This window comes from Brachypodium distachyon, chromosome 3 (genome assembly GCF_000005505.3).
Source record: "Brachypodium distachyon strain Bd21 chromosome 3, Brachypodium_distachyon_v3.0, whole genome shotgun sequence".
NCBI lineage: Eukaryota > Viridiplantae > Streptophyta > Magnoliopsida > Poales > Poaceae > Brachypodium > Brachypodium distachyon.
Window position 1 is genome coordinate 24,173,916 of NC_016133.3, and position 71,665 is coordinate 24,245,580.

The 71,665-nt window shown below is 52.9% G+C and overlaps 1 protein-coding gene across 2 annotated transcripts; it reads right to left on the reverse strand.

Annotated features, from left to right (window-relative positions):
* Positions 1 to 17,997: 17,997 nt before the first annotated feature.
* Positions 17,998 to 22,054, reverse strand: LOC100836468 (pentatricopeptide repeat-containing protein At5g64320, mitochondrial). Of its 2 annotated transcripts, XR_002964344.1 has the most exons (3): positions 19,958 to 22,054; positions 19,807 to 19,870; positions 17,998 to 19,474 (listed from the first exon to the last, which is right to left on the reverse strand). XR_002964344.1 is itself a non-coding variant. In XM_010238259.3 (2 exons), the coding sequence occupies exon 1, from the start codon at positions 21,993 to 21,995 to the stop codon at positions 19,974 to 19,976; it is 2,022 nt and encodes a 673-aa protein (XP_010236561.1). In that variant the 5' UTR covers positions 21,996 to 22,054; the 3' UTR covers positions 19,604 to 19,870; positions 19,958 to 19,973. The 2 variants fall into 2 exon arrangements, 1 of the variants encoding a protein (XP_010236561.1); XM_010238259.3 differs by lacking the exon at positions 17,998 to 19,474 and having other exon boundaries at positions 19,604 to 19,870.
* Between the last annotated feature and the right edge of the window lie 49,611 nt (positions 22,055 to 71,665).

A 71,665-nucleotide genomic window follows, 5' to 3' on the forward strand; every position in this document is an offset into this window, starting at 1 on the left:
GGCCAACCTTCGGCGGCCTCCCCTGCTTCCTGGGAGCAGTAGCATGTGCATCCTCTTCAGAGCCCTCCGATGCAATCAGCTTCTCCCCTGATGCATCCTCCAGCTTGATCTGTTTATACGATGAGCACATATCAAAAATATAAACCACATGCATGGCGGGTAAAAATCGAATCACCAATGCAATTTTAAACACATCGTATTACCTACATCTACATCTACCAAGACACCTTACACAGAAGCATAAATCAGATCGAGCAAGTAAGATTCTTCTTTAGGTGGCCTCAGCTCTAACATCGTCGACCGGACGACCATTAAAATCTCCTCCCAAATCGAACAAATTAATTAAGCTACCGCACAAAATAATCCAAAACAGTGCATCGTAACCGGCCCCAGGGTTTCCGAGTACTTACAGACATTGTTATCGCCGCCGCCGTAGAGGAAGTAGTCGATCTTGAATCCGCCGCGCGCCGCCGAGGCAGTAGAGAAAGCAGACGCCGCAAAGCTGTGGTGTTTGTCGCTGAGTAGGGGCGGTGAGAGAGGAGAGCGAGGAGAGAGGGGTGATAACGGATAGTAGGCAACGTTTACTTATCATGGCGACGTCTCGCGGCCTTGACCCGGCAGGTCGATGACAGATGAGCCACGGGAAAAGTCACATGGGTTCGTATGTCGGGGTGCTAGCGCCTGGCCTACATGTCACTGAGACACGTGGTAATGGGATTCGTTTTATCCTTTGTGTGCTGGAGCCAGGAGTTTCTCCCAACTTCTGCCTTCTCCTGATGCATATACCTTCTCTATTCGTGCCACATTTTATTTTCAGATTCTCTATATATAGACTTTTCAGATCATCCCTCATGTCCATGCCAATGTAAACCAGGCTGCTGCAGCTAAGTTTGGGCAAACTCGTGAAGACTCGGTACAAAGCCGAAGCCCCAAAACCAAAAACTGAACTCGTGAAGACTGAGTTGTCGAATAATTCGGTTACCGATAGCGTATCGGATCTTACTCGATTATTATGGGTTCGGGATCCAGCTTCGAATACCTAATGAATAGACCATATAGACCGACGGCCCAGGCATAGCTAACGCCAGTCGTTGGTCGAGATTTCTGCACATATATAGCCAACCGAAAAGAGGGGTATGTGTGTAGGTGACCAAGGGGTGACTTCGACAATGCATGTCCATATTGGAGGACTTGTATCTAGAAAAGCTAAGCGTGTGTGTGTTAGAGAACCCGTCGGCTGACAAACAAGAAGAGGCAAGGATTTATACCCACATTCGGGACCCTCGATGAGGTAATACCCCTACGTACGTCCTGCTCGTGAGAGATTGTATTGATGGAATTACAGAGGTTGCCGTCGAGACTAGAGTGCTTAGATTGGATCTGGCGAGTGCGTCTAGGGTGGCTTGTACTCCTTGGTTTCTCCTCCTATAGTCCTTTATATACGCAGGTGGCTAGATCTCGGATAAAATCCAAGTCGGTTACGTACAACATAGAGATTATTCCTAATTTAACTTTTTTATCTTGAGTCGCAAGATTAGTCATCTAAACTGCTGTATTGCCTTAGGCTTCTACCTAGGGCCCCAGCTAGGCCGGGCAAGTCATAACCACGCGTCAGTAGGGCAACTCATCGACGATAGTTGGAGCAGCGAAGCAAAACGAGGCCAAGACGGAGGTGTGCAGCAGGTGATGACGGGTGCGAGTGTGTGATGACAGGAGCTAGTCATCGGGTGTGTTTTGTGGCTGCGACCGGCTACACGCCTCGAGTTGGAGCGGTGAATTGAAGAAGAGGGGTCGGACCGCGCGTGGAGTTGAGAACAGGGTTGGCCGATCGACGAGTGTGTGATCAGAGTCATATCCGGTGGCCGCACGAATAGCTCCAAGTGAAAAGGAGCGTGTGTGTGCGTGTGGGGGGGACTCTTCGAGTTGGAGCGACGAAGGCTGGGCATGTTCCATTTGTTATATTGCATCATTTAATATGTCATACATAGATTTACACAAACGTCATTGGTGGATGGCGTAGATTACCAACAATTGTCCGTCGCCGTGAAGCGCGCTAATCCATCTAGTATTATAAGATGCCTATTAAGCCTACAAGGAAGACCGGATTAGTTTATGGGATTAAGCTACTAATGTGTATATGTAGGCAAAGAACATGGAACAAAACAAATAGGGTGTATAGTGTATCCCTAGAAGCTGTGTACGGTGGATTGGTTAGATTCTGCTGGACATACTCCCTCCACTTACAAATAAATAAGTGTACTTATAGGTTTTGTCATAAATAAAAAATATTAAAATTTGATTGAATTTATTGAAAATGTAGCAACATTTACTCTCTCCGTCCAAGTGTACTTCTAGATTTTATCCTTAGTCAAACATTTAGCAACACATATGACATAAAACCAATACATTATGAAACTACATTTCAAAACAGATTTAATGATATTGATTTAATTAATGTTATAAATATTGCTACAATTTTTCAATAAAATCTGATATGGAGGGCATACTACTCCAATGGTAATCTTCCTTACAAGCTTACTGGATCCTTCTGGCGGAAAGACTGTTTAAGAATATCTTCAAGGATCTTACCCATTGAATGATCTCCAATGGTAAATCAACTTTACTCTTGCATGATAACTGGCACGATGGTGCACTACAAGATACCTCGTCACAACTATATTCTTTTGCGAAGGAACAATCAATTTCTGTTTTCCGAACTAGACAATCTGTTGATGAGCTTCATAATCAGTTCAATCTTCCATTATCTATGATTGCTGCCGAATAACTCCAAGAACTTATTACTTGGCTGCATGATATGACTGGTAATGAAAATGATCAGTGAACCTTCCCCTGGGGATGCAAATATTCATCTGCAAAATTATATCAATCTCTGATTTACCAGTATCCAGCACCAGCTCCCTTTCAATGGACTTTGAAATCTGCATGTCTGTCTAAGCAAAAATTCTTCTTCTCGCTTCTTATACAAGATATTTTGAATGCAAGCGATCTTATGACCAGGAAAAATTTCTTTGTTGAAAGGAACTCATGTGTTCTCTGCGACGACAACACGAATAAAACCATGGAAGATCTTGTTTTTTGCTTGCTCTTTTAGTCAGCACTTCTAGTGGCGTCTTGGATTAGAATGGGACACCAATCAAGACATTCTCAACATGCTCATTTAGGCTGGACAGCTATATCACGACATATCATGCTATAAGGAAGTTCTAATACGATGCTGGAGCTTATGGAATCATAGGAATAAGATTATCTTTGGAGGCGTAATTCGATACGACCCCCTCGGCGTACCTCATGGGGTTTCCATGGCCCCGCGACTTAAGTCAGGCCCCCGTAGGTATAGCCCGCCGTAAGCCCATATCCCAGCCCTGTATAACCCCGTAGTCGCGAACGTATTCGTCTACGGCGTCAAGGTAACCCGCCCGCGAATGTAAATAGAAAAAAAGAAAAGAAAAGGAAATGAAAACAAAAACAGAAATGGCAGGATCAACGCCACGAATCGCGCACGCAATACATTCTCGGCTGGCGGTTTCCAAAAAAAATCATGCGGCGGCCGCCATCTGCGATTTTGTCCGGCGGAAGTGATCCGACACCACCTCGCCATCCTTTTACACAGATCTCCGTGAAAACTCCGGCGGCCGGACACATATCTCGACGGAGTGGTCTCGTTCGACCAACCCTGCCGTGGTTCCTGCCTCCTCCGTTCGTCCGAAGGTAATGCCGTGCTTTCATGCTATTGGCGTCCACGCCAACCTCATGTAGGTTAGCCTAGCTAGCGCTATAGTTTAGCTCCGCCACCCCGGTAGCCACCTATACATTCTGGCTTTTTCATTATCAATAACATCGCAAGTTCATGTGGTTGTGCAGTGATGAGGTATGGAGGACGACAACGGATACGCGGGCGGGGATTCTAGTTCGGATAATGAATCTATGTCGTCTAGTCCTAGGAACGGGCCCTTTGGTGGCGAAGGAACCGATGACGGAAACGTGAGGCTTGAGCATGAATTAGGTGTTGATCATGAGCAGGTCGATCCTGCTGATTCGGACTACATGAGCGATGTAAGTTGTATACCTCGTTTCCTATTCATACCTGAAGCGATGAAAATACAAGGAACGTGACGCCAAGTTATGACGCGTATGGTTTCATTTCTTTTTACAGTCCATGATGGGCTCCGGCGATGAATAGGAATACATTGGGGATTTGGACATTGACATGGGGCTTGAAGAAGACCCTGAAGAATCGGAGGTTATTACAGGGTCCTACTTAGGAAGCACGAGTGAGGTACGTTGATCAGCTGTTACATGATGAAATGATATCGAGACTTATATATGTGTTTCACATTGTGTAGTTGCAAGACCATCTTCACGACGAAGAAGCGGGAGACTGCAATTTTAACATGAACATTGAACTTGACGAAGATCGGCATGTAGATACCGTTAGATAATGGAGATGTTTTTTTTATTCGGAAGATGCTGCTTACAGTTTCTACACCAACTATGCTAAAGAAAATGGATTCAGCATAAGAAGAGACAAGGTGAAACGAACCAAGAATGCTTCCGGACAAGTACGCTTAAGGCGTTTTGTCTGTTCGAGGGAAGGCAAACGTCATAAGATGTACTTTGCCAACCTGGGAGGCCGCTCGCAAAGGCTAAGGGCTGAATCTCGATGCAACTGCAAAGGGCATCTCGTTGTGAAGCTCGACCGTCAGCGTGGGGTTTGGGTTGTTGCATGGTTCGACGAGCTCAACAATCATATATTGGCCAAAGCGGATGAAGTCCCATTTCTTCGGTCGCATAGGAAAATCAAAGATTTTCAGAAAACAGAATTTTTAGCATTGGGAGCTGCTGGGGTTAGAAAGCACATGATCATGAGTAGCTTCATAAGCAAATACGGGAGATACAGCGAAGTGGGATTCGTGAGACGGGACATGTATAACATGTGTGCCAGAGAGAAGAGAAAGATGATTGAGAAGGGTGACGCGTCCACCTCACTCGGCATTATGCTCAGCAGGACGGACGATGATCCTGATTTTTTTCCGACTACCAGGCAGATGAGATGGGACGCCTGCGAAGCATGTTCTGGTGTGATTCGCAGTATGTCAGGACTATTAGGATTTCGGCGACGTCGTCGTGTTTGACAGTACCTACAAGATGAACCGGTATGGCATGCCATTCATTCCCTTTGTTGGTCTGAACAATCACCGTAAGACCACAGTTTTTGGGAGTGCCATCGTTTCAGACGAGACTGAAGAAACGTACGTATGGCTACTCCAAACATTCTTGAGAGCCATGTGTCAGAAGAAACCGAAGGCTGTGATCACTGATGGTGACACTTCTATGATCAGGGCTATTGGGGCCGTCCTCACAGGCGTATGGCACCGTCTATGTTCTTGGTACATAGAGAAAAACATGAAGAAGCGCGTTAGTTTCAAATCAACAAAAGAGTTCCGGTCTCTCTTATACAACACCACTTCAGAAGACACATTCGAAGACAGGTCGAACGCGTTTGTTCCGAAATTGCGGACAGAAAGAACAGAACCATGGCTGAGGAGGATCTACAGAAAGAAAAGACCGTGGGCCACCTCCTATCTCTCGGGAGGATTTTTTCTAGGTATGAAAAGCAATCAGAGAAGTGAAAGTCTGAACTCATGCCTCCACCTTCACCTTGACTTCGGAATGACTCTCGTCGATTTGATAGTGCACTATGAGAACGCAACTGTTCGTATCCGCGAGACAGAGGCAAGTGATGACTGCAGCTGTTCTCAGACACTAGCTGTGGCAGTTACAAACTATAAGGCGATCGAGGTGGCCGCTTCACGTGTGTTCACTCCGGCAAACTTTTATATGGTGCAGAAAGATCTCAAGAATATTGGTGGCCTACAAGTGTTGGATGTACACGACGGAGATCCTCGCCGTTTCATCATAGGATGGAAAAACAACAACAGGTACAGGTTCGCCGTGGACTACACACTTGGAAGTTCTGAAGAAATTATCAAGTGCAGCTGTCGTAGGATGGCTCGTAAGGGTCTCCCTTGCAAGCATATCCTCTACATACTAAAGGTATTGAAATTGGAATAAATTCCTCAGTGTTGTGTTCTTCCATGCTTTTCGAAAAGGGCCAGGCATGGAGTGCCCGCGAGGCGAAACAGCGATCTATTTGCATGGGAATGGTCCGGAGCAAGGGAGCGGAAACGATACAGCGAGCTTAGCATATTAGGCTCGGAGGCTTTCCACGTCGCGTGCAATGATCGGGTCATGTTCAGTGAGATGAAAGGATTCTTGAAGAACATGATATCGAAGAAACAAGCTGGGGGCAAGAGATTCTTCGACGAAGAAGATGGTAAGAAACAGAAATCACACACCCATTGATTGGCGATCCCGTCAAAGTTTGTACCAAAGGAACGCCCAAGCAGAAGACAAAATTTCGGCCCGGTCAGAACTCGCCCGTAACGAAAAATGCCCGGCCACTTGCATACGACGAGCGAACCAAACCGCAGGTGTGCAGCGCCTGCAAGCTTCCAAGCCATAACATACGCAACAAAGTATGCAAACTACATCCGTCGTAAGGGCCTTCAGACATCACTAATCATCAATACATTTTGTACTGAATTACTTTGTTGCTGAATTTTTGCCGTATCTTTTTGTGTAGCAAGGCGGATGGGAACTAAAAGGGCAGGGCCGGCGTGCATCTTTTTTTTAAAATTTCAATGATGTATATTTTATGAACTTTATTGTACTCTTATATTTCGAGTGGTCATGTAGCCTGTCATGAGCGGATAAGAATGTAGCATAATGTAGCGTACTTAGTTAATTGGGGTGTCATTTTATGCCGGTCAGGCCGCCCCTAAACTGGCGAGGTGCGACTAAACGACACCATCTCCCTCATCACGGCCCAAACACGCGCGGCCCACAGGCGCGCGTGCAGTGCTTGCGGCCTTTCCCTCGTCGTGGCCCAACACGCGCGGCCCACAAGCACGCATGCAGTGATATGCCTTTGTTTAGTCCCACCTCGCCAGTTTCGGGGCGGCATGACCGGCATAAAAGGGTCCGTCGTCACCAACGGGTTAGGATCAGTGCCGTCGATTGCAGTTTAAATCGGCTATGCAGATTACATAAACAAAAATAAATTAAAGAGAAATTAAACTATTTATTCGCCAACACAGCCATTTTTTTGAGGATTCATATATGTTTAAATCTCGGATGCGACATTTAAGCGGCAATGGAAATAGGAATTTAAACGACAATAGAAATACGAATTTCACTCAAACATTTCGGTTTATTACATGTTCGAACAAAATTACTAAATTAAACCTAATCTAATAAACTCCAACTAAAATCGTTGTCGCCGCTGCCGTCAGAGACCGGCTCGTCCTCCACCTGGACGAACCCGGCACAGTTACTGGTGGCGCCGCCGCCGCCGCCGCGTCCCGCCGCTTGCATCTCCTCCCAGTCGCACGACGTCCAGGCGAGCGCCTCTTCCTCAGTCATCCAAGGCGGCTCCACCGCGGAGAGTGCCATGGCGGCCTGGTAGCCCGGGAACTCCTCGGGAACCCCGGGAGCCACGAGCAACATCTCCACGCCACGCTCCTGCGCCCACCACGGCGCCGGCTCCTCCAGGGCGGGCGTGCCAGGCGACAGCGGCGGCGGCGGCCCGTCGCAGATGACGATGCCGTGTGCCGGGCGCGCCGCAGGCCGCTTCTTCACGGCCATCTTCTTGCGTCGCGGGGACAGCCCGTCGGACCGGCAGGCGGCACCGGCGGGATCCCCACCCCGCCGACGCTGAGGTGCCACCCCAAAGGGAGGCGCATGTCTGGCGGTGTCGGGTAGCCGGCCTGGTACAGCACGACGGCCTGCTCGGACAGCAGCGTGTGCGGGAAGAACCCGTTCACCGTTGCCTCGTCCGTCCGGCGGCTGCTGCCGCTGCGTCCCCACCCGTTGCCGTTGCCGCTGCCAAACTTGGTCGCGAGGGAGAGAGAGGTGAGATGTAGAGAGAGGCGCAGGGGGGAGAGAGAGGCGAGATGGCGGTGTGAGGATCGGCGAGGGAGGCGACGGGCCGGGGAGGCGAGAGGGCGGGTGGGCGCTATAACGCCGGCGTGGGAAACACGCGACGGGACGGCTCGCGGGGCATCTGGGAACCCGCGTGGCGACTGGTAGGGCGGATGCGTGGGAAACCGGCACAGACCACGACCGCTTTAACTCGCCCACCGATCGCGCGGCTATAGGGTACGTGATTGCATGCATGCAAAATCCTACGTACCCATTTGTCTTCCTTTTGTCTTTTCATTTGCAAATTTTTATAATTTGGTCAGAATTCGGCGTTGTTTTTGCCTGATTTCATATCCGAATTTTTCCGAAAACACGAAACCAAGTGGCCGGTCGTTGTTTATAGGGATACGCTAGCATGGAAAACAAATTTGGTCCAATTCCGAGGATGTCGAAAAATCGGACCCCCTTCTGAAATGACGTTTGATGTAACCCAAACGCTCTCTCCGAAGCAACTCCGTTTTTTCGACCGTCTCCGAATGTCCTCGTTTTTTTACACGGAATCTAGGACACCGAAGATGACACTTGAACACGGTTTCCGGATTTTTCCAATTTTTTTGAATTTTCTACGGTTTTTACGAGTTTGGTCATAATTCGGCGGTTTTTGCCTGATTTCATATCCGAATTTTTTTCGAAAATACGAAACCAAGTGGCCGGTCGTTGTTCATAGGGATACACTAGTATAGAAAACAAATTTGGTCCCATTCCGAGGATGTCAAAAAATCCGATCCCCTTCCGAAATGACGTTTGATGTTAACCCAAACGCCCTCTCCCAAGCAACTCCGTTTTTTCGACCGTCTCCGAATGTCCTCATTTTTTTACACGGAATCTAGGACACCAAAGATGACACTTGAACACGGTTTTTAGATTTTTCCAACTTGTTTGAATTTTCTAAGGTTTTACGAGTTTGGTCATAATTCGGCAAGCAAGCAGATCCTTTCTGGCTGTGAGAGTTGATGGGCGCCAAAGTATGTAGATCTCAAAGGTGGCCGGTGAAACGGGTAAGAAGCGGATCGTCATGCCTACGGATTTCCCGAGCTGATAATAAGCACTCCATGATTTACGTCCTGGTAGTTACCTTAATGCTCGCACGTACGGCGTGATGATGGATACCGGTTTGGACCAAAGTAGCCGGCCCGTACTGGATGGACCGGCCCAGCTACGATAATAAAAAAAAAGAGCCCATTGCGTGTCAGATACTGGGCGAACCGGCCCATCTATGATAACCATCCAATTTAAATGAATTTGAAATTGTGCATTAAGAAATTTAAATATGTGATTAATAAATCACTATATATTGACACTCTGGCAAAGAATTTACAATTTTGTAACATTATTTTTTGAATTTGAAATTCAAAAAATATGAAAACATCTTCAAATTGAAAAAGCTTTTGCATTCACGCAATACACACCGAATATGGTAAGTGCACCAAATTTCGCAAGATTTCAGTAAAGTTAAGAAGTCAAAATCTGAAAATGCCTTAATATCTCAAACATCTCCAAGAGGTGTTTCAGAAACAACTCAGAGTCTTGTTGTGTTTTCTACATGAAGTGCATTGTCAAATTGTGCATTGAGAAATTTAAATATGTGATAAATAAATCACTATATATTGACAATCTGGCAAACAATTCACAATTTTGTAACATTATTTTAATTTGACACATCAAATTTAAATGAATTTGAAATTCAAAAAATATGAAAACATCTTCAAATTGAAAATGATTTTGCATTCACGCAATACACACCGAATATGGTAAGTGCACCAAATTTCACAACATTTGGATAAAGTCATGAAGTCAAAATCTCAAAATGTCTTCATATCTCCAACATCTCTAAGAGGTGTTTCAGAAACGCCTCGGAGGCTTTTTGGGTTTTCAACATGAAGTGCATTGTCACATATTTATAATGTTTTTTTTTATGTGAGTAATGTGTCACTAAATATTGATAATTGAAATACTTCACAATTTTCTTACAAGTATTTCACATTATTAAGATTATTTTAATTTCTGACAAGAATTTCAATTTACCACCCGAAATTGAAATAATTCAAATGTTGTACGAAATAAAGCAAATTGGGTTATATAAAGTATTCATAAGACCGTAAAAAAAACTTAGCTATAGAATATGAGGAAATTTGGTTCAAATTGACCATATCAATTTACAGCCTAATTTACAAAACATATATTACTCATTTTTTTGTCCTTATTTATTAAATGAGCCTATCACGTATGCTAACAGCCGAGTCGCGCGGTCTTCCCGGCGGTTTCTAATGCCAGCAGAATCACGCGTCTTGACGGGCCGCAGTTTCCGCGCCGTCTGCAGTCGCGTCTCCCGGCGCTTTGTTGTTACCCGTGCATTAAGGCCCCAACCAACCTCGGAACGCATCCCTCCCCGTTAAAAGCCGCCCGCAGGCATAAATCAACGCCTCCACCGGAAACAAACCGCCTCGCATCCCCTCTTCCTCTCCCTCCTTCCTTCCCCGGCGAGAACCCATGGATACCAAGCCGCCGCCTTCTCCGCCGGCATCGCCTCAGCCACCGCCGCCGGCGCTGCCGAATTCACCCGCGGTACCCGTGCGCCGTTGGTCCAGACGAAGAATGCTGGAAGAAATGAATCTCCGGCTGGATCCTCTCCCCCACGGGGGACGCCAAACTCATCCAATTCCGAGGCGTGGAGTCTTCCCGCCCGAGCGTAACCAAGGCAGCCGCGGATTTCAGGAGCGTGTGGAGAGCGTCGGAGAATGCTCCGCGGGAAGCGACGGCGAGACCGACGCGGAGAGTACGCCGGCGCGGGAAGCGGCAGTGAGTGCACACTCGACGCAGCGACGGGCCTCCCGCCCGGAAGACGGAGCCGCTGTGGACAGTGAGGCGCCGACGCGTCCAACTAGTTTAGTATTATTATTTTATAAAGTTTAAAATAATTCATGTGTAATCTGCTCTCCGCACCTTATGTGGCCGTAACTGCCAGTATATTATTCCCGCTTTTAAATAATTGCAAGTGTTTGTGTATTAGTTATAGTTACTTCAATTTAAATAATTGCAATTGTTTGTGTATTAGTTCTACGTTACGTCGATTTAAATACTTGCAAGTGTTTATTTGAATATACGCGCGTTAAACTGCACCCCATGTGGCCGTAACTGTGCCGGGATATTATTTCCGCTTTTAATCTTACCCTGTCGGGGTTACGTCGTATTTCCTTAACCATGATTCACGCAATCAGACGAGGCGCTGCTATTGATTTTTATGCCGTTGACGGCGCCTAAACGGGCGAGGTGGGACTAAAACACCCCTTCCCCTGGCATAAGTGATAGTGCGCGGATGCTTTTGGGCCGCGACGCTCACATTTTACCTCGTCTCGGCTCAGAAGCGCGCGCGCATTGCTTGCGCCAGGGGAGGGGGTGTTTTAGTCCCACCTGGCCTGTTTAGAGGCGCCGTCACTGGCATAAAAGGGTTCGGCCACCCTCACAAATCAATAGTATCGGCTCTTCCTCTGTTGCATCTCCTTCAGCTCGTACCTTCTGAGACCTTCAGCGCTGATGCTTGAGCACCTCAGTGGGTACTAGGTGAGGGTGGTCCGCCCATGGGGGAGGCCAATCTTCTTTTTTTGGTTAGCAGTAGGCTCCACGCATGACAGGGTACAACGGTAGTTTTACGCATTCAACTGCATTTATTTCGGCAACGGGGTTTCCAATAACATAGCAATACACAACAAATAGAACAACACTTATGATATGATTCAGATAACGTCGGCTCAATGAACACCACATTAATAGAAACGTGTACATCATAAATAGTTCATGCAACCAACTTAACGATACTTATGTTCTTCAATCAAACTACTAAACTGTTTCAAACAACCACAATTCAGTAATAGCAAATAAAATACGACGAAAACTTTATGGTTCGATTCTCACTTCCTCCCCTTCTTCCTCCCCCTCCTCGCCTTCTTCTTGGAAGGCTCGGCGTGTGCATCCACCTCCTGGGCTTCAAGCTTCCTTAACAACACGCCGAACGCCTTGTGTTTTGCCACAATGTGAGGCGCCTTCTTAGACACACGCCCAGTGTCTTCGGCATGCTGCACCATGCTTTTGAAGTCGTTTGCGAGGCTCCTCTTGTAACGGTATTCGTACGCGCCATACTCCAGTGCATCGAGGACGTGACGGATTTTCGCATGAATCGATTTCTCCTCACTGCCGACATCCGAATCCTTTTCCTGCATAACATCAACAAGCATATGTTACTACCGAAGATCGGCGTTACACAAAAATTAACTCACGACGGATACTTGAAAATAATTGCAAAACAAAAAAGTTCAGCCTCCCCATAGGCGCACCACTCTCACCTAGTACCCACTGAGGTGCTCAAGCATCGACGCTGAAGGTCTCGGAAGGTACCAGCTGAAGGTGATGCAACAGAGGAAGAGCCGCTGCTATTGATTTGTGAGGGTGGACGAACCCTTTTATGCCGGTGACGGCGCCTCTAAACGGGCGAGGTGGGACTAAGCCACCCCCTCCCCTAATTTGTACCTAAGATTTGTGCGCGGACGCTTTTGGTCGCGCGGAGATTCGTGCGCTTGTTTTTTTTCCCTCTGGCCAGGCTAGTATGCGGCCTGTGTTCTGTTTGGGCTTCGGAGCCACGTTTGTTCTGGGCTTTTCGTGGGGCCTCAGGGGAGGGCGGGCGGGCGGGGGGTGGGGTTGATTGACGGGGAGGACGTGTTGTTTCCTTCTTCATCTCGCTTTCGAGTTTGGGGACGGGGTGCGGGAAGAGGGAGAACCGTCGGCAGAGTTCCTGTGTGTTGCGCCTATCTTGGCAGATTGCTCCGCCAGCTCCCGAATCGTGGTAAAGTCTCTTCCGCCCCAGCACCGCTCTGTCTGTGTAGGGATGTGTGTCTAGGGTTTGGTCGTTTTTTTTGTTTGCATATGTGATTCGATAGAGGGGTTGTTAGATCGCAGGTTGCTTTGTTTGATTACTGTTTACGTGTTGCAGATACCACCCTAGATAAGATATACACACCGTTTTAGATTGCCGGATCACGGGTTGCTTTGTGTTTTTCCAGAAAGTATCATTGATGTATACGCGCCGTTTTTATTGTTTTTTTTCCTGTGAGTGTTCTGCTCTTAACCTACGTGTTTTCCTTGTGGAGTTCATGGCGCGCCCTCTCAATGAGTGCAACAAGTTCAATGTACTGTGCAAACGCCCTGAGGCTTGCCATTTAGCCTTCACAATCACCATGGTTCAGTGTGAAAAATGTGAAAATTCACTCAAACACTCATTAGTGGCGGTTCTTTCATCCAGGCCCGCCACTGATAACTATCTCCTTAATTGGGCCGGCCCAACATTTTCTAGGGTTTGTGTGGGCGGTATAAATACCTACTCTCTTCCTCCCTCTCCCTATCTCAGTGTCGCCTCCAACTCCCCCACTATCTCTCCTCGAGCCCCCTCTTCTCCCTCAATCTCTCCTAGCTCGCGCACGCCACCAGCTCTCGATCTCCCTCTCCCTGTAGCCCGCTGGTCTCCCTCTCCCTCTTCCTCGTGCCGGCCAGCCCCGCACGCTGCCAACGGCCGCCGTCCTCGAGCCCTTCCGCTATCGTCGCCCTCTGCGCGAGCTCGCCGAGGCTCCTCCTCCCCGCCGCCATCTACAGTGGCGCCATCGGATCCCCCGAGCCGCCTCCGTTGGAGCCGAGGAGGGCGTCGCCGAGCCGTCGGTAAGTTCCCTCTCTCCCTCTTCGTTCTCTCTCAGGCTCTCTTTTCTCTCTCTCATGCTCTCTCTCTGCAGCCGGAGGGAGGCGCCGTCGCCACCGACGAAGAACTGCACGCGAGGAGGAAGTTTCGGCTCCGGCCCGCCTCGACCGCACGGATCCGGCGTTCACGGCCACGACCAAGGACCGCCGCTGCCATGGAGGGCGATGCGGCTGAATCCGGCGAGGGAGAGCTTCGGATTTTTTTTTGTTATTTCTTTGCGTTTTTTACTGCTGTAATCCATGATTTGGGGTGCTTAATATGTGATTTGGGATTTTTCATTCGGCCACAATCAAAATATTCCGTCTTGTGGCCGGCTTTTTTTTTAAATCGCGAAATATGTATTAGTGTCGGTCGTTGGTGTCAACCGCTACTGATGATGACATCATTAGTAACAGGTAGAACGACCGTTACTGATGATGCATCATCAGTAACAGGAAGTTAGTGACGGGCGGGACGCCCATTAGTGATGCACTTTTTTGACCGTTACTGATGACCTTTTCTGTACTAGTGTGCCATTTCCGTGGGCCAAGCTGCCATGCTGTCGGCCTCCTAAGGCCATGTGTAGCGTAGTGAAAAACCGGGTGCTAGGTGCTAAGAAAAAAAGGTTGGGTTCCATCTTCATTAAAAAACATTTGTGCTACAGCCGATGGGTTTCAGTTTGGCCGTACGAGAGTAGCAGGTGGGGAAGTAGATGGATCGGAGAATAAAATAAGTCTGACTGTTGGGTCCAAGAACGAGGTGCTAAGGGCATATAACACTAGAGCTTTTTATGCTCCGTTGGTACCTGTGTACGTGGCAGTGTTAAGAAATTGGCACACTGCTCAGTGCGCTGAGAGCACAGACTCCTCCACTCCATGTAAGACCTCGGGACCAGAATTATGCAATTTAGCCCCAAATTGCTAATCTTTGCATAATTCAAGCATCAGGTTCTTAACCTACAATGAACACTTCAACCCAGAACATAAGAGAGTAATAACAAAGCTCATACAAGGAGCAGAATAACAATTTTTACAGAGAGAGGACACATGTCCCAACATTACATCATTACATCATTACATCAGCGGAAGTCGAACATATGGCCGAGTACGGACAAGAATACAACATGGCCTGAAGAGGACGCAAGCTGGAAGGAAACCCGCCACGAGTCTCAGAATCCTGATCTGGATCTCCTGGCTGAACATCGAATCCAACATCGTGCTCCACGAAGCGACGGCTCACCTGCTCTGCTGGAACCTCTGAAAAAAACAACGTTGCAAAGCAACTGAGTACAAAGTACCCGCAAGACTTACGGAGAGAGCTAATCTAATTGTGTAACATGTCTCAAAGGAAGGATATTGTGGGGTTATGCAGCAACAAAAATATCTTAAGAGACAAACTAATAACAACGTCTAATGAGAGGATGAGAAGCGTCTAACAGGTGCAAGTGATTAACCTATTTACTAAACACCAAACAACACAATCCTTTTATCACCCCCTCGACACCCTGTGAGGAAACAATCCAAAGGAAACTCACACTTAAGCAGTTTTAGCATGTCCATGAAATCACTAATTACTAGTCAAGTTGATGAGATTAAGTTGGCGAAAGTTCTCTATGATCAAGTAATGAGCTCCAAGTCGTCCATAACGGCAGACACGACTTTCAGAAAGATTTATTCCTGCAGGGTGCACCAATTTACCTGTACACGTTCGTCCAACCCTTGATGCCACTAAATGGAACACACGGAAAAGCATGTGCCGGCAGAATTGAGCGACACGACGTTTCCCAACTCCACAACTAATGCAGGGGACCACTCAACCGAGTCTAACCCGAAACGAGAGCCCGGCCGAAGCGTCGCACGAACTCAGGAGTTGCGTGGACAACTGGTAGTGGTTCAGGGCCGCGCAGGATGACCAACCCAACTATGCCGCAATCCTATATGAATGCAAAAGTCACCAACAAGTCTCCAACACACTCTGCGTGTATGCAAATGCCAAATGGAAAGCCCGAACTCTGTGGCCCCTGGAAGAGCGATGAATCAGGTACTAAGTTTAGGGGGACCCATATATTCTTCCACGAGCGATTAGGGCGATGTTTCTTGGATCAACGAAAACGAGAACTCAGTCTTTAGGTCAGCCCAAAGGGAACAAATCACCAATGCCAAATGGCACGGCCTCCCATCGTTGCCTTGATACAGTTTTATATCATATCACAGTTTTAATATTGTAATTAAAACATAAAGTAGCATGTGGATGTAGCAATTGTGGAACCCAAGTAAGGGCACTAGACTCGCAACCTACGCAGGACACCTAATGACCAAGTAGTGCAACCAACAAGCATGTGACATGGTATTAGGACAAGTAACAAGACAAATATGGCAATAAGTAGAGCTCACTAATAAGCTACGCAATCCTAAAGGCATCGTGACAAAACTGAGATCGTAACTTAATGCAAGATTAAGGGGGAGGTAATAGGTATAATCAACATGGTCAAGAAATGGCTGCTTGCCTGGAGTACTCAATTGCCCGGAACTGAGTAAAAATCCTGGAAGAAAAACACAAAGTAGTAGTCGTCGTCGTAGGAACCGGACTAACGCGGAAGAACCAAATACACAACATAGAAGGAAAGTATAAGCATACAAGATACACATGGTAATTTAATATGTGCAACCAAAGAATAATGATGCATGGCATTTTAACAGCAAGTGAGTTGATACTCTAGTCATATTAAATGGATTGGAATTCCTAAAGCAATGGAATTCCAACTCCATATGCATTAATTAGATGTTTCACATTAAACAGCAGGTTCATGTTGTTCAAACATGAATGAGAATGCAATGAACAAATTCATTAGATCTTGCTGATCAAAATGCATATAAGGTTTGCCAATTTTGGAGTTAGGAAACAACTTGTATGAATTAAACAAGTTTCAAATGAATTTAAACTACTATTTAAACATATTTGAATTTATCATGTTCAAATTGGAAAACTGATGACATGAACAGATTCCTCCTATTTTACTGATCAATTTACATAGAGTTTGCATGAATTGGACAAGATATGAATTAAACAAGAACAAGCAATAATCTGGAATTTTAAACCAGGGAAAAGAAAACACATAACGCAGCAGCTACTCAGGTGCAGCTAGCTCGTGCGGTTGACAGCAGGCCCGGGAGATGATGCTGCGCTAACTGGGCGAGGCTAGCCCCAAGCTGGCTGCCCGCGGTCACTGACCAGCGGGTCCCACCTGTCAGTGCCAGTCAAAGAAAGAAAAAAGTTGGGCTTTTTAAGCCTGAGATGGGAATTGAACTCAGGTGGCTCAGATCTGAACAGAGCTAACGGAAGAGGGAGCTAGCCAATCGGGACAGCCACCAGATCTTTGTATGTCAGGGGCGCACAGCTAGTTAATGTAACAGAAAGACAGGACCTTCGGCTGCACGCAGCCGCCACGGGAATTGCAGCGGCGCCGGCGACCAAAGGAGCGGCGGTGAGGGCTAAGCATCGGCGGGAAAGCACGAGCGTGCGGGGCAGTTCTATATGGCACGAAGGCCATCACAGGTTCGTTAGAGAATCGACGGCGCGAGCAGCAGCTCGCCGGAGCACACGAGCGTGACCAGAGCAGCACAGGGCTCCAAAACGTGAACGGGAAGAAGCAGTAGAGAGAGGAGCTCACCACGAATCCATAGGAGGAAGATGATGAGGTTTAGGTGGACGACTCGCCGGAATTTTGCCAGGGAAGCGGCGGCGGCTCGGGAGAGGGAGATTGGCCAAGGTTGGCTGGGGTTTGGTTGGGCCGGCCGAGGTAAGGAGGTAGGCTTTTTCCTTTTTCTTTATCCTTTTCTATTTCAAATCAAGTTTGGAAATTAAAGAAATAGAAAAAAATAAAGAAAGGTCCTTTATGCAAATTCAAATCTGTCCTTTATGGAAATTAGAGAAACACAAAAATAAAAGAAAGGTTAGAGAAGTTTTAGAAAAGGTTTGAAAAGCTGTTGTTTGAAAAGTGGATTACAAAAATAGAGGGAGAAAGGGTTGGGTTTGATTAATCCCAAGAATAATTTGTAAAGACAAAGTTGGCTTCATAAATAATTTAAGGTTGCACTTTGCCACCTTTGAAAAATAAGCAAAACTATTTTAGGTTTTGTAAAGCACATGAAAAGACAAAGCAAAAGAAGCAACAAGTTTTATGCAAGTGATTAACATTTCATGTGACATGATGCTAATGACATGGCAAAATGTTGATGATGATATGAGCGTGACATGATGATGACAAAATTAAATTACAAAACAGTCCAAAAGGGCTTAAAATGAAAAGTGTTGCTCTTGGGCTGTTACACTCCACCTACGACTACAAGAGAGTGGCGGCACTTAGGTCTTGAGCCAAGCTCTAATAGTTTGCTGAACCCGAGATTTTTTGACAGGGGTAACGTTTAGCTCTAGAGCCGAGCTCGCGCCGAACTTATAACGAATCGACGTCAAGAGCCCAAGCAGTTGCCTTATCAGCATGGTTTCTCTTCATATTGTATTTTGTTCAACTATCAAGGTATTAATCCAGTATGAATCAGGTTCCTTGACCAATTCATGCAGTAACTAGAATATTGGTAAGTTGAGAAGACAAAAAAAATTGCATAGATGAGACATACTATTTGCTGTATTACATAACACTGCACGTTGAAGTATAAATACTGGCCGAACGGAAAGCATCACATGTTTCAGGTACTATGTTTAGTGAGTAAAATGCATCGGAGGTTCTAAAACTATGCAAGTTAGGCTCGCTTGGTTGTTGGGTTAGTGGATGTGCAAGCTCACCCCGTAGGTTTAAGTCCTCAAGGATGGAAATTTAGGTTCGTATTTATACTGTAGGGACTTCCAAAGTTCCCTTTCAGAAAAACAGAAATGCAAGCTGTTTCAACTGGGTTCCGTAAGTATGAAAATGCATAACTAGGTCGTATTTGTGCATTAAGTGGTTCATCACATGTTGTCTAACCTGCCTGTGTGGCGCGTTAACTGATGCCACGTATGCTAATAATGGCACGCTAGCTAATCAGCTCATGTGAGAAATTTGCAGAAAGGACACTGAAAGTTATTTTACGCATTCCCCAGTCCCTCTCTCACTTTCCCCAATCAGAGCTCACAAACAATATAATTTACAGGGCCCTTTTTGCTAATCACAGCAACCGATTAGCTAGAGTGGAACTCTTAGGATCTTAGCCTAAATGGCATCAATCAACACCACACGGGGCAGGTCAGACCCAGGTAGGACCTGTGATGAACCACTCAATGCACAATTAGGACCTACATGTGCATTTCCATATTTATGAGACTTAGTTGACACGTCTTGCATAGTTTTACGACCTTCGATGCATTTTACTCTTGTTTTAACCAGAAAGTTTCCGCTTATGATTGACAAGCTTTCAGTCTGCAGTGTAGATCAAAATAATCCAATACCAGAGGCAAGGACTGCAGTTATTTAGCAGAGCTCCACCAGGGCATGAACATGGATCAGTTGTGCTACAGAGGTAGTTAGCACAAGAAAATTATCTTAACTCCGAATATGTATTTAAATATACCCTTGTTGATTAATAACATAACAGACTGATTCAAAAACAATTATAACAGATATAGACATCTATGGTTTCAACTTTCAACTGAGCAAGTGCTCCTGTTCTAGCGTCATGGCGATAGATACTCCGAAAGAACCTAAAGAAAATACAGGTGCAAATTTGAAAATAAGAATCAAGATTTTATAGAGTCCCCAAGAAAAACAACAGCATCCTCAATTTTATGTAACAGTTTTCGGAAAGAAACTTTCCAGAAATTTGCTACCTATTAGACAAAGAAAAAAATATACAGTCTAGACACAATGATATTTAGAAAAATCTGTGAACATGAATATGCTTGGTATCATAAGAGCCAACACCTTTTGTAATTTCCATGTAAGTAAACCCAGACTATGTCAACACGGATTTGCAAAACTGTATCGATCATCCACTAAACATACATACAGACTAACAGGAGGAGAAAATACATACCAGGTCAAGCACGGTGAAGACTATGATGGACGCCCATGATCTGCCATCTTGATGTTTACAACATCTGAAGTTGTGGAAATTCCGAAAGTCATGATAATGTCGGCTGTAATATACAATACAGAGGAGCAAAAACTTTTTAGTGTCCTTCAACCTCATGAGCTAAAATGCTAAGTGGATTTCCGAACAAAATTTTGCACCATAATTCCCCAAGTGCGCTCATTGGGTGTTATCCCACTAGTCACTGCTCTATTTAGTAGCATACTAGCATCATGAAGCAATCTTGCTTTACAGTGCCAACTAATGAGGATATTGTATGTAATAATATCAGCATGCACATCTTCATTGTGTAGCTTCTCTAGGAGATTCAAAGCAGCATGCATCCATCCCATTTTGCACAATCCGTTTATGAGTGTATTGTATGTGACAATATCAGGAGTAAGCTCTTGGTTTAACATCTCCTTCGAGAGCTCTAGTGCATCACGCACCCTTCTTGTCTTGCAGAGCTCACTAATCAAGAGGTTGTATGAAACATTATTTGGCTTAATGCCCTTCTCTGCCATTTCTGAAAGCAACATAATGCTCCGATCAACATTCCCATCCCTGCACAGCGCTTTTATCAGACCATTGTAGCTAACAATATCAAGTGAGCAACCATGAAGTACCATATCATTTGCAAGGCTTATGGCATCCTGCCAGCTTCCATTGCGCAACAGTGCATGAATGAGTGTATTATATGTTATTGCATTGGCGACAACACCCTCATGAAGCAAATTTTCAAATAGATACTCAGCCTCCTCCATCTGATTATTGTTGCACAGATGATAAATTATTGTATTATATGTGCAGATATCAGGCTTGTAACCTTGACTCTTCATCTCTTGCATGAATCTCATTGCATCATCCATCCGGCGATCCTTACATACTGCACATATCATTCCATTGTATCCTTCCAAATTCATACTCAGGCCTTTATCTGACATCACCTCCAGCATGGCTCTAATGTTATCCCACATGCCATTCCTGCAAAAAGAATGCAGCAAGATTGTGTATGTCACTATGCTTGGAGCAAAACCTTTATCCTCCATCTCTCTAAGCAACTTCATGGCCGAACCGAGCCTCCCAAGCTTGCAAAGCCCATGTATCAATATACTATAAGTGTGTGCATCTGGTGGGCAGCCTTTTGATCCCATTGTCTCATAGAGCTCTGCCGCCTCTTTTAGCTTCCCGTCCAAAAGACACCTGCCAATCACCGTGTTAAATAGCACGACATTCAACTCCGGCACCCGCCCAAGCATCGTTCGGGCCTCTTCCACCTGGCTTGCTAGGCACAGGCCCTTGAGAAGGAATCCGTATGTTATAGCGTTTGGTACGCATCCTCTTATCATCATCCTGTCCACGAGCCTAGCAGCCTCGCGCAGACGCCCGAGCGTGCATAGCCCATGGACAATGTCATTGAACGTGTTGACATCAGCAGAGCACCCCATGAGGAACATCTCGTCGAGGAGCGTGGCAGCCTCGTTAACCCCGCCCTGGGCACATAACGCATGTATGACTGTCTGATAGAGCACAGTGTCAGGCACACACCCATGCCGAGCCATACTGCGGAGCATCGTGAGCGCCTCATCGGCACGCCCAAGGCGGCAGAGCGCACGTGCAGCGATGCTGAAGGTGAAGGTGGTGGGTGGGACACGGTCCCTGTGGACCATCCGGCGGTAGAGGGAGAGCACATCGGTGTGGCAATCGGCCCTGGCAAATGCGGCGAGAACTGTGTTGTAGGAACGGAAGGAGGGAGAGACGGCAAAGCGGTGGGGCAATTGGTCAAGCAGGTGGAGCGCGCGGCCAGGGGCCAAGGACCGAAAGAGCGGAATGAGGAGGGACTCGCGGAGAGGAGGGACGCGGGAGGGAGGAAGGGATTCGAGGAGGAAGAGCGCGCGCTCGGGGTCTGCATTGGCGGCGGCGAGGAGGGGACGGAGCGGGAGAGATGAGAGGTCGGGGTGGGAGGCGGCATACCACTGGAGAAGGAGGAGGGAAGTTGCTGGGGACAGCGGGAGCGCAAGGAGGCGGGCGAGGCGGCGCGGAGTGAGCGGGCTGGAGGAGAGTGTGGAGCGAAGTCGGGAGAGGTCGAACGGGGCGAGCAGCTCCGGCCACGACGTCAAGGCGGCCGGGGAGTGTGGCGGGGACTCGCCCATGCTGACGCGTGGCAACCTCCGCAGTCTGGACTGGGATCACTTTTAGGAACCCAGCGGACCGGCGATTCGACCGGAAAAAATCGGAACCGACCCTCAATTTTTAGGAAACGGCGAATAAGATCATTCGCTCTTACCCGATAAAGAAAGCACCAGCCTCCTCTTTTTCTTCTTGTTCCCAATTCACTACTAAACAAGTTCTAACAAATTGACTAATTTCGATGAAATTTCTAAACAGTCGATGCTCTAATGCTCTGACGCCATGGCGCCGCTCCTCTGAGCCTGACGCCTTCCTATCGCCGCCGGCCATGTGGCCGGCGTCGATCACAGCCCCCGTGGGTCACCGGTGGTGACCTGTGCCACCAAAACTCACTTCGGTTCCCACACTATGATGGCGGCCATGGATCTCTCCACTACGGAGAAGCGACCTACACCACGCTCCGACTCTGTACTCTCTGCTCCGGATAGGAGGACTCTGCTGGATCTATCCATCTGAGAGCAAGCCCTGCGGAAAAGGATCACTGTTCCATTGGCGGCGGCACCCCTTGAGCCCCAGGCGAGGATTTCTCTGCATCATGGATTGGATCATCCAAAGGACACGGGTCTCGTCGTTGATCGCAGACCTGGGGAGGCACTAAAACAGGAGCTTCGGAGTCGTTGGCGCCTTCCTATCATGGTCCCGGCATCCGATCGACCAGACTTCTTCATGGTGGCATCATTTGGGCGCAGCAAGTTCCGCCTCACAGAAACCTCGGTGAGCAATCTCCTCAATGTCCGTCCTCGCGGGGGGGGGGGGGGGATCCAGTGGAATTTCGGGTCAAACTGTTACGAGACAGGACCTTCAGATTCTCGGTGACCAACAAGAATATTGGATTTCATATTGCTAAATTGTGTTCATTCTCTTGTTCGAATTTCGTGGTTTATTTCCACCTTTGGAGGGCCTGATTACGTCAGAGAATTGGATGCATGGAGGAAAGAGGAATCACGGCAATGGGAGACCCCTAAGATTCTATCTCCGGTGAAAGCTAATAGAACTTATGCTCAAGCGGTTGCCAACGGTTCGGGTTTGCTCACAGGTCCCAACTCCATCCCTATTACTTGGCAATCTGCATTTTTGAGACTCGAGCCCATGAACAAGGAAGCTCGTGCTAGCTCTCCTTGGAATTATGAATTTGACGGAGATCTTGCTGCTGCGGGTTACTCTGAAGAGGAGATTCTGCTCTGCCGACAGCAGCATGAGGAAAGATCAAATTGCACCCATAAGGATCCTATTCCTGTTGGCACCGTTTTTGAGAGGCTCAAATTTCCGGCTACCTCGTCGGCGCCGGTGGCGGAGAAGACACAATTTGAATCTGACAACGGTCAACCATTCAATGTGGGCTCAATTCCCTCGGGCTTCAATGCGGGGGTTATTACACAGTTTAAAGCGGCCCAGACTGTCCCGATGCGGGCTGCTGATTTGCCGGCAGGTGATAAAGATAATTATGGTTGGCCCAAGCCCACTTGCAATCGGTGCCTGAAATTGGGCCATTCTGAAGACAGTTTTCGGAACGCCATTCATTGCCGCTACTGTTCCAAACTGGGACACATTTTTAGATTTTGCAAAATCAAGCAAGCGGACGTGGATGCAGGCATCTATTCCAAGACTATGTGCAACTCCATTAAATCCGGGGGATTTACCGGAATTTTTTTCGCCCCTAATTTTCGGACTGTGTCCAAATTTTCGTGGCCACAGGGGATGGTGGACACATGGTTCAGATCTACGGTGCAGCAGAGAACCACCCCATTGCAGTTTGCCAGCTTCGCTGAGTACAACAAACAATTGAATAATCGGCCTGCAGACCCTTCGTCTTCCTTGGCTACTCATCCACCGAAAACCCTAGTCACCGGTGACCTCCCGGCTGAGCGGCGAGCTCCCCCTTCGCCGATGGCGAACTTCCAAGTCGACCCTGCGCCATTTGTGCCGGGGCTCTTCGACATTGTTGAGGTGGCAGGGCGACCACATCAGGGGAGATACCACATCCAAGGCAACTTCGAGAAGGCCAATGAAGACGTCGCCATCATCACCATCGACCCACCGCCGAACCCTGATGCTCCCTTTGCTAACACCCGAGGTATTATCAACCATTTCATCAGCGAGCATCTCAAGCTTAGGGTTGAGGCGATTTAGCGCTGCCCCTTGGGTCATGCTTACATTAGGTTGCAATCCGCCGCCGATAGAGACTGGTTGGTTCAGCACAGCCCACTGCAGCACAATGGAGCTACATTCTCATTCTCTAAGCATAATAAGGGTAGAAACTGGCGTGGGTTTTACATACAACCAGGAAGTTTGGTTGATGCTTCTTGGTTTCCACCTGGATCTTTGGTCAGCGGAGCACCTGGCTAATGCTATTTCTGATTGGGGCAAGATGGTGGTTTGGGATAGAGCGCAAAGCAACATGTCAAGAATCATTGTTAAAGTTAAAGTTCCTGACCTGATCATGATCCCATATAGCCTCCTGCTCTCTCAGAGTGCTGATTTCGAAGGTGACACCTGGGTTGTCCCAATTTATATCCTAAGCAGCACTTTGCTTGGAGTTATCCCACCTGATGAAGATGACCCACCGGAAGATGGGGCTACACCTCACACGCTGCCAGGACTCCCATTCCACCAGGATCATGGATATAACATTCATCAGGCTCCTCTGATTCCAGACCTGAACATGGATGTGGAAAACTGGGGACCATGGGATCATCATGTGGCTGCTGCAAATGCTCAAAATGCTCACAATGCCATCTGACCAAGTGTCGTCGCACACGGCTCCGACACCGGGGGTGCGCGGGGTGCCCTTTTAGGTTCGGCACTAGACTACGGGGATCGCCCCGACGATCGCCGGCGGGACCGATGCGAGGCGTAGGAATGCCCCATGAACGCTACCAAGAGCACATGCACAAGGTTTTTACCCAGGTTCGGGCCACCTTGCGGTGTAAAACCCTACGTCTTGCTTGTCTGAGCTTATATTACCGAGCAATCAGCTGTTTACAGGGTTGCCGAGGAAAGCCCCGGTTGATCTCTTTTTGGCTAAATGCTTTTTTCTTCTTTGGACTACCACTGAAATCAACTCTAGACTGAACTGGAACCGGAACTGAGCTTGCTGAACCCTTTGACCGTTCGCGGGGGTTCTCCTTTTATAGCCAAGGGGATACCATAGGTGCCACGGTGCATGGTTTACAAGTGGCGAGCAAGGAGCTAGGGCAACTCCTCCTCGGTGCGCTGGCACGCATGCATGAGTGTCAACCCCGCTGCTAGGGGTATAGGGCCTAAGAAATAGGACTGGACAGCCACTGTTCGCCCGACAATACGGATAACGCCCCTCCTGTCGGCTTATTAAATGCGCCGTGCGGCTCACTCCTTGTTCTGGCGAGACTGCACGCTGGGCGCCCAGCGCGCGCCCACGTGGCGTCGCTGCCCTACTCGCTCGGCCCAGCCCTTACGGTGGGAACTGGCGCCCAGAAACCCCTCCTCCTGGCAAGTGAACTTCCCGTGAGGTGCCCAGGCGGGAATATTCCCCGAAGCCCCACTAGCCCTTCCGGGCTGGTGGCTTGTCGGGCAGCCTGCAGTTGCTATCCGGGGCGAGATCCTTCCAGGAACTCGGCGATGCGACCCACGCGTCACGCAACGGTGGTACCCCAGGTGCCACTGGTGCGACAGTAGCCCCCGGGCGTGGGCCGGCAACACCGGTTCCCGGGCGAGCTTTTCTCGGGTCGGTTGCCGGGCTACGCCCCAACCGACGCGTGGGTCCCGACTCGCCTCGGGCCCGCGTCTCTTCGCTGCCCCACGTACCCTGCCGTTATGGATGGAGTAGTGGGTGCGTGATTTCCGCCATAACCTCCCCCTTAAACAGGGAAGTTAAGGCCACTCTCCGCATTACTCCTTTGATTAGGAATTATCCCAACGCATCCGTAGGATGCGGAACCGACCGTTACCAAACGGCCGGGTGCTATAAAGTTTTTACTACTGCAAGGGGAAAACACTTTGCTGTCACAGCCTTCGTCTTCCAACCTCTTTGCATCTTGCGCCCAAGAACCCCCGCTAGCTCCTGCCCCCGTTCCCCATGGTGCTTCCCACCACCAGGAAGGGAAAAGAGGGGAAGGCCCCCAGGAAAGCGGCGGCCAGCCGAAGCGAAGCGGCCGCCAAGGCCGCCGCCGACAAAGACCGGAAGAAGCGGGAGATGAGGGCCTCGCTGGCCTTCTACCGGCCCGGCTACAACGGCGAGGCGCTGGCCAAGATCCAGCACGCCGTTGCCTCCCGATTCAACGAGCACGGGGAGACCCAGATCCTCCCCGCGGGCGCCGACCACCAGGAAAATGACTTCCGGGTGTTCAAACGCTTCCTCCTCACCAGGCTCGTGCCGCCATTCTCGCTGTTCCTCCACGCGCTGATGGAGTCATACCAGCTACGGGTGGCGCAGCTCCACCCAACGTCGCTCTACCTCGTCGCCATCTTCCAATTCCTCTACGAAGCGTTCGTAGGGGTGATGCCATCGGTGGCGCTCTTCCGCCATTACTTCTACCCCCGGATTGACAACGCGAACGCGATGTCGTCGGGGGTGGTGTTCCGCGCCCGCGACCAGATGAAACCTGAGTTCATCGTCCGGTCGGAGAAGAAGATCGAGAAGGAGTGGCGCGGGGACTGGTGCTGGGTCCGCGTAGAAGACCCCGAGGAGTTCATCCTCCTGCCCACCGAGTTGCCGCAACCCCACACCGGCTGGCGGGACCGGTACCACCGTGACGCCGATCTCCTCCCCATCGTGGAGAAGATCAAGGCTCTGCGGCTGGCGGGGCTTACCGACATTGACGTGGCGCGTACCTTCATCACCCGGCGCGTCGCTCCGCTCCAACTGCGCTTCCGGCTCGCGTGGATGTACACGGGTTCCGGGGACAGGACATGCCTCCACCGCGAAGGTGTGGATTCGGAATCCCTCCAGGTGTGGGTGAGGGGGGATCTCGGGTGAGGACCTCCCCGCAACGGGGTTCCCGCCAGGAGTCATTTCCCTTCATGTCGGTGTTGCGGGGCTCAACGACAACGTCGCCGCCTTCCTGCCCTGCAACGAGTGGGGATTGATGGACGATACCCCCACTCGGACCCCGCGCGCTCCCCCACCGGCACCTCGGGGGAAGAAGGTGCTTGAGGAGAGCGGGGGCGAGTCGGAGATCAGCTGGCCCTCCCTCCAGTCTCTGGATGATGAGGCGGGCCAGCCTGCGGCGCCCCAGGCAGTCGTCCCTGTGGACGACGATGACGAGGACAGTGATGACGCGCCCCTGATCGTACGGAGATCAAGGGCGTACGCAGCGGCCACGGCTACCTCCACGGCGGCATCCGCCCCCGCGGCAGCTACAAGCTCGGCGGTGGCAACCGCCTTAGGGGTGTCCGCCGGTACCTCGGCGGTGACCACACCCGTGGGGGTCGCCGAAGCCATGGCAGCAACCACCCCGGCGGCGACCGCCAGCGACCCGGCGGCGGCTCCCTCAACAGCAGCTGCCGAGGCCGCGGCGGCCTCTACACTGGGGGCAGCCCCCGACACCGCGGCAGCCTCGTCGTCGGTTCCCACGGCGCCGCCCGCTCGGGGGGTCTTCCGGGGCTTCGCGCTCCGGCGCAACCCCCCGAGGACCGATTCACCGGCGAGCGCCAGCAAGAGGGGGAGGGGTGACTCTCCACCCGCCACGCCGAGCAAGAGGGCACGCGCGGACGCTGGCGGAGCCGCCGACCTGACCGGCACAGGGGCTAGCGGCGCCGTCATCGCACCTACCGACGACCCAGCCTCAACGGAGGCGGCGCCAGCGAAAGGTACGGCTCTTTCCTTCCTCCCTCGCTGTATTTTCAATTTTCAGTTAATCACACAACCATACCTTTCTTTTCCGTAGTTGGCACCTCGCCCGCGGCAAGCCTCTTGGAGCCCCCTGCCGGGGCGGAGGAGGAGGGGGAGGCTCCCCCCGCAAGTCCGACGGCCTTGCAAGGTAACCGCCCTGAGCCCCTTGTCCGCCTCTAGGCTACTTTTTCACTTGCCGCTTCTCACGCTTCTTGCCGCTGCAGGCCCAAGCGCACCCGCACTGGGAGCGGGCGCTACCGTGGGTCATCTCGACTCCGACGTAGAGATCACGGGGGCAGCGTAGGAACCGGCAGTGGCTCCTGCACCAAGCCCTGCCGCGCAGGCCACGGCGGCAGCGGTGACCACCGCCGCCGACGGGACGGCACCTGGCGACACGCCAGCAGCCGCGGACTCGTGTGCTGCCCAGCAGGGGACGGCCCCTGCCGAGGGCGCGGCAGCCTCACCAGCCCCGCAGTCCCCGGGCGCGGGTGAAGGGGAGGTTGTCGGGGAAGGGCGACAGGATGCCCCGGCACATGCAGACGACCCCTCGTTCAGCTCTACAGTGGTGGCGGGGGCTTCGTCGTCATCGGCCGCCTCCCTCGACACCGACCTCAGCACCCTTGCCGGGGTGGCTTGAAATCCCATCACCTGGGATCCGAGCGTCTTCGAGCGAGGGCACCGGTTCCTGGACGCCGTCAAGGACCAGCAACTAGCCTTCGTCACCTCTTTCAACGAGGTGAGGGAGCACCATGCAATCGCCAAGAGCCAGCTTGGTGAGGTACGGGAAGCCGTGGAGAAGGAACGGCAAGAGCTCTCCCGGCTACGCGAGGAGACGCGCCTCGCCAAAGAGGAGGCGCGCCTTGCCCGGGAAGCCCTGGAGGACGCCGATGAACCGGTCGTCCCGGAAGCGGAGCTCTACCGGCGGCTGGAGGCCCAGCGCGCCGAACTCTAGGGGGCGCTAGACTCGCTGGCGGCGACCCTCGAGGAAACCAAGAAGGAGCACGCCGGGGTGCTCGCGGCAGCCCAGGCCCGGCTTGACGAGAAGAGCGATCTGATCGCCAACTACCGCGGTGAGATCCAGAGCCTGCGCGTCAAGCTGGAGGTGTAGGTCAAGGCCACCGAGAGCGCGGTGAAAGCGGCTGCCCGGCATGAGATCCAGCTCGGCTTTGCCAAGGACAGAGCGGCCAAGCTTGAGACCAAGCTGGCCACCGTCCGGGAGAAGCTCGCCAAGGCTGGCAACGACAACGCGGTGAAGACCGCAGAGCTTGCAGCGCTTGAGAACAACCTCCGTAAGGCCAAGAAGGCTGTGCATGATGCCCGGCTCCACCATGGCACGCTGATCGGGCAGTGGCAAATTGAGACCGAGAAGCTGCTCAAGATCGCCCAGGCGTTGCACGACTTGCTGCCCCGATTCGAGCTGCAGGCCGCGGCGGTGGACGGTACAGACGTCTCGACGTTGATCCCCTTCTTCTTCGACCTGGTGGGAAAGCTTGGGGCGCTCGACGTCTGGATCGCTCAATACGGCGCCAACGAGGTTGCCAACTGCGCCCGGGAGGTTGCCGGGACGATCCTTCACCTCTTGGACCCGGCGTTCCCCTTCGAGCCGCTGCTGGACACCTGGTCGGACAGCGAGGACGAGCCCACGCACACTCAAGCGGTGTGTGGGTTCGTGAACGAGGTGGTCGAGCGGATGCAGCAGAAGCCGGACCCCGAGCCGTCCCCGGAGCCCCTGGCGGAAGACTCCGGCCACTAGCTGCCGCGGCCTCCTGCCGGTCCCTGCTGTTTTCCTGTTTATCTTCTTTTGTTCTTGTCCTGCAAGTGTAGCGCTTTGCGTTGTTTGAACAATTACATTTTGATTAGTCTATGTAATCATTTGCTGCTTAGTTAATCAAGCTCTTTAGTTCTGCTTAATGCTTGCTCCTTGTTCCTGGAGCTGCCTCGCAGTGTGGATCCCTTAGCCTTTGTGTGCTATGCTTTGTGTTGCCGGGGACTCGCGCGCCTCACTCTTGACCAAACCAGGGACCCGGGACGGACCCGCAGTGCCGACCTGGGGTCAAGCAGCAGCGGCGAGCCACTCCACTTGCGGGGTAACTACTCCAAGCCATGCCCTCCCGGGACGGACCCGGAAGCTGCACGGGGAGCGCACTCCCCTCCCAAGCGTCCTTGTAACACCTTGGCCACACGCACCGGCGCCATCACAGCGTCCTCACTACGACCCTCGCCTCTGGAGGCACCCTCTGGAGGGGCGTGGCAGGGACACCACGGCAGTGCACCCGTCAGCGCCGAGCGCCGATGGCATGCACTACCATAGTGTCTCCGCGTCACCCCTCGCTCCTTGCGGAGATAACCTCTGGAGGGATGCGGTAGGAGCACTGCGGCGGTGCACCCGTCAGCACTGAGCACTGATGGAATGCACCACCACAGTGCTTCCGCGGCAGCCCTCGCCCCAGAGCCGCTCGCTAGAGGAGACGTGGCAAGGACACGGCGACAGTGCATCCGCCGGTGGCGAGCGCCGGTGGGATGCACCACCACCGTGTCTCTGCGACGCCCCTCGGAGTGGGCTCGGTGGTGTAACGCGGCAAGGGCGCGACGACAGTGCACCCGTCGGCGCTGGGCGCGGATGGCATGCACTACCATTGCCCCTCTGTGGCACCACCCGCCTTTGCAGCCTCTTGGCTGTGCTCTGAGCCGTTCCATGGCCAGGACGCTCCTTTCATAGGCGCGGAGGGGGGGCTCACCACCACACACGCCGGGTCAACACAGCATACGTGGCACTCTGCCCCTTGAAGTGCGGTACAGTCTTCACCACTCCACACGCCAAGTTGCTGTGGCACACGTGGTGGCTCCCTCCTGAATCAGGGGCCTCGAAGTGCGGCGAGTCCCTCGTGGTGCGCTCGCTCCGTACCACAAGGCGCTGCTACAAGCCGCGACCCGTTGGCGGTCCACGGGCATTACAGTGCGCAAGATTCCACTTTTACCCTACAAGTTAGATTCTTACCAAGCCCGAGATGCTGCAAATTTTTTTCGAAATTCACGAAAAACTCAAAGCAACATGGATAATCTTCTGCCTCCCAGCCCTCGGGCACAGAAGGGTCGACGCCAAACTTAGATGTGAGCACTTTATTTCCCAGACGCAGCGACTGCGTGGTGCACGTTGCAGGGAGCCCAGCAACTGCACGTCCAGTGATGCACGTTGCGGGAAGCCCGGCAACTGCATGCCCTGTGCCGGAGCGATCCGGCAACAGGTTTACATTTTTGAGGCTCCAACAGCCCCCTGCTCACAACCAAGTATGGAAAGACACTTCTGTGCACCCAAAGCAGGAGACAAAAGAAGAAGGAATATGCAAATAAACGAGGCAACCTTAAAACTCAGGGAAAAAGCACTTATCTTTATTCACAATAACCAGTGGTTTACACACGGGGGTTGCCCGGCTACACTAGTTTGTAGTCCTTATTAACCTGGTTGATCACGAGCTGGGAGTTCCCGCGAACAACCAGGCGCTTGATGTCGAGGGTGATTGCCGCCCGCAACCCGTCGAGCAAACCCTCGTACTCCGCCGTGTTGTTGGTGGAGTTCGGGAAATCGAGTTGGACAGCGAACCTCAACTGGTCCCCCGTCGGTGACGACCTCGGCGCCAGCTCCCTGGAGACTGAACGCGCCATCGAAGTAAAGTCCAGTGGCCTTCGTCCAGCCTGCCGAGCAGGCTAATCTCCGGCTCCTCCTCTTCTACGCTCGTAGACATCCACTCGGCGACGAAGTCCGCTAGAGCCGCACTCTTGATGCTCTTGGAGTTTGTGAAGTGTAGATCGAACTCTGACAGCTCCATCCTCCACTCGGCCACCCTTCCGGTGGCTTCACGGTTGGTGAGAGCTCGCTCCAGGCAGAACCCTGACACCACCGTGACGCGGTGCACCTGGAAGGAGTGGCACAGCTTGCGGGACGCGAGCTTCTGCACTTGCGGGTACCTCGTTCGGGCGTCGCGCAACACCATACTGACGAAGTACACCGGGTGCTGCACTAGCCGCTTGCACGGTGCTGGAGTTGCCGGCTCGGGGGTGGTCCCCGGGTCCGAGGCGGTTGCCGGGGGCCGTTCAGCCCCCTGCCCTGCAGCCTCAGTCCCCGGAACGTCTTCCTCCCTCTCGGCGACCAGCACCGAGCTGACCACCTGGTCAGTCGCTGCTAGGTAGAGTAGTAGCGGCTCGCCCGGCTTGGGGGCGATGAGGACGGGCGGCGACCTCAGGTACCGCTTGTGTTTCCGGAACGCCGCTTCGGCCTCGGGGGTCCAGTCAACCGGACCCTTCTTCTTCATTACCTTGAAGAAAGGTAGGGCGCGTTCGCCCAACCTTGAGATGAAGCGGCCCAACGCGGCAACGTTACCGTTGAGGCGCTAGACATCCTTCACCTTGCGGGGAGCCTCCATCTTCTCGATAGCTTCTATCTTCTGTGGGTTGGCTTGTATCCCCCTGTGAGAAACCAAGAAACCCAGAAGCTGGCTCGAGTCCACTCCAAAGGTGCACTTCTCAGGGTTTAGCTTGAGTTTGATCCTGCGGAGGTTATCAAACGTCTCCCGCAGGTCATCAATCAACGAGTCCCCGCGCTTTGATTTGATGCGATGTCGTCCATGTAGGCCTCCGCGTTCTGGCCTAGTTGGGGTCCCAAACACTCACGCAACGCGCGTTGGAATGTTGAGCCCGTGTTCTTCAACCCGAAAGGCATGCACGTGTAACAGTAGCAGCCAACCGGGGTGATGAACGCTGTTTTCTCCTCATCTTCGACTGCCATCTTGATTTGATGGTAGCCGGAAAAAGCGTCCAAAAAGCTCAGCAGATCGCAACCAGCAGTGGAATCAACTATTTGATCAATGCGGGGTACAGGGAAGGGATCCTTGGGACATGCATGGTTTAGATCGGTAAAATCTACACATGCGAAGCTTATTCCCCGATTTGGGTACTACTACAGGGTTAGCTAACCAGGTGGGGTACAGAACTTCCCTGATAGCCCCGGCAGCCTTGAGCTTATCCACTTCTTGCTTGATGAAATCCTTCTGCTCCTGCGCTTGCCGGCGGATCTTCTGCTTGACGAGTCGGGCGTCCGGGCGCACCGCGAGTCGATGCTCAATCACCTCCCAGGGACTCTAGGAAGATCCGACGGCTCCCAAGCGAACACGTCGGCATTCTCCCGGAGGAAAGTGATGAGGGCGCTTTCCTTTTCGGCAGTAAGGTTCGCTCCGACGGTGGCGGTGCGTTCCTTATTACCGGCTTGGAGGGGCAGCTTCTTCACCTTGGTGACCTCCTTCTGGAGCTTCTGGCTCTTGCCGGGAACGAGCTCGAGCCTGCACTCCCCGGGGCACGCTCTTGCGGGGCAGTGCGGGCCTTCTTCGTTGCCGGGCCTTTGGCCGGCGAGCCTTCGTCTCCGGCAACGTCTTCGTCACCAGCGTCGGCTGCGGCGGCGGTCCTAACGACCTCGCCAACTCACCAGGCCGCGTCCTTGAGGTCGCACCTGATGGAGAGGACTCCGTACACGGACGGCATCTTCATCACGCCGTAGGCACAATGCGTAGCCGCCATGAACTTGATCAGCGCCGGCCGACCAAGGATCCCGCTGTAGGGCAACGGGGTGTGCGCCACGTCGAACACTATGTGTTTGGTCCTGAACGCCTCTCGGGACACGAAGGTCACCGGCGGCGTGATGCGCCCCAGGGGGCGCACGATCCCTAGGTTCACCCCCCGGAACGGGTCGGTGGGCTTCAGCTGCTCTACCGGCAACTGGAGCTTCTCACTAGCCTGGCGGACAGGAGGTTGAGCCCCGCTCCGTTGTCCACTAGTACCTTGGTCACCGTCATGTTGCTGATGATCGGTGAGACGATGAAGGGTATTACCCCTTAACCCAGTTGCCGCGCTGGGTGATCATCGGCACTGAAGGTGATCGGCACATGTGATCACCTCAGCGGCTGCTGCGGCTCCGCGTCCGGCAACAGCGCGCACACATCCTAGGTGAGGCGCTTCACCGCGGCATGAGATGGGAGGGCGTAAGCTCCCCCATGGATGCAGGCGACGCCGCGGGGCTCCTGAAAGCCCGGCTCGTCGCCACCTGTGCAGTCGGACTCGCGCTGCTCCTCAGCACGAGCCCTGTCCCGTCCCCTGGGAGGGCGGTCTCTGCCGGGACGGGCTTGGCCGCGTCCTCCCTGGGCTTCCTCCCTGCCGGCGCCGCCACTGGCAGGCCTCGGCCCCACTCTAGGGTCGTTCGGGCAATCTCGGGAGAGATGCTCGATGACACCGCAGTTAAAGCAGCCGCCAGCGGCTCGGCGCTCCTCGTGGCGCTATTCGCGCCGCTGCTTGATGCCCTGCAGGATGCGGCAGTCCTGCGCGTCGTGAGTGGAATTGGCGTGGATGGGGCAGCGGGGCGCGTCGCCCTGCTTGCCACCAGACCTGCCACCCGGCGAGGCCTTCTTTGCAGGCCTCGCGGCAACAGCCCCCGACTCCGCAGCGAGAACCTGCTTCCCGCTGCGGTTGCGGGAACCCTTCTTCTGCGAACCCTCCCCAGGGCTCGCGGCGGCCTTGGCTGGTAGTTCGGGCGCTAGGCGCCCTTCCTCGGCCATGGCGCACTTGTGCGCCAGGGCGTACAGATTATGTGTCGTCCGGACCCGGGTATACAGATCCTGTGTCGTCCGGACCCGGATCCCAAGTGGCGATAGACGCGGCGGGTAGGTTGAGCAGCCAGGTTCTCGCTGATCCTTTCAGGACCATCGGGAACTAGTTGACTCTGACCTTGTCGTCGGCGCCGATGGCATGCATCCCCAACGTGTAGGTCAGGAGGAGAAATCCTTGGGATTCATGGTCCCGTCATACGTGCTGAGCGCTGGCGCTCGAAACTTGCGGGGCCACATCACTCGCCGCAGCTCGCGTGTAAACGCGGTGCAGACGTCCTCGAGGCCCATAGGAGCATCCTCCTGCTCCTGCGGGCGTGGGCGCTCTACCTCGCACCGACGCCGGCGCTCTAGGCGTTGGCGTAGATCTTCTTGCTGGTGGGAATTCAGAATGCCACGCGCGTCTCCTCGCGTGAATGTTGGTGACGAGTCCGAGGACCTTTCGGATCCCTGTTCTCTTGGCCTCCCTGCGGGGGAGGGTTTTCCCCTTGTCGTGACGCGCGGGGCGCGTCTCCATGCTCCGGGTTCTACCCGTGGCCGGAGCCTGCCGGGTCGCCCTCGCCCTACGGCTGTTGGGCGGTGAGCGCGTCCAACTCCTCGCCCCACGTCTCGTGCGCCGGCGTGCCCTGCTGCGGTTCGTACCGCACCATGACGCGCACGGCGATGATGGCCTCCGTCGGGGTTCGTGCAGGAGGCAGTCGGTTCCCCAAGTGGCTGCTCTCCGCTCTACCCCCGAACGCACCTGGGTGCGCGGGGTGTGACCCCTCGGGCGTCGCTCGCAACGCGGTATGCTCGTGGCGTAGCTGACGCTGCGCGTCCTCGGCCCGCGACTCAACTCGCTGGCCGGTATGGGTGGCACCATGCCCGCTCGCGCGGCTGGCCCCGATGCTGGGGGCCGCCGGCCCCCTCAGCCGGTTATCTACCGACGGCCGAGGAGGTGGAGGAGGCAGCTGCGACTGCTGCACTCGCGAGGGTTCAGGGTTCTCCTGAACCCGCGCCACGGGTTGCGCGTCATGCGACCACGTGTGTGCCGCCGGGGCCTCACGCGGGTCAATCCGAGGGTCACCAGCCCGCTTGGGGGGCATGGTGGCCGGCTCTGTCGGTGAAGAAGACGAGGCCGGTGTCGATGTAGACACTGCCGCCGGCAGTCACCGGCGAGCTCTCCTCTCGCGCCCCCTACCTGGCGCGCCAGATGTCGTCGTACAGGGCTCCGACACCGGGGGTGCGTGGGCACCCCCTTTTAGGTTCAGTAGTGGGCTACGGGGATCGCCCTGGCGATCGCCGGCGGGACCGATGCGAGGCGTAGGAATGCCCCATGAACGGTACCAAGAGCACATGCACCCCTGCTGTTGCGGGGTTTCCTTGCGGTGTAAAACCCTACGTCCTGCTTGTCTGAGCTTATATTACCGAGCAATCAGCTTTTTACAGGGTTGCCGGGGAAAGCCCCGGGAGATCTCTTTTTGGCTAAGTGCCTTTTTCTACTTTGGACTACCACTGAAATCAACCCTAGACTGAACTGGAACCGGAACTGAGCTTGCTGAACCCTTTGACCATTGGCGGGCGTCCTCCTTTTATAGCCAAGGGGATAACACAGGTGCCACGGTGCATGGTTTACAAGTGGCAAGCAAGGAGCGAGGGCAACTCCTCTTTGGTGCGCTGGCACGCATGCATGAGCGCCAACCCCGCTGATAGAGGTATAGGGCCTAAGAAATAGGACTAGACAACCACTGTTCGCCCGACAAGACGGATAACACCCCTACTGTCGGCTCATTAAATGAGCCGTGCGGCTCACTCCTTGTCTTGGCGAGACTGGACGCTGGGCGCCCAGCGCGCGCCCACGTGGCATCGCTGCCCTGCTCGCTCGGCCCTGCCCTTACGGCGGGAACCGGCGCCCGAGAACCCCTCCTCCCGGCAAGTGACTTCCCGGGAGGTGCCCAGGCGGGAATATTCCCCGAAGCCCCGCTAGCCCTTCCGGGCTGGGGGCTTGCCGGGCAGCCTGCAGTTGCCGCCCGGGGCGAGATCCTTCCGGAAAATTGGCGACGCGACCCACGCGTCGCACAACGGTGGTACCCCAGGTGTCACTGGTGCGACACCAAGTGCTTGCCTTAAACAATATGTTGGTGGGAAGGGTTGAGATCCCTGAATTTAACCATTGAGTTGATGATTTCCCTCCGCTTAACGGCCCCCATCTGACCAAGCCACATCTGGAGAAACTCACTAGCTCTGTGGAAGGAAATGAAGCTTGGTCCGGAGAAACTCACTAGCTCTGTGGAAGGAAATGAAGCCTGGTCCAATTACTTTTGCCCTGGAAGGAGAAGTGGGCCTGCCATCTCAATTCCAGGCCCATGGCTGGATTTCTTCACTGCTGCATTGATATCTCCTGATAGCTTCTCATGGGCCAGGAAGGTGCTTCTGTCAAACATGTGGCAAATCTTTTCTGAATGGAGGGAGAACTCTAGGGAATTTTGCTTACCTGACAAATGCCCTTCAAATGCACCACTAATCTGCAGACTATCTGCCAAAGCTGCTAAAGTTAGTCAGGGTTTCTCCACCCCACAGGCTCCCAAAACATGTGGGTTCATTCTCTCTGCTAATGCATCTACCTCTACTCTCAGAGTGAGAAAATCTAAAAAAGTCCTTTAGTGGTTACTGAAGTTAGGAGAAGTGAAAGGCTCAGCAAGAAGGCAGAGGGATATAAGCATTCTTCATGTGTGGACAAGCATTGCCTGGCATGTTCCTCAAAGGCACCTATCATCTCCAAGAAAATTGTCAGAAATTTAAGTGACAGATTTGGTCTCTCTATGGATCATGAAGACCCTAAAGATCAAGGTCAAAAGAAGAAGAGCAAGAAGGTTCCCGATGATGATGCACCTAAGCAAGAGAAGAATGACAAGAAAGGAAAGAAGACACATAACTGAGGGTGTCTGCAGAACATACTGTTCTGTCACATAGCTGTGTGAATTGTGGTGCTCATTTCATCTTTTGGACATTTGTGTACTTATGTTTAAAACCATATGTGTGGAACTGCATGATTTTGTCCCTAGTTATTGGGAAAGACATATCTTTACTTATGGTGATCTTGTGTTTGGCTACATTGTTGGTCCTTTGCAATCTAACCCTTGGATTGCATTCAGTTGGCCTTTTTGGCGTCATTCTGTAGTTTCTTAATGGATAAATCAGACTCGAAAATTCTCTCCTGGAATATTAGGGGCATTAACTCTGATAAAAAATGGCCTCTCATTGCTAATAAGATTGAGGAAAGCGGATGCAATATTGTCTGCTTTCAGGAAACCAAAACGGAAAACTTTGACGCTAATTTTATCCATAACTTCTGCCTGAGACGTTTGAACAAGTTTATGTTTCTTCCATCTATTGGAAGATCAGGTGGTCTCTTGGTGATTTGGAATGGTGCAATGTTTGATGGGAATTGCTGTTCATGAATGAATTTTCCATTTCGATTAACTTCACTTGTCGGTCATCTGGTAAAGAATGGGTGCTTACAAATATTTATGGCCCCCATGATGATAATAAGAAGATTGAATTTCTAGCTTGGCTGAATGATATGGATATGCCAGAGGGCTGAGACTGGTTGGCTGTGGGGGATTTCAATTTTATTCGTTCACCGGACGACAGGAATTCACCTGGGGGTAATTACAACGAGATGATGCTTTTCAATGAGGTTATCAGCAATCTTGGTTGGATTGAGATCCCACTTAAAGGAAGAAAATATACCTAGAGTAATATGCAGCAATCACCTCTGCTGGAAAAACTTGATTGGTGTTTCACCTCTCTTAGCTGGACCCTGAGCTTTCCCAATTCGGAAGCATACCCACTTGCCAAATCCACATTAGACCATGTTCCTTATGTGATCAAAATTGGGCACCAAGATCCCTAAATCACACGTTTTCAGGTTTGAAAATAATTGGATGGCCAAGCCTCGCTTTGATCAAATTATTGCTGATGCCTGGCATAAACACCAACACATTACTGATTGTGCTAAGAGAATTACTGCCAGATTAAGAACTCTGCGTTATTCGATGAGAAAATGGACCAAACTTCAGTCTGATATTGAATGTCTCATTGTCGCACCAGTGGCCCACGGGGCCCCACTGGTACGGGACGCGTGGTTTGCATCTAACGAGACCCCGCTAGGCCGGCTCCCCGGGAGGGGCGAACCCGGTAAGCAACCTGCTCGCTCCCCCGCAACTTGCCGGGCAACGGTACGGGGGCACCTCCCGGGTACTGGAGCTTTGGGGTTGCAGGTGGGGCGGACGGAACAGTGGAGACAAGACGAGACATCGGACGCAGTGCATTTAATGCACCAACAGGAGTCACATCGGTAGGTCTAGTCTTGTCGAACAAGTCTAGAGCAGCTACCCTAAGACAGATTTTATTTACAATGCACAGTGGCCTGGGTGCTGCATGAAGGCCAGCGTGGATCTACAGTAGAGTAAGTTTTGTGGCAATGACACGCGTGTAGTTAACGTGTCGCGCTGCATGCATAGGCACCTGTGGTACCACCTTGTCTATGAAACGAAGACCCATGCCATCGGTCAAAGGGTTCGAACCCTAGTCAGTAACAAGTAGTATTGCATCCATTCATAGCAGAATCCCTTAGAAGAACAAGTAGCCCACCCGGGAACCTCCCGGGGCAATCTGTATGAACACACAATTTCGTGAATACAACTCAAAGCAGGACGTAGGGTGTTACACCTCCGGGTGGCCCCAACCTGGGTAAATCCGACTGTCTACACTTCGTGTCTTACGTCCCGCTAGCGATCGCCGGAGCGCTCGCCTCGCCCCTCAACGAACAACAAGGGGGTGCCCAGCATCCCCGGTGCCGGAGACCCGTGCTCCGACATCTGGCGCGCCAGGTAGGGGGGCGTGCAGAGAACTTCGGGTGACCACCGGCGTGATCGGCTTCTTCACCAACGACATCGTCTACGTCAGCTCGCCATGCCGCCCAAAAAGGTAGACGAGCCCCGGGTCAATTTGCGCGACACGCTGGCCATGCGCACTTGATCCCATGATGCCGTGCGCGCGTCACAAGGTCAAGGGGACTAGGGGTCCCCTCAACGTCAACAACCGCAACCGCCACCGCCACCTCCTCGGGCGTCGATGGAGAACCGTCCGAGGGGGCCTACGGTGCCCAGCGCCGGAGCCAGCCGCACGGACGACCTTAACGTTGCACGTGCCAGCCAGCGAGCTCACTTGCGGGCTAACGACGCGCAGCAACAGCTGCGTCATGACCACAACCGTTTGACACCAGCAGGGTCTCGGCCCTCTCACCCGAGGGCACCGGGCGACCGGGCGGACGGCAGCAGGTCTGGGAACCGGCAGCCTCCCGCCCAGACCCCGGCGGAAGTTATCATTGCCGCGTGTGTCCTTGTGCGCTACGAGCTGCCGCAAGGCACGCCGGCGCACGACGTGTGGAGTGCGGAGTTGGATGCGCTCCTCGCGCTCGCTGCCCAACAGCTGAAAGGTGAGGGCGGCCCGGCCGGTTCGGGCCGGGGACAGAACCCGGGACGCAGAGACGCACCCCGTGCCTCGGGACATGGAGAGCATCCTCCACCCCCGGGAGGACAAGACGACAAGGATCTTGAGGAGTACTCGGACACGTCACCGACCGTCACGCCAGGTGAAGCGCGAGGCGTCCTAAACGCCCATCAGCAAGAAGATCTCCGCCAGCGCTTGCAGCGGCGGTGCCAGCACGAGATGGAGCGCCAGCGCCCAGAGGAGCAGGAAGACGCTCCCATGGGCGCCGATGATGGCTGCGCCGCGTTCTCCCGCGAGCTGCGCTGGGTGACATGGCCCCCCAATTTCCGAGCGCCAGCGCTCGGGATGTACGACAGGACCATAAAACACCAAGAACTTCCTCCTGACCTACACGTTGGGCATGCATTCTATCGGTGCCGACGACAAGGTCAGGGCCAACTTGTTCCTGACGGTCCTGAAAGGATCAGTTAGGACCTGGTTGCTCAACCTGCCCGCTGAGTCCATTGCCTGCTGGGCTGACCTGCGCGAGCAGTTTCTGAACGCGTTCCAGTGTGGCTACAAGCGCCCGAGAACCATGGCGGAGCTTCACATTGTAGTGCATAAGCTGGGGGAGACGTTGCGGATCTTCACCAATAGGTTCTCCAACATCTCCTACTCCATCCCAGAGGCGGAAGCGGCCGCCATCATCAACACATACGCCATCAACGTCCCCGACCCGAAGATGCGTGAGAAGCTGAACACGCACCGTCTCCGGACTACCAGGGATCTCTACGCTCTCGCGCACAAGTGCGCGATGGCCGAGGAAGGGCGCCTAGCGCCTGAGCTTGCCGCCAAAGTGGCGGCGAACCCACTCGAGGGCTCTCGGAAACGCGGCAGGAAGCAAGTGCTTGCCGCGGAACCGGGGGCTCCCCTGAGGCCCACCAAGAAGGCAGCGTCGGCAGAGAGCATCGGGTAGCAAACCGGCGGCGGCCGCACACTGCCCCATCAACACCAACGCCACCCTCGACGCAAAGGGCTGCCGCACTCTCCAGACCATCAAGGAGAAGCGCGAGCAGCGCCCCAAGGAGCGCCGTGCTGCCGGGGCCTGCTTCAACTGCGGGGATATCGGGCACCTCTCCTACTCCATCCCAGTGGCGGCGACAAGGGAGAACCCGTGGGGGGTCGTGGTCAAGCCCGCGGTGGCAAGGACCGCACTCCCCGGGGACACGACAAGCCTCGTGCCGAGCAGCACGAGGACGATTGCAGCGACGACACTGACGAGCCCGGCTTCCAGGAGCCCCGCGATGTCGCTTGCATCCACGGGGGAGCATGCGCTCTCATGTCTCACGGCGCTATGAAGCAGCTCACTCGTGAGGTCTGCGCCCTCCTCCCCAGCGTGGCGGCGCAACAGCAATTGAGGTGGTCGCACGTGCCGATCATCTTCAACTCGGACGATCATCCGATTCTTCCCTTGGGATCAGGGGTACTGCCCTCATGGTGTCACCGATCATAAACAACGTGACGGTGACTAAGGTTCTGGTGGACAACGGGCCGAGCCTTAACCTCCTGTCCGCCAAATTGGTGGAAAAGCTTCAGCTGCCTCTGGAGCAGATGAAGCCCACCGACCCGTTCAGGGGGATCAACCTCGGAGTGGTGCAGCCCATGGGGCGAATCACGCTCCGGTGAATTTCGGGTCCCGAGAAGCGTTCCAGACTGAGCATGTTGTCTTCGACGTGGCTCACACCCCGTTGCCGTACAACGGGATTATTGGTCGGCCGGCGCTGATCATGGTCATGGCGGCAACTCATTGCGCCTATGGCGTGATGAAGACACCGTCAACATACGGTGTACTCTCCATCAAGTATGACTTGAAGGATGCATCTTGGTGCGTCGGCGAGGTCTTAAAGACCTCCGTAGTGGCGGATTCCGGTGACTACGACGTTGCCGGGAAATAGGATCCACTTGCGGGCGAGCAGCCCGCACAGAAGAAGGCGCGAGCCGCTCCCGGGCAGGATGCCGGGGGCCGCACCAGCTCCAGCCAGCCCTCATCACATTTCTCTAGGGGAAATTCTGACGTGTTCGCTTGGGAGCTGTCAGACCTTCCCGGAGTCCTTAGGGAGGTGATCGAGCATGGGTTGGCGGTGCGGCCAGACGCGCGGCCCCTCAGGCAGAAGGTTCGCCAACAAGCACAAGAACGCAAGGACTTCATCCAGCAAGAAGTGGAGAAGCTCAAGAATGACGGGGCGATCAGGAAAGTGTTGTACCCTACTTGGTTAGCGAATCCTGTTGTAGTCCCTAAGGCTAGGAATAAATTACGCATGTGTGCAGATTTTACTGATCTTAATCTTGCATGTCCTAAGGACCCCTTTCCTGTACCCCGAATCGATCAAATAGTAGATTCCACAGCAGGTTGTTAGTCTTTATGCTTTCTGGATGCCTTCTCCGGCCACCATCAGATTAAGATGGCAGTCGAAGAGAGGAGAAAACAGCGTTTATCATCCCGGGTGGCTGCTACTGTTATACATGCATGCCATTCGGGCTGAAGAACGCGGGCTCGACATCTCAGCGCGCTTTGCGCGAGTGTCTGGGACCCCAGCTAGGCCATAATATCGAGGCCTACATGGACGATATCGTCGTCAAGTCGCGACGCAGCGACTCGCTTGTCGGCGACCTGCAGGAGACATTCGATAATCTCCGCAGGATCAAGCTCAAGCTTAACCCCGAGAAGTGCACATTCGGCGTGGACTCGGGGCACTTGCTGAGCTTCTTGGTATCTCACCGGGGAATCGAGGCCAACCCACAGAAGATGGAGGCACCCCACAAGGTCAGAAACGTCCAGCGCCTCAACGGTTGCGTTGCGGCGCTCGGGCGTTTCATCTCAAGGTTGGGCGAGCGAGCCTTGCCTTTCTTCAAGGTAATGAAGAAGAAGGGCCCAATCAATTGGACCCCCGAGGCGGAAGCGGCGTTCCAGGACTTGAAGCAGTACCTGAAGTCGCCGCCGATCCTCGTCGCCCCCAAGCCGGGCGAGCCGTTGCTGCTTTACCTAGCAGCAACTGACCAGGTAGTGAGCTCCGTGCTCATAGCCGAGAGGGAAGAACAAGTCCCCGGGGCTGAGACAGGGGGGCAGGGGGCTCCCAGTGATCCGGGAGAACCCCCGGCTATCGCGTCTACCCCGGGAGCCGAGGGGCAGTACACTCAGGCTGCCCCCCGCAAGCGGCTAGTACAGCACCCCGTGTACTTCGTTAGCACGGTGTTGCGCGATGCTCGGGTACGGTACCCGCAGGTTCAGAAGCTTTTGCTTGGAATCCTGCTCACTTCGCGGAAGCTATGCCATTACTTTCAAGCGCACCGCATCACGGTGGTGTCGGGGTTCTGCCTGGAGCGAGCCCTCATCAACCATGAAGCCATCGGGAGGGTGGCCGAATGGAGAATGGAGCTGGCGGAGTTCGGGCTACGTTTCGCGAATCCCAAAAGCATCAACAGCGCCGCTCTCACTGAATTTGTCGCGGAGTCGACGTCCACGGGAATAGAGGAAGAAGAGCCGGAGGCAAGCCTTCTCGGCAAATTGGATGAAGGGTACTGGATCATGTATTTCGACGGCGCCTTCAATCTGCAGGGCGCCGGTGCAGGAGTGGTGATCGAGTCGCCCACTGGAGATCAACTCAAATTCGTGATACAGCTCGACTTCGCTAGCTGAACAAGGACTACGACTGCCCCCAGATGGCAGCGTACGTGGAGGAAGTGCGAAAGCTGGAGTCCAAGTTCAAGGAACTTCGGTTTGAACACGTGAAGCGCAAGGACAACTTTGTTGCGGATGAACTGTCCAAGTGATGAGGGCATCCCTAGTCCTTTGTCATCTTTGCCTAATGATGATCTTGTTGTCCAAGATAAACCCAATGATTTTCGCATTGGACCAATTAAACGAGCACGTGTCAAGTTATTAGAACAACAGGTGAACTCACTCCTAGCTGTACCTAATGTTTATATTGATGAGAATTTTATATTGCCTAAGTCTTTGTATCTTTGTGTAATCAGGTTTAAGGCTGAGGCAACCGTGGAGCATGGAAGAGAGGAGGCCGCGTGCGAGGATCATCATGTGCTGTTATCCAACATCAAGATATGTGCGAGGGAGGAGAGGGAGGAAGACGCACCACAAATGAAGATGGAGGATATAAAACGCTAGAAGAGCAACTTGTGTGCAAGGGGCAGCCAACGACAAGAATGATTTGTCCACCACAAGTTGAGTACGAGTATGAGGCGCACCAGGACAGCCTACGACGAGCCCGACACGTCTAAGGGGTGCCTGGACCTGCGAGTCCTAGTTTATGCCAAGTCCTATTCGGATTGATTGTATGTGTTTGAGTCGAACTTAGTTTGAGTCTGAGTCCGTTTGTGTGTTTGGCTGCCCCTCGCCTATATATACAAAGGTTACGCCTAGGGTTAGAGTTAGACCACGTTTTAGCTTATTCGGAACCTTCTGTTGAATTGCTCCAAGCATTCATCTGAAAGTATATAATTCCTCTTTGTTTCGATCAGGAATTTTACCTACACCATATTCGTTTCGATAGGGTGTTTTATCTACTGAAAGTTCGAGCGTAATCTGTTGTTCCGCTGGGAATTAGAAGATTGTGAAACCGCTTGTGGTCGGAGGACTACTGCGCAAGTGTGTGGCGTTGCGAATTTCCATTGGGTTGCAAGTTCGTCGTGCGGCTACGGGTGAACAGCCGGAAAATTTGTAGAATCATACAAGTTATCCACGTTGCTCTCTGAGAAGATCGGGCCACCCCATATCATCTTGGTATCAGATTTCTAGTGTTTACTCGGTGAGCATGATTTTACCCGTAGTTAGATTTGTTTTTCGTCCTATCCAGAAAAAGCCATACAAAAAAATTTGTTAGGTTAGATTTTGCCATAGCCTTAGTTGCTCCGTTTCTACTTGTGTTTAGTTGCTGGTCATTGTTTCCTTTGCGTATCCTTTTTTCCGTTTCGTAGATCTTATAGGTTTGTTTCCGTGTTCTACTCAAAGTCGGCGAGATCAGTTTTTACCTTGTTCTAGTCGGAGTCGCCGAGATCAGTTTGTGTCCGAATTCTATCCCAAGTCGGCTTGCTGTTTCGACATCAAGTTTAGATCGGTTTCCTGTTTCCAATCCGAGTTCAGCTTGGGGTCGGTGTCCTTTTCCGATCCGAATTGCCGAGTACTAGTAGGTTTTGGTTTCAGTTTCATAACCTTCCAATCTTTGTGTAAACTTCCTTATTTGAGACTAGCATATCTTTTTGCTCACGGGCTGCTCTTGTGAAGAAAAGATCCAATTGGCCTGTAAGTTGTTTCTTGGCAAAGCTTTGGCCGCAAGGAAGAGTAGGGGAGAGCAAAAAAAAAAGAGTCTGGAACTCTCTGCGAATTTTTTTTGAGCTTATACTGTTTTTACACTTACGGGATCGTTTTTAGCTATCCACCGTTGTAGCGGAAAATTTGTGATCCAAAATTTGCTATTTCCAATTGTCGTTTGAGCAATATTGTGCCCGTTTCCTTTGAGCTTTTGCTAGTGTCTCTCCTTGTGCATTGCAACACGAGCTTACCTCCGATGTATCTTATATTTTCAGCTCTTCCATATAGTTGCATTTGCCCCAATTATCTCCACCGTGTGTGTTTCCCGTGTGAGTCGAGTCATACGATCAGCACTAGGCCTTGTAAATTTGGTGTTGTTAGGTATCCCAACCAAGCTCCACCTTGTACAACTTAGTTGTCGTGTGATAGTCTTGACCCATAAAATTCGCTTGATCACACACACGTGCGTGTCAGCCACCGCAGCGGTAAGTAGCTCTTTCAATTCCCTTCAGAACGGTAAGATACCTTATTATTTTCAGTTTTGAGTGAGTTGAGAGTTTCCACCTATATATATATACACTTGGTTGTTGCTGTTTTTGTGTCTACCATGTCTACAGACGCTGATCGGTACGATGTGGAGAAGAAACAAGATCCTACAGCCCCGGTGCAGTTCCATCAATATGAGGCACTTCGTATGCGCTTTCAGCGTCAACTCGGCCTCCAAATTGATCGCCTCGCAGAGCAAGTGTAGAACATGGAGCTGAAAGTGGACAATACCGAGAAGACCGTGAATGACACGCATCAATCTATCACCACATTGCAGCAGTCGGTTGACGCTCTACAGCGGTCCATTGGTGCTATTCAAACCACTTTGGAAGGGTCGCAAGGTGATGACGAGAGTGTCCATGGTCGGGAGGCACATCGTGAGGAGGATGGCGGTCGCCGTGAACGTTTTTAGCAAGACAATCGTGATTGCCGAGTGCACCATGACATTCCCAATGGTCGAGGGATGGGTAGTCGTGGTGGTGGTCCGCATGGTCGTGGCTTTGCTCATCGTGATGTTGACTGTGATTTCAGGCAGCCACACCATCGTGATGATGATGGCTTGGGCAGGCCCAAGTTTACAATTCCAAAGTTTGAAGGCTCCACTGATGTTGAAGAGTATCTCAATTGGGAGCTGAAGGTTGAAAAGTTGGCGTCCTCTGAATTTGATGGTTATGCTTTGCTATGGTGGGAGAACCTTGTGCAAACACGAGAAGAGGAAGGATTGACCGCTATTGTTATTTGGTTGTCCATGAAGCGCGAGATGCGTGAGCATTTTATTCCACGCAACTACATCCGTTCTCTTTATGATAAGTTGTAGAATTTGAAGCAAGGTACCAAGTCTGTGGATGACTATCATCAAGAGATGGAGCTTATTATGCAGCGTGCCCGCGTGCGTGAAGATGCCGAACAAACCATGCAGCGTTTCCTTTCTGGTCTGAACTTCAATGTCAAGCGCATTGTCCGGCATTACCAATACCATGATATCATGGAGTTGCTGCATCAAGCACGTGAAACGGAGGCTCGAAAAATTCAATTGGATTTTCAAGGGAATTTTGGAATAAGAGAGAAATAAACAATTGAATTTGAAAAAAAAAAATCTTCCTATTTTGGATTATTTCTTTAGGATTTAACCCTCTTTTTTGAGTGAAAGGTGGAATTTCCCCCTATTCTTTCTTATTTTAACTGATTGTATTCCATATGGAATAAGAGGAGAAGAAAAGCATTCCACTATCCCCTGAAGGGCCCTTAAAAAAAGAAACCTCTTCCTAGAATTTACTTTATTTTTATTCCTTTTTCCAAAACGAGTCGCTTCGATTATCCTTTGAAGTTCTATCTTCTGTCTTTCCCTATTTCATCTCGTAAAGTTCAACGCTCGCAATTTAAGTTGGCGGAGGATGCGAAGTTTGCTGCACGTACTACCGCTGCCAAGGGTCGTTTTACACCACGGACAGCGAGCAGCGCGTCTACGCCTAGTACGGCATCCGGTTCACGTGGCACCTTCAATACCAAGCCTGACGTTGCTGTTTCTCATGCCAAGAAGCCGGTGCAGCCCACTGCTAGATCTACGTCCTCCTCTAATTCTACCGCTCGTAACAGGGATATCATTTGCCACACCTGCGGCGGACGAGGCCATATCCAGCCAGATTGCCCCAATAAGAGGATTATGCTTGTGAATGAAGAAACCGATGAATATGACTCTGGTGATGAGGTTGATCCCGAATCTGTTTTTGAGGAAGATGAGGAGGATCCCCATGCTGCTGTTTATGCTGATGCTACACATCTTCCAACCAAAGTTTGTATGCTGAAAGTTTTGAGTGTGGTACCTAGTTCGGCCGAGGAGCAGCGTTGCAATTTGTTTCAAACCAAGGCCGTTGTGGGACATGACAAGGCGTGCAAGGTGATCATCGATGGAGGAAGTTGTCACAATCTAGCTAGTAAAGAGCTTTGCACGAAACAGAAGCTGAAGTATTTCCCGCACCCTAATCCATACTATATTCAGTGGCTTAGTGATCAGGGCGAGATGAAGATTAGCCACATGGTGAGTGTTGAGTTTCAGATTGGGCCATATAAGGACACCGTTGAGTGTGATGTGGTTTGAATGACCGTGTGTCATTTGCTGTTGGGACGCCCATGGCAATCCGATAGAGATGTTCGTCACAATGGGAGAGCTAACACTTATAGTCTCCATTGGCATGGCAAGGAGGTGATATTGCGTCCGATGACACCACAACAGATTGTTAATGAATCACGACAGAAAGTTTAAGTAAATCGTGAGAATGAACGTGAGAGATTAGATAGGCGAGTGACTCCACTTTCGGTGAGTGAGTGCCACAAGCCAAATTTGAGTGGTAAACAGAACGGTGAGGGAGAGAATTCCTTAGTAATGCTGGCCACCAAATCAGATTTGAGAGAGTTTAGTGAGGATCCTACTTTGGAGCCTTTTGTGCTTATGTGCAAAAGTGTCCTTCTTTCTACTAACGAGATAACCTCGCTGCCTATTAGTGTTTCTCATGTTTTGCAGGAATTCAGCGATGTGTTTCCGGATGAAGTCCCCGCTGGTTTGCCACCATTGAGAGGGATTTAGCATCAAATTGACTTGATTCCAGGAGCGTCGCTACCCAATCGTCCACCATACCGTATGAACCCCGACGAGACGAACAAAATTCAGAAACAAGTACAAGCGCTTCTCGACAAAGGTTATATTTGCGTAAGCTTAAGTCCTTGTGTTGTTCCTGTTATTTTAGTGCCTAAGAAAGATGGTACTTGGCGCATGTGTGTAGATTGTAGAGCGATTAATAACATCACTATTCGATATCGTCATCCTACTTCGCATTTAGAAGATATGTTAGACGAGTTGAGTGGTGCTGCTATATTCTCTAAAATTGATTTGCGTAGTGGATACCATCAAATGAGGATGAAAGAAGGGAATGAGTGGAAAACAGCCTTTAAAACTAAATTCGGTTTATATGAGTGGTTAGTCATGCCTTTTGGGTTAACTAATGCACCTACTACTTTCATGCGTTTGATGAATGTAACATCCCAAAATTTCAAAACCTTTCATTTGCATTGCATCCATCAGCATCATGCCACAATTGCATGTTTGAATTCAAATTTGAATCTCAAAAGACTTTTAAAAGATTTTATTTCAATTTAAACCCTAGGGTTTTCACCCATTTGAGCTTTGGATCTTCAAACCAATAAGGTTTATTTATAAAAGGGGTTTATTGCATAAATGAGCTATCCCATAATTTTTGGATAATTTTTGGAGTTGAAAAACTATTTTATTTAAATAGTTATATAGCCCTAAAGGCATTTATAGGGCAAATGTATTTTATATATTTTATTTTGAGGGGAAATTACTCCCAAAAGTTGTATCATGATAAAACATGATCTTACAAATTTTCTGGAATTTATTTGGACCAATTTCGAGTTCAAAATCAAAAGTTATCAAAGAAATGAGAAAAAGGGGAAAAAAGAGGGAAACCGGACCGGTCAGACCGCTTGGGCCGAACCGGCCCAGAACCGACCGCGCCTGAACCGCCCTAGCCGAACCAGCCCGCGCGCGCCCACAGCCACTGACAGGTGGGGCCCACCTGTCAGGGCTTTCTTCCTCGTTAGGAAAGCCGCCCGCGTCATGCCGCCGAGTCCGTGCCGGACCCCGCGCGCTGCCGTCTCCGGGATCCGCCCCTTCCGACCTTCCCGAAACTCGCCGACCGTGTCACTATAAAGCCCGGAGACCCCTCTCTTCTTTCCCCCACTTGCTTCACCGTCTCCACGCGCCCACGCTGCCGGATTTCACCGCCGAAGAGCTCCGCCGCCGCCGCCGTTCCCGCACCGCGCCGACCTCGCCGGTGAGCCATTCCACCCGCATCTTCAAATTTCTGGAGCGCCTCGACCGTGCGCTTCTTTTGACACGCGTGGTTTTGTTTATGGTGCCCCCTAGCCGCCGGAAACTACGCCGCCCGACCTCGCCGGAGCCGCGCCCACGCCGCCGGGAGTCCCCGTCGTCCTCGGCGTCACCCTCGACCTCTTTTCGTCGCGCGGACCGCGTCACGGTCTTCACCGCGCCGCGCCGCCCTCGTCCGCCGCTTCCCCGAGCTCTGGTGACCACCGGAACACCCCGCTGCCGCCCCGCCCGTACCGCGCCGCCGCCGGACGCCGTTCGCCGGATTCCTAGCCGGCCGGAGGTGAGCCCGAGAACCCTCGACCGTCCGATCTCATTCGACGGTCGAGATTAGATCCCGGGTTTTATTTTTAATCGAACTGGTATCGTCCAATCAGGAGCTGCCACGTGGCACTGCTTAAATAAAAACGAGAATAAAATTTTAATCCCGGTTTAGAATAAATGGCAGTTTTGCGGAAAAGCCTCTGCAACTTCTAATGATCATATCTTTTAATTTGTTTGGCCAAATTTGATGATCCACACCTTTCTGGATTGCTTAGGAAATGTAAAATCTTTTGGCACTTTCCAATTTCAAATTTGAATATTTAATTCACAGTCAATTTACAGAATAGTGTTTAATGCCTTTTAATTCATAACTAATTATTTAGAAATCCTTTTTAATTGAAACCGGTGCCCAAAATTTTGTTTTATTATCCTCTATCCACTGGGACAGAGAAATAAATATTTTGAATTAGTTTGGTTTGCAGATGCAAATAAAACCTTATTCTAGGGTTTAAACCCTAGCTTTTGCTTTTTGATTAAAACCCTATGCATTTGTTTTAATTACCAATGCTTAGGATCAGTTGATCACCCAAATAAAATGAACCAAATCATGTCACATGCTTGCATCGCATCATAGCATACTTCCTTTTGTCATGATGTGAATCGTGTGTTTATGTGTGTGTGTAATGTTTGTATTTGAATAGTTTTCTCGGAGAGCAAACCTTGTGATTGTGACGAGTGTTTTCCAACTGCAACCAAGGCAAGTTCACTTTGATCATTATCCTATTATTATTGATTTTAAAATACTTATGCATTAGAGTTGTTTGTAGAAAATGCATTGATAGGATTATTACTCGTACTTATGTTTGCGATGATTTGACCCACTAGCTATAGGGTTACCTTTGCCATGAATCCTCCACCAATAGCCATCGTGATTAGTATTGCTTAGCCATGCTATGTTAGTAAACGTGGGAGGGAATCTCAATCACTATGAAATGATGATGTGGAGTGATTTTGGAAACTTGGCAAAACAACCCTAATGAACCATCCTGGGTGGACTGCTTTGAGTATTCGAGATGTTATGCGACGTCAGGTCCATTTCGGAGATGGATCGTCCATGGACGTCTCTTCCGTGGATTCGGAGAGTGCTTGTGTCGCAAATGTGGAATGCCACCTGGGGTATCGGAGACTGGACTAGTTTCCTGTTTAGTAGCTTCCAGTACAACCACATGGTAATATGCGCTCTGGCTGGATGGAGTAAGAAATGTGAACCCAGATCCGAGGGATTGTACTGAGGTAGTTGTGTAGGTGGGAGCGCGGGTCCCTCAGGTGGTTTGGGTGAACATGTTCTGAAAATTCTTGAAGTTGATGCCGTTGCTACTCCACCCGGAGGACAGCAAGAGATTAACACGTTGATTTCTTGTGGGAAATATGTACAACCTTTTGACAGTGTCAAACTAAGTACTTAGCCGTGTCCCCGGTTACGGACAATTTTGAGCAACTAGATATTGGGGCTGTAAGAAAAGTCTCACTCATTCCAATTTCTTAAATAAAATGAATGGTTTGAACAGGGTAGGGGCACTTGATGTTTCTACTCAATGTGCTCTAGGTTAATAGGAGCATGGGTGTTTCTACCCCGTGTCTATTAGTTAACAATAATGTAGCATTCAATTGTGGTAGGTTAAACTATGTTTTGCTACCACGCCATAAAGCCTGAACCCCACCAAGCCAAATACTGCATATACTTGATAGGATATGTTATAACCGTTTTGTGAACTTGCCAATACATTCAATGTATTGACCACGTAGTGGCTGCAATCAATAATGCATGTGAATATGATGAAGAGTGAGGTTCGTCAATGTTTCGTTGGGTCATGTGCTTACATTCCAACATGCTCTCTCCTCTGAGAGTAGTTGAGGCCCATTTGCTCTACCTTTCCACTGCAGTTTTATGATACAATGTTATCATGGTTTTGAAACAATATTTGTTTATGCTGGCCTAAGAGGTCATGCAAGTTTGTAAGTACAATTAAGTTCTGGATGATACGATGTAATAAAGTACATTTGACCTTTGTATCTTGGTATTACATCTTGAAACTGTGTGTGCTAGTGAGTCGATCCAGGGACTAGCACAGTAAGCACAGAAATCGTACCCTGTAAGGGGGAGGATCACTTCAATGAATCATGTTTTAAGGCATTTCATAGGCAAATTTGTGGTTGTGTATTTTGATGATATATACTTATTTACAGCCGCGCCGAATCTGAACATGTTGATCATATTAGACAAGTCTTGCAAGTGTTGCATGATGCTAAAATATTTGGTAACATGGATAAGTGCACATTTTGCAAAGTTAGGGTCATTTTCTTGGGTTATATTGTTTCTGCCCATAGGGTTGAGGTTGATGAATCTAAAATTGAAGCAATTAAAAATTGGCCTACTCCTATCAATGTTAGTCAAGTTTGAAGTTTTCATGGTCTTGCTGATTTTTATAAACGCTTTGTGAAAGATTTCAGCACCATTGCTGCCCCCATTGAATGAACTAACTAAAAAGGGTGTTGATTTTGTTTGGGGACCAGCCCAAGATAATGCTTTTGATGAATTAAAGAATCGTTTAACTGCTGCACCTTTGCTTCTTTTACCTAATTTCGCTAAACAATTTCAGATTGAGTATGATACTAGTGGAATAAGTATTGGTGGTGTTTTGATGCAAGAGGGTCGTCCGCTTGCATATTTTAGTGGAAAAATTGAATGGTGCACAATTGAACTATCCTGTTTATGACAAAGAATTGTATGCTCTTGTTCGTGTTCTTGAAGTTTGGCAACATTATTTATGGCCTAAAGAGTTTATTATACATTCTGATCATGAGGCTTTAAAGTATTTGAAAGGCCAAGCTAAGTTGAACCGACGACATGCTAAGTGGGTGGAATTTATTGAATCTTTTCCTTACATTATTAAGCATAAAAAGGGTAAATAAAACGTGGTTGCTGATGCTCTTTCTAGGAAAGTTGTGCTTTTGAATCAATTAGATGTTAAAGTTCCTGGATTAGAGTTTACGTGATTTATATACTTCTGATCGTGACTTTGCTACACCTTAAACCTTTGTAAGGATGGGAAAGGATGGCATAAGTTTCACATACATGCTGGGTTTTTGTTTCGAGCTAACAAACTTTGTGTACCCGAGTCGTCCGTGCGTTTGTTATTGCTGCAGGAATCACATGCCGGCGGCTTGATGGGTCATTTTGGACGTGAAAAAACTTTGCTTATGCTTAATGAGAATTTTTATTGGCCAAAGATGAGGCGTGATGTGGACAGGTTTGTCAAAAGGTGTATTACTTGTCATAAGGCCAAGTCCAAGCTGAAGCCTCACGGTTTGTATACCCCCTCTGCCTGCCCCTAGTGTTCCATGGGAAGATATTAGCATGGATTTTGTGTTGGGGTTGCCTAGGACCAGGAGAGAACATGATTCTATATTTGTGGTAGTGGATCGTTTTTCTAAGATGGCACATTTTATGTCTAGCCACAAGAGCGACGATGCATCGCATATTGCTAATCTGTTTTTCAGGGACATCGTGAGATTACATGGAGTACCAAGGATGATTGTTTCTAATCGTGACGTGAAGTTCATGAGCTACTTTTGGAGGACGCTTTGGGGGAAGCTAGGAACGAAGTTGTTGTTCAGCACTACTTGTCATCCCCAAACCGATGGCCAAACGGAGGTGGTGAATCGCACACTTTCAACGTTGCTGCGATCAATGATCAAGAAGAACCTGCGTGCATGGGAGGAGTGTTTGCCGCATGTGGAATTTGCATATAACAGGGCGGTACATTCAACAACGCAACTTTGTCCATTTGAGGTTGTATATGGTTTCAAACCCATTACGCCACTTGATTTGCTGCCACTTCCAAGTCAAGAGCGTGTGAATATGGAGGCGTCCAAGCGTGCTGATTTTGTTCAGAAGATACATGAGAAGACTAAAGAAGCAATAGAGAAAAAGGGCAAGTACAATGCTGCACGTGTCAATACAAAGTGAAAAGAAGTGCTTTTTCAGACCAGCGATCTGGTATGGGTTCATTTTCACAAGGACAGATTTCCTGAACAACGTAAGTCCAAGTTGCTGCCAAGAGGAGATGGACCATACAAGGTGCTTGCCAAGATCAATGATAATGCTTACAAGATAGATCTTCCAACCGATAAGTTTGGCATGAGTAATTCGTTCAACATTGATGATTTGGCGCCATATGATGTAGAAGACCTTGGAGCGTCGAGGTCGACGCCTTTTGAAGAAGGGGAGGATGGTGAGGGCATCCCTAGTCCTTTGTCATCTTTGCCTAATGATGATCTTGCTGTTCAAGATAAACCAATGATTTACGCATTGGACCAATTACATGAGCACGTGCCAAGTTATTAGAACAATAGGTGAACTCACTCCTACCAACCGTTGAGGTGGTCGCACGTGCCGATCACTTTCAACTCGGACGATCATCTGATTCGTCCCTTGGGATCAGGGGTACTGCCCCTCGTGGTGTTATCATAAACAACGTGACAGTGACCAAGGTTCTGGTGGACAACGGGCCGAGCCTTAACCTCCTATCCGCCAAGTTGGTGGAAAAGCTTCAGCTGCCTCTGGAGCAGATGAAGCCCACCGACCCGTTCAGGGGGATCAACCTCGGAGTGGTGCAGCCCATGGGGTGAATCACGCTCCCGGTGACTTTCGGGTCCCAAGAAGCGGAGGTGGCACCCATGCACGCCACCAGCCCACTGGGGGGAGTTGCATGCCTCCCCGTTGGACACTTGTAGCTCATGCACCGTGGCACATGTGGCATCCCCTTATGTATAAAAGGAGGACCCATGCCGACGGTCAAGGGGTGCTAGGTTCTCTGTTGGTTAGTTGGTCAGTTGGACAGTCGTTCAGTTCCACAAGTCCCCTTCGCTGGCTCGTTAGATCGAGGATCAGTTGGTTCCAGTAGACAGCCAACACAGAGCAGTAAGGAGTACTTAGACATTGAGAGGAAGCCCGGGAACTTCCCCGGCAACTTGTAAAGATTTGATCCGTAATCAATATCAGCTCAGACAGGCAAGACGTATACACCTCCGGGTGGCCCGAACCTGGGTAAAAAATGTCGGGCGAGCACGCACGCCGTCGCCCGGCCCAACCAATGGGTTGAGTCGCGGCCCGAGGACACCCCGCGACAGCGGCACCAAGAGCACGCCACGTCACGGGCAACCCCTGGGGGTTCGCACCCTGCACACCCGGAGGCGTTCGGGGCCAGGGCAGGAAGCAGCCGTTTAGGAAACCGGCTGCCCCCCGTGCGAACCCCGGCTGAAGCCATCATCGCCGCGCGCGGCATGGTGCGATACGAGCCGCAGCAGGGCACGCTGGCGCACGAGACGTGGGGCGAGGAGTTGGAAGCGCTTCTCGCCCTGGCCGCCCAGCAGCCGCAAGGCGAGGGCGTCCCGATAGGCTCCGGCCACGGGCAGAACCTGGCGCACGGAGACGCGCCACCCGCCTCACGACAGGGGGAGAACCCTCCCCCTCCTCAGCGAGGCCAAGCAGACGGGGGCCCGGAGGGATCCTCGAACTCATCTCCCACCGTTCCGGGGGGCAATGCACGTGGCATCTTGAATGCCCGCCAGTAGGAGGACCTGCGCAAGCGCTTGGAGCGCCGGCGCAGGCGCGAGGTGGAGCGCCAGGGCCCTCATGAGCAGGAAGACGCTCCCATGGGCCCCGAGGACTGCTGCACCGCGTTCACGCGCGAGCTACGCCGGGTGACGTGGCCCCGTAAGTTCCGAGCGCCTGCGCTCGGTACGTACGACGGGACCGCTAACCCCAAAGATTTTCTCCTGACCTACACGTTGGGCATGCATGCCATCGACGCCGACGACAAGGTCAGGGGGAACTGGTTCTCGATGGTCCTGAAGGGATCAGCGCGAACCTCGTTGCTCAACCTGCCCGCCAGGTCCGTCGCCATTTGGCCAAACCTGCGTGAGCAGTTCGTGAGCGCGTTCCAGGGCGGCTATAAGCGCCCGGGAACCATGGCGGAGCTGCACACTATCGTCCAAAAACTGGGAGACACGCTGCGGGCCTTCGTTAACCGCTTCTCCAACCTCTCCTATTCCATCCCGGAGGCGGAGGCGGCCGCCATTATCAACACCTCCGCCATCAACGTCCGCGATCCTAAGATGCGCGAGAAGCTGAGCATGCATCGGATCCGGATGACGCAGGACTTGTACGCCTTGGCGCACAAGTGTGCCACGGCCGAGGAAGGGCGCCTAGCACCCGAGCTGGCAGCCCAGGCAGGGCTCGCAGAAGAAGGGTTCCCACAAGCGCAGCGGGAAGCAAGTCCTCACTGCGGACTCGGGGGCTCCTGCTGCGAGGCCCGCGAAGAAGGGCGGGAAGCAGGGCGACGCGCCTCGCTGCCCCATCCACAGCAACTCCACCCATGACCCCGTCCACAGCGGCGGGAGCAGCGCCACGAGGAGCGCCACGCCGCCGGCGCCTGCTTCAATTGTGGCGACATCGGACATCTCTCCCGAGATTGCCCGAATGACCCCAGAGCGGGTCCGAGGCTGGCCGGCAGGGGTGAACCCCAAGGGGGGCGCGGCCAACCCCTCGCTGGGTGGGAACGCCCTCCTCGGGGACACGACAGGGCGCACGCTGAGGAGCAGCGCGAGTCCGACTATACCGGCGGCGACGAACCGGGCTTCTAGGAGCCTCGTGGCGTCACCTGCATCCATGGGGGAGCTTACGCTCTCCCATCCCACGCCGCGGTGAAGCGCCTCACCCGCGACGTGTGCGCGCTGTTGCCGGATGCGGAGCCGCAGCAACCACTTAGGTGGTCGCATGTGCCGATCACCTTCAGCGCCGACGATCACCCAGCGTGACAGTTGGGTTCCGGGGTAATACCCTTCGTCGTCTCGCCGATCATTAGCAATATGACGGTGACCAAGGTGCTGGTGGACAACGGAGCGGGGCTTAACCTGCTGTCCACCAGGCTGGTGGAAAAGCTCCAGCTGCCGATGGAGCAGCTGAAGCCCACCGAACCGTTCCGAGGGGTGAACCCCGGGATCGTGCGCCCGCTGGGATGCATCACGCTGCCGGTCACCTTCGAGTCCCGGGAAGCGTTCAGGACCGAGCACATAGTGTTCGACGTGGCGCATACCCCGTTGCCCTACAACGGGATCCTTGGTCGGCCAGCGCTGATCAAGTTCATGGCGGCCACACATTGCACCTATGGCGTGATGAAGATGCCGTCCGTCTATGGGGTCCTCTCCATCAGGTGCGACCTAAAAGACGCGGCTTGGTGCGTTGGCGAGGTCGTCCGGGCCGCTGCTGCAGCTGATGCTGGTGACGAGGATGTTGTCGAGGACGACGGCTTGCTGGGTGATGCCCCGGCAACGAAGAAGGCCCGCGCCACCCCGCAAGGGCTTGCCGGGGGAGGCGCAGGCTCGAGCTCACGCCCCGGCAAGGGGCAGGGGCTCCAGGAGGAGGCCGCAAAAGTGAAGAAGTTGCCCCTCCAAGCTGGCGACGAGGAGCGCACCGTTACCGTCGGTGCGAACCTGACCGCCGAATAGGAAAGCGCCCTCGTCACCTTCCTCCGGGATAACGCCGACGTGTTCGCCTGGCAACCGTCGGACCTTCCCGGAGTCCCCAGGGAGGTGATTCAGCATCGGTTCGCGGTGCGCCCGGATGCGCACCCCGATAAGCAGAAGATCCGGCGGCAAGCACAAGAGCGGAAAGATTTCATCAAGCAAGAGGTGGGCAAGCTTAGGGCTGCCGGGGCAATCAGGGAAGTTTTGTACCCCACTTGGCTGGCTAACCCTGTAGTAGTGCCTAAAGCAGGGAATAAGCTTCGCATGTGCGTAGATTTTATCGATCTTAATCGTGCATGCCGCAATGATCCCTTCCCTATACCCCGTATCGACCAGATAGTTGATTCTACCGCTGGTTGTGATTTGCTGAGTTTTCTGGATGCTTTCTCCGGCTACCATCAAATCAAGATGGCCATCGAGGATGAGGAAAGGACAGCGTTTATCACCCCGGTTGGCTGCTATTGCTATACATGCATGCCTTTCGGGTTGAAGAACGCGGGCTCCACATTCCAGCGCGCCCTGCGCAAATGTTTGGGGCCCCAGCTAGGCCGCAACGCGGAGGCCTACATGGATGACATCGTCATCAAATCAAAGCATGGGGACTCGCTGGTTGATGACCTGCGGGAGACGTTCGACAACCTCCGCAGGATCAAGCTCAAGCTGAACCCCGATAAGTGCACCTTCGGTGTCAACTCCGGGCAGCTTCTGGGTTTCTTGGTTTCACACCGGGGGATATAGGCCAACCCAACCAAGATAGAAGCCACCGAGAAGATGGAGGCCCCCCGCAAGGTGAAAAGATGTCCAGCGCATCAACGACTGTGTTGCCGCGCTGGGACGTTTCATCTCCAGGCTGGGCGAGCGTGCCTTGCCTTTCTTCAGGGTGATGAAGAAGAAGGGCCGAGTCGACTGGACCCCCGAGGCCGAGGCGGCGTTCCAGGAACTCAAGCAGTACCTGAGGTCGCCACCCATCCTCGTCGCCCCCAAGCTGGGCGAGCCGCTGCTACTCTACCTAGCGGCGACTGACCAGGTGGTCAGCTCGGTGCTGGTTGCCGAGAGGGAGGAGGAGGTCCCAGGGACTGGGGCTGCGGGGCAGGGGGCTGAGCGGCCTCCGGCAACCGCCTCAGACCCGAGGACCGTCCCCAAGCCGGCAACCTCGGCATCGCGGAAGCGGTTGGTGCAGCACCCGGTGTACTTCGTGAGTACGGTGCTGCGCGACATGCGGACAAGGTACCCGCAAGTACAGAAGCTTCTTCTGGGGATTCTCCTTGCGTCCCGCAAGTTGCGCCACTACTTCCAGGCGCACCGCGTCACGGTGGTGTCCGGGAGGGTGGCCGAATGGAGGATGGAGCTGTCGGAGTTCGACCTCCACTTCGCCAACTCCAAAAGCATTAAGAGCACGGCCCTGGCAGACTTCGTCGCGGAATGGACATCCACGGGCGTAGAAGAAAGTGAGCCGGAGACCAGCCTTCCCGGCAAGCTGGATGAGGACCACTGGGTCCTCTACTTCGACGGTGCGTTCAGTCTTCAGGGAGCGGGGGCCGGGGTCGTCATCGAGTCACCAACAGGGGACCAGTTGAGGTTCGCTATTCAACTCGACTTCGCTAACTCCACCAACAACACAGTGGAGTACGTGGGCCTGCTTGCCGGGTTGCGGGCAGCGGTCGCCCTCGACATTAAGCGCCTGGTTGTTCGCGGCGATTCCCAGCTCGTGATCAACCAGGTGAACAAGGACTACGATTGCTCTCAAATGGCGCCGTACGTGGAGGAGGTCCTGCAAGCTGAAACGAAAGTTCAAAGGTTTGTGCTTCGAGCACGTCAAGCGGAAGGATAACTTCGCTGCTGACGAGCTGGCCAAGATGGCAGCAGAGCGCCGGAAGCCTCCGGCGGGGGTGTTCTGTAAGAAGCAAGTGGCTCCTTCAGTCGCCCCCTAGCCGGCTGCCGGGGACGCCCCTTCGGCAACCAAAGGAACCCCTGCAGCAGCGGGGGTCCATGCCGCTGATATGGCGGCATGCGTTAGCAGGGAGATTCCCCCCTGGGCGGAAGAAATCGCCTGCTATTTGAAAGGGGAGGCTCTCCCGGAAGATAATGTCGCCGCGGAGCGTGTAGCGCGGTAGGCAAAGATGTACACTGTGGTAGATGGTAGCATCTACCGCAGGCGTGCGGACGGTATCAAACTCATCTGCGTGCCATAGGATAAAGGGTGCGCACTGTTGCAAGACATACATCGAGGCACATGTCCACACCATGTGGCCTCCTGGGCTCTAGCCGGCAAGGCATTTTGGCATGGCTTCTACTGGCCCACGGCCCTGGCCGGTGCGGAGCGACTTGTGAAGACGTGCGAGGCTTGCCAGTTGCACGCAAAGAAGAGCAACCAACTGGCACAGGCCCTGCATGTCATCCCGTCCTCATGGCCATTCGCGGTCTGGGGGCTGGACATCGTCGGCAAGCTACGAAGGGCGGTTGGCGGTTACGAATACTTGTTTGTGGCCATCGACAAGTTCTCCAAATGGGTGGAGGTGGAACCAGTGTGGAAGGTGACCGCCCAGGCGGCCATCAAGTTCTTCAAGGGCATTGTGTGCCGGTTTGGTGTTCCTAACAGCATCATCACTGACAACGGCACGCAATTCACGAGCATGGCGTTTCAAGCCTACTGCGAAGACATGGGCACTAAGCTGCGCTTCGCGTCCGTTGCTCACCCGAGGAGTAACGGACAGGCGGAGCGAGCCAACGCAAAGGTGCTGCGGGGGCTCAAGACGAGAACCTTTGACAAGCTCAAAGGTCACGGGAAGCACTGGATCGAAGAACTCCAGCCCGTGCTATGGTCCATCTGGACCACACCTAGTCGGGCAACGGGCGAAACTCCTTTCGCCCTTGTCTACGGGGCAGAAGCGGTGCTGCCCCTCGACCTCAAGTACGGATCTCCCCGAGTACGCGCGTACGACGACACCAGCCATCACGAGCAAAGGGTCGACGATCTAAACTTCATCGAAGAACTTCGATGCCGGGCTGCTGTGCGAGCCGCGCGCTACCAGCAGGGACTCCGTCGTTATCACGACAGACGAGTCCGTCCTCGGGGGCTCGAGAACGGAGACCTTGTCTTGCGCCAGATATAAGGAACGAAGGCCGGGAACAAGTTGACTCCGAAATGCGAGGGCCCCTTCCGGGTAGTACAGGTGACCAGGCCGGGGGCTGTCCGCCTGGAAACCGAAGATGGCTTGCCGGTGCCCAATAGCTGGAATATTGAGCACTTGCACAAGTTCTACCCGTGAAGCGGCGGAGCCCGACCCTCAGGTGATGCCTCCGATGCATACCTCTCGAACTAGTGTAACCGGGCAGCCCCCGTGTGTAAACCGCTAGTTAATCATGAACAAAGACAAGTGTTTCGCCCTTGAGCTTTGGGTTTGCCTTGTTTATTCGCGTGTTTTTTCTTCTGTTTACCGCTTTAAGTGCACAAAGGTGTCTTTCCATACTTGGTTGTGAGCAGGGGGCTGTTGTGACCTCGAAATGTAAACCCGTTGCCGGATCGTTCCGACACGGGTCATGCCGTTGGCGGGCTTCCCGCAACGTGCATCACTGGACATGCCGTTGGCGGGCTTCCCGCAGGGTGCATCACTGGACATGCCGTTGGCGGGCTTCCCGCAGCGTGCATCACTGGACGCGCAGTTGCCGGGCCTCCCACAGCTTGCACCGCGCAATCGCTGCGCCTGGGAAAGGAAATGCTCGCATCCAAGTTTAGCATCGGCCCCTTTGTGCCCGGGGACAGGGAAGCAGGAGGGATTTGGCTGTGTTGCTTATTCTCTCTTATCTTCAAGTTTCAAATTTTTTTGCAGCACCTCGGGCCTGGTAAGAGTCTAACCTGCAGGAAAGGGTGAAATCTTGTACACTGTGGTGCCCGTGAGCTGCCCACGGGTCGAACCATACCCCAGTGCCTCGTGGTGCGGGAGGACCGCAACACAAGGGGCTCACCGCACTCCGAGGCTTCTGAGTTGACAGGTTGCCGCCACGTGTGCCGCGGGTGCCTGGTAAACATGGCGGCAGAAACTGCGCCGTGTTCGAAGGAAGGGCGCCACGATGCTGCGCGGGTCCGTCACGCGCGGTGGCAAACCCCCCTCCTGTGCCTATAAAAGGCATGCCCCAACCATGGAACGGCTCAGAGCGAAGCTGGGTTTGGGGCTGTTAAGGCAGGTGGTGCAACGGAGGCGCGGAGGTGGTGCTTCCCGCCGGCGCCTAGCGGGGGCGGGTGCGCCACCATCGTGCCCCTGCTGCATCACCCCATCGAGCCCGCCCCAAGGGATGCCAAAGAGGCACGATGGTAGTGCATGCCATCGGCATCCTGCGCCGACGGGTGCACTGCCGTTGTGCCCCTGCCGTGCTCCTCAAGTGGGCGGCTCCTGGGCGAGGGTTGCCGCAGAGGCACTGTGTTGGTGCATCCCTTGTCGCCCCCCTCCATAGGACACCTCCGCAAGGAGCAGGGGCTGCCGCGGAGACTCTATGGTAGGGCATGCCCTCCGTGCCTTGTGCCGACGGGTGCACTATCATAGAGACCCGGCCGCATTCCCTTTGAGAGAGCCTTTTCGGGCGTGGGTCGTTGCGACGACGCTGTGATGGCGCCGGTGTCGGCACTCGTCGCCCGTTCCGGCCCATCACCGCGTCCCTGCCACGGCCCTCGAGCAGTTTTGCTCCTAGGCAACAAGGGCTGTCACACCCCTTGGGACGAGTTCCCCAGAAAAAACCAGGTTTCCCCAGTTGCGGGGGCTGTCGCCGGGAGGCTATAACTTCCTCGCCACCCGTGCCCGCTGTTCGGGGTGGGGCGCAGCTGGCGGCGAGGATGTTATAGCCGTCTTGCGGCTGTTCCCGGGGCGGAGTTCTCCTAGGCCAAGGTTCCTCCCTGAAGGCCAGGGTTCCTTCCTAAACGCCAGGGTCCGTCCCTGAAGGCGAGGATTGCCGCATGAGCGTGGTGGTAGCATCGTCGGCGGCGGTTGCCGCTGGCGGCGATCCTGCCCCCGCGCTCCTGCCGCATCCCTCAGAGATCGTTTCCCTTGAACAGGTACCCAAGGTGTTTTCCTACCAAGGCAATGCCCCGTCTACACTCTACTTCCGAGCGTCGCGAGGCATTGGACCAAACGGAAAAGCTAAGTGTCTGAACATGAACGCTAAATTCGCTAAGAGCTGAACGAAATTGAGCATTGTCTCGCTGGGTGCGACCCCGGGTCCCGCGCGTAGCCGGAGTGTAAAAAGGGACGCTTGCGGGGGGAGTGCGCTCCCCGTGTGGCTTCGCGGATCCGTCCCGGAGGGGCACGGCTTGGAGTAGTTACCCCGCAAGTGGAGTGGCTCCCCGCTACCGCTTGGCCCCAGGTCGGCACCTCGGGTCCGTCCCGGGTCCCTGGTCTGGTCAAGGGTGAGGCGCGCGCGAGTCCCCCACAACACAAGGCAAAATACGCAAAGGCTAAAAGGGGCCACCCCGCCAGACAGCATCAGGAACAACGAACTTGTCAAAAAGTTTACTCAACAAAGAGTTAACGCTGCTTCGCCAAGTGTGGTCTCGGAACCTGCGCGTGGCCGGGGTGTGAGGAGGACGCTTGCGGGGGGAGTGCGCTCCCCGTGTGGCTCCCGGGTCCGTCTCGGGAGGGCATGGCTTGGAGTAGTTACCCCGCAAGTGGAGTGGCTCGCCGCCTACCGCTTGGCCGCAGGTCGGCACCATGGGTCCATCCCGGATCCCTGGTCTGGTCAAGGGTGGGGCGTGCGAGTCCCCGGCAACACAAGGCGCAACACGCAAAGGCTAAGGGAACCACCCTGCGAGGCCGCCTCGGGAATAAGGGACAAAAATTGAGCAAATTCACAAGCTTGATTGACTAAGTGCCGAATGATTACATGGACTAATCAAAAGGTGATTGTTCAAATGGCGCTAAGCGCCATACTTGCAGGGAAAGCAAACAAAAGAAGGTACAGTGGAAGCAACGAGCGCGGTTGGGGGCTGCGGCAACTAGTTGTCGCCGTCTTCGGCCGGGGGGTCGGCGGGGAGATCAGGCTCCGGCTTCATCTGCATCCGCTCGACGACCTCGTCAACGACCTCTCGCACTGCTTGGGTGGGCGTGGGCTCGTCCTCGCTGTCGGACCAAGCGTCCAGCGGGGACTCGAAGGGGAACTCCGGGTCCCGGAGATGAATCCGTGGGAGGATTGTCCCGGCAACCTCCCGAGTGCAGTTGGCGACTTCGTTGGCGCCATACCTGGCGATCCAGACATCAAGCGCCCCGAGCTTCCCCACCAAGTCGGAGAAGAAGGGGATCAGCGTCGTGACATCCGTGCCGTCCACGTCCACCGCCTGCAGCTCGAACTTGGGCAGCAGGTCACGCAGCGACTGGGCGATCTTCGTCGGCTTCTCTGTCCCAAGCTGCCGCTGCCCGATCAGCATGCCGTGATGGAGTCGGGCATCTTGCGCGGCCTTCTTGCCTTGCTCTGCGGCCTTGGTCGCGTTGTCCTCGCCGGCCTTGGAGAGCTCTTCCTGGACGGCGGCCAACTCGTCCTCAAGCCCGGCCGCTCTGTCTTTGGCGGAGTTGAGCTCGGCCTCGTGCAGAGCTGCTGCTCTCGCCGCATCCTCGGCAGCCTTGACCTGCACCTCCAGCAAGACGCGGGGGCCCTGGATTTCACCGCGGTAATTGGCGATCAGTTTGCTCTTCTCGTCCAGCCGCGTCTGGGCCGTTGCAAGCACTTCGGCGTGCTCCTTCCGGGCCACCTCGAGGGTGGCCGCCATCGTGTCGAGCCTTCCTTGAAGCTCCACGCGCTGGGCCTCTCGTTGCCGACGGAGCTCGGTCTCCCGGACTACCAGCTCTCGGGCGGCCTCCAGGGCTTGCCGGGCCAGCCGCGCCTCCTCTTCGGCGAGGCGCGCCTCCTCGCGCCGCCGGGAGAGTTTGCGCCGCTCTCTCTCCACGGCCTCCCGCACCTCGCCGAGTTGATTCTTGGCGGCGGTGTGGCGCTCCCTCACCTCGTTGTAGGAGGTGATGAAGCCAAACTGCTGGTCCCGGATGGCGTCCAGGAACCGGTGCCCCCGCTCAAAGACGCTCGGATCCCAGGTAAGGGGGTTCCAAGCGACCCCGACGAGGGTACCGAGGTCGGTGCCGGGGAGAGCCCCCGAGGATGATGAAGCCCCTGCTGCCAAAGTGGGGCAAGGCGTGGGGTCGCCAACTTGCTCCCGGGGGTCTTGTCGTCCTTCCCTGGCAACTTCCCCCGCGCGCGTCCTCTTGCTTGGTGTGCCGGGCGGGGAATCGCTCCTCGCCCTCTTGCCGCCACCCGCCGGCGGAAGTAGAGTCGATGTAGCGCGTCGATGCCGAGTAGTCGAACAGCCTGCTCCTCCTTGCCGATCCCACGAACAGTTCGTCCCAGCGCCGCAGGTGCAGCGCGTCCGAGGTATCCACACGTACAGGGAGGAACTCCGTGCGGCGGACAGCTAGATCCGATCGCAAGGCTTTGGGCGTGGAGGTGCGACAGCCGAGTCTAACTCGCGTCTGAACTGGGGTTCACCCTAGACGGGTTGGTCTCCTCCACTTATATAGACGTCCCTAGTGGGCTCAACACTTGAGGCCCATTAGGAGTCCAAGCCCGATACGAGTTGGATCCGATCCAACTCGGTTCCCACCCCTTAAGCGTGTGACCCTTCAGGTTCGCGGTCAGTCGGCCACGACTACGAGCTCGGACTGCGGGCCCGAGTAACACCTTACTCGTCCACTGGCACCGACTCAAGTCGATAGTTGGTAGCGGCGCCTAGCAGCACGTGCCAACTCCCGAGTAACCACAAGGTATATTGACGAACCATACAATGTGTCATATGCAACATTCCTTTTGCCTCGCGATATGTGTGTCGAGCTCAAGACGAGCGCGTGTCATCCTTGTGGATAGCTCGAGTCTCTTCTCGTTCCTGTGATACAGATTCCCGAACAGGTTAACACTTAACCCAAGTCGCATGGCCATGCTTTCCGAATCTGATCACTCGAGAGGGCCCAGAGATATCTCTCCGAACAGGAGGGGCAAATCCCCATCTTGATCAACCATGACTCGCAGCATGCTTCTCAGCAAACCCGAAAGCTACCTTTATAACCACCCAGTTACGGAGTAGCGTTTGGCAACCCCTAAGTAGGCCGATTCACATCCCAAGCTCATACGATGACCTCAGGTCTAGGACTGGCATATACATCGTACTTGAGACTAACAAATGACAATCATCTCGTTGTGTCTCAGTGCGGGTCTGTCCGACTCAACAATCTCATTGTCGAGTCCATGCTATTAGTCGGCAACACCTTGCCCTATGACTTGTGAAACATAGTCATCATACTGATTCACATTGCTAGTTTAGATTATGTGTCCGCATAACCTCAATGACTAGGGACCATTAGAACAACATCATAGAATACATAGTCTCACAAACAAATCACATATTTATTGATACATATCAATGATGATGTTCAATGACAATAACAATAACTCATGAATACATAGGAAATAACATCATCACATGATTGCCTCTAGGGCATATCTCCAACAGAGACCCTCCCGGGAACAGGTGATGCCGGCCCACGCCCGGGGGCTACTGTCGCATCAGTGGCACCCGGGGTACCACCGCTGCGCGACGCGCGGGCCCCTTTCCCGGGTTCCCGGGAAGGTCTCATCCCGGGGAGCGCCTATGAGCTCCCCGTCAAGCCACCAGCCCGAAAGGGGCTAGCGGGGCTTCGGGGAATATTCCCGCCTGGGCACCTCCCGGGAAGGTGCTTCCTGGGAGGGGGTTCCCGGGTGCGTTGGACCCGGGTGCTTCCCGGGGTCGACTTGCTGGGACTGGGGGTTCTCGGGCGTGGGGCCCAGTTGACAGCGCCACGCGGGCGCGTGGCGGGCGCGGGACACGCGGTCCCACCAAGGCAAGGAGCAAGGCGCGCAGCTCAGTAAACGAGCCAACCGACGGGTAGTTACCCATCCGATCCAAGGAACAATGGTTGTCTAATCCTACCCTAGGGTCTTAGGCCCCTTAGCAGCGAAGGTGGCACCCATGCACGCCACCAGCTCACCGGGGGGAGTTGCATGCCTCCCCGTTGGACACTTGTAGCTCATGCACCGTGGCACATGTGGCATCCCCTTATGTATAAAAGGTGGACCCATGCCGACGGTCAAGGGGTGCTAGGTTCTCTGTTGGTTAGTTGGTCAGTTGGACAGTCGTTCAGTTCCACAAGTCCCCTTCGCTGGCTCGTTAGATCGAGGATCAGTTGGTTCAGTTGGTTTCAGGCGCACCGCATCACGGTGGTGTCGGGGTTCGGCCTGGAGTGAGCCCTCATCAACCGTGAAGCCACCGGGAGGGTGGCCGAATGGAGAATGGAGCTAGCGGAGTTCGGGCTGCGTTTCGCGAATCCCAAAAGCATCAACAGCGCCGCTCTCGCCGAATTTGTCGCGGAGTGGACGTCCACGAGAATAGAGGAAGAAGAGCCGGAGGCAAGCCTTCTCGGCAAATTGGATGAAGGGTACTGGGTCATTGAAGCGATCCCCCCCTGTACAGGGTTCGATCTCTGTGCTTATTTGTGCTAGTCCCTGGATCGACTCACTAGCACACACGGTTTCAAGATGTAATACCAAGATACAAAGGTCGAAAGTACTTTATTACATCGTATCATCCAGAACTTAATTGTACTTACAAACTTGCATAACCCCTTGGGTCAGCATAACAAATAGAGTTCCAAGATATCAAAATATTGTTTCAGAAACGGCAGCGGAAAAGGTGGAGCAAATGGACCTCAAGTACTCCCAGAGGAGAGAGCATGTTGGAATGTAAGCACATGACCCAAGAATAACGACGAACCTCGCTCTTCGTCAGATTCACCTGCATTATTGATTGCAGCTACTATGTGGTCAATACATTGAATGTATTGGCAAGTTCACCTGGAAGTTATAACAGATCCTACCAAGTATATGCAATTGAGGTATAGTGGGGTTCAGGCTTTATGGTGTGGTAGCACAACATAGTTTATCCTACTACAATTGAATGTTACATTATTGTTAACTAATGGACATGGGGTAGAAACACCCATGCTCCTATTAACCTAGACCACATTGAGTAGATACATCAAGTGCCACTACCCTGTTCAAACCATTCATTTTATTTAAGAAATTGGAATGAGTGAGACCTTCCTTACAGCCCCAATATCTAGTTGCTCAAAATTTTCCGTAACCGGGGACACGGCTAAGTACTTAGTTTGACACTCTCGAGAGGTTGTACACATTCCCCACAAGAAATCGACATGTTAATCCCTTACTGTCCTCAGGGTAGAGTAGCAACGGCATCGATTACAGAAATTTTCAGAACATATTCCCCCAAACCACCTGAGGGACGCGTTCCAACCTACACTGCTACATACCGATGTCACCTCGGATCCAGGTTCATATTTCTTACATCCATCCTGGCAGAGCCCATAATACCATGTGGTTGTACTGGAAGCTACTAAACGGGAAACTAGTCCAGTCTCTGGTTACCCCGGGTGGCATTCCTTAGTTGCAACGCAGGCGCTCCCATAGAAATGGGGAGACGACTCATAGAAATGGACCCATAGAAATGGACCTGACGTCACATACATCTCCAATTCCTCAAAGCAGTCCACCCAGGATGGTTCATTAAAGTTGTTTTTGCCAGGTTTCCAAAACACTTCATAATAACTGTTTCAAGGTAAATGAGGTTCCCTCCCACGTATACTAACATAGCGTAGCAAATCAATTAGCTACGATGGCAATTGGTGGAAGGGTAATGGCAAGGGAAATCCTATCACTAATAGGTCAAGTCATAGCTAGCGTAAGTACGAGTAATAGTCCTATCAATGCATTTCTAAAAACAACTCAAATGCATAAGTATTTTTAAAACAACAATAATAGGATATTATCAAAGTGAACTTGCCTTGATAGCAGTTGGTATTCAAACACTCTTCGCAATCACACAGTTCGCTCTCCGAGAAAACTAATCAAATACAAACATTGCATACATAAACACACAATACAATCAAAAGAAAATGTATGCCATGATGCAATTCAAAACATGTGACATGATTTGGTTTATTTTATTTGGTTGATCAACTGCTCATAAGCATTAGTAATTAAAATTAATGCATTAGGTTTAAAAACAAAAAGCAAAAGCTAGGGTTTAAACCCTAAAATAAGGTTTATTGGCATCAGCCAATTAACTTAATTCAAAATATTTATTTCTCTGTCCCAATGGACATAGGACAATAAAACAAAATTTTGGGCACTCGTTTCAATTAAAAAGGATTTCGAAATAATTAGTTATGAATTAAATGGCATTAAACCCTATTCTGTAAATTGACTGTGGTTCAAATATTCAAATTTAAATTTGTCAAATTTCGCTAAAAGGTTTAAAAGTTATAAGCATTTGAAGTTATAGGGGCTTTTCTGCAAAAGTGTCATTTATTCTAAACCGGGGAATTTAAATTACATTTTTATTCTTCTATTAAAGTGCCACGTGGCGTGATCTCATTGGACGGTACTGGTTCGATTAAATTAAAACAAGGATCTAATCTCGGTCGTTGATCTTAGATCGGACGGCTCGGGAGCATCGGGCTCACCTCCGGGAACCTTAGGGTTCCGGCGAGCGGCTCTGGCGGCGGCGCGGCAGGGGCGGTGGTGGCGCGGGCACTCCGGCGAGGTGGGCGGCTCGGGGAAGAGCGGGGACGAAGCGGTGCGTCGAGGCGGAGACGGGGACGGGGTCGTCGGATGCCATGCCTAGGATGACGCGAACGCGACGGCAATGGCGACGGGCTGCGGTGCACAAACAACGAAACGGGGCGCGTCACGGTGTGTGCGGAGGCGAGGGGGAAAAGAAAAAGTAGGTGGCGGCGAAGCTTGACCTTAGGGTTCACCGGCGGCGACCAAAATATGCGGCGGTGGGCGGCGAGCTCCGGCGAGAGATTCCAGCGGCGTGGGCGTGTGCGAGTGTGGGCGAATAGAGGGGAAGAAGAGAGGGGGCTCCGGGCTTTTAAAGGACGCGGGCGGCTCGCTTTGGGAAGGCCGACATCGACGGGATTCCGGAGATTGCGGCGGCGGGAATCCGGCGCGGACATGGCGGGCGGCGCGGAGCTTTCCTTCGAGAAGACGAAGGCCCTGACAGGGGGGCCCCACCTGTCAGCGTCTCACAGCGCGCGCGCGGGCGGCTGGGCCGGTCTGGCTCGGTCGGTTCGGGCGGAACGGGGCCGGTTCGGTCCGTGGGGTCGGGCCGGTGCATACCATCAGCGCCTAGTGACGACGGGTGCACTGCCATCGCGCCCTTGCCGCATCACTCATCGAGCCTACTCCGAGGGGCGTCGCAGAGACACGGTGGTAGTGCATGCCATCGGCGCTCCACGCCGACGGGTGCATACCATAGTGTCCCTGCCGCCTCCGTCTAGAGAGCGCCTCTGCAGGCTGGGGTCGTCACTAGGATGCTGTGATGGCACTGGTGCCAGCGGTCGCCGCTCGTTCCGGCCCATCATCGCGTCCCTGCCGCGGCCCTTGAGCAGTTTCGCTCCCGAGCAGCGAGGGCTGCTTCGGGGACATCATGGCGTCCTTCCCGCTCGCGCTCGGCGGTGGTGGCGAGGAAGCCACGATGTCCCTGTTGAGGCCCTCAGGCAGATCTTCTCCCAGCAGCGGAGGCTGCTGTGGGGACGCCGTGGCGGTTCTGAGGAAGTCACGGCGTCCCTGCCGCATCCCTCGAAATGAACTCTTCCGGAAGCAAGGGGTGCCGCGACGACGCGGCGGTAGCATCGTTGTCAACGCTTGACGCCGGCGGTGATCCTGCCGCAGCTCCCCCGCCGCATCCCTCTATCAGGCGTCTGCAAAGGCGGCGAACCAGGAGTGCACCTCCAATGAACGCTTCGAGCGTAAGACTGAACGAAAAGCTAAGTGCTGACACCTAAATGGAAAACCCACTAAGAACTGAACATAATCGAACGCTGCTTCGCCAAGTATGGCCCCGGAACCCGTGCGTGGCCGGAGTGTTAGAAGGACGCTTGCGGGGGGAGTGCGCTCCCCGTGTGGCTCCCGGGTCCGTCCCGGGAGGGCATGGCTTGGAATAGTTACCCCGCAAGTGGAGTGGCTCGCCGCTACCGCTTGGCCCCAGGTCGGCACCGCAGGGTCCATCCCGGGTCCCTAGTCCAGTCAAGGGTGAGGCGTGAGTCCCCGGCAACACAAGGCACAGCACGCAAAGGCTGAGGGAGCCACCCCACGAGGCCGCTCCAGGAACAAAGAAAAAGAATTGAGCAAATTAAAGAGCTTGATTAACTAAGTACCGGACGATTACAGGAACTAATGCGAGTGTAATTGTTTAAACGACGCCAAGCGCCACACTTGCAGGAAAAAAACAAACAAAAGAAGATCCATTGGAAGGTAGCAGGGGCTGGTAGGGGGCTGCGGCAACTAGTTGCCTGCATCCTCCTCCGCGGGCTCCGGGATCGGCTCGGGGTCCGGCTTCCGCTGCATCCGCTCGACCACCTCGTCGACGAACTCGCGCACCGCTTGGGTGTCGGTGGGCTCGTCCTCGCTGTCAGACTAGGCGTCCAGCAGGGACTCGAAGGGGAACTCCGGGTCTCGGAGGTGTATCCTCGGGAGGATTGTCCCGGCAACCTCCCGGGAGCAGTTGGCGACCTCGTTGGCGCCATATTGGGCGATCCAGACGTCGAGCGCCCCAAGCTTCCCCACCAGGTCGGAGAAGAAGGGAATCAACGTGGAGATGTCTGTGCCATCCACTGCCGTGGCCTGCAGCTCGAACCGGGGCAGCACGTCACGCAGCGCCTGGGCAATCTTCAGCAGCTTCTCGGTTTTAATTGCTGCTACCCGATCAGCGTGCCGTGATGGAGCCGAGCGTCGTGCATGGCCTTCTTGGCCTTGCGGAGGCTGCCCTCCAGCGCAGCAAGCTCCATGGTCTTGACCGCGATGTCGTTGCCGGCCTTGGCGAGCTCCTCCCGAACGGCGGCCAGTTCGGTCTCAAGCCTGGCCGCTCTGTGCGTGGCGGAGTCGAGCTGGATCTCATGCCGGGCCGCCGCTTCCACCACGCCCTCGATGGC

What these genes read in the sequence shown, in the direction of transcription:
- LOC100836468 (XM_010238259.3), bottom strand. Translation starts at nt 21,995, where the DNA reads ATGGGCGAGTCCCCGCCACACTCCCCGGCCGCCTTGACGTCGTGGCCG.